This window comes from Oncorhynchus keta, chromosome 35 (genome assembly GCF_023373465.1).
Source record: "Oncorhynchus keta strain PuntledgeMale-10-30-2019 chromosome 35, Oket_V2, whole genome shotgun sequence".
NCBI lineage: Eukaryota > Metazoa > Chordata > Actinopteri > Salmoniformes > Salmonidae > Oncorhynchus > Oncorhynchus keta.
Genome location: NC_068455.1, coordinates 29672316 through 29733446, shown reverse-complemented (window position 1 = coordinate 29733446; position 61131 = coordinate 29672316). Strand labels below are relative to the sequence as shown.

The window sequence follows — 61131 nt, the reverse complement described above, 5'->3', positions numbered from 1 at the left end:
GGCTAAACACGTACAGTAAAATTAGAAATCTGTCAAAATATTGTCAAAGGTTACATTGATAGAAACATCATGCGATAATTACTTATATCGAGAATAGAAAACCGATCATATAATCTCATGGCCATTTAAAGGCGGTATTTGACAACAAAATGGTTCAACAGCATATGGTTGTCTTCATAAAGATAGATAGAGGACTTATCTTATATATGTGCTATTACAGCGTCTGGGACAAAATGGGCAGTGCCATTGATGCTACAACCTATAGGAATCCCAACACAGTTGACTACTTTGAGTACTGTAAAATGGCGGAAGCATGGTGAAAGCTCTCAATGGCGCTGCCCATGCTAGAATGGAATTTGGACCACTAGAGGCCTCTATCATTCTCTATGGTTGTCCTCTATCCTTATGACCGCATCCACGCCAACAGGCGGTGCTAGACAATCCAGAAACATCGCAGAATGAACGAACAAGCTCATTAACTATCGTCTTGACAGCGCAAGAGCTCTTCGTTTTTGAATGAGTTATCCATTGCCAGTGCCTGCGCACATGAGGATTCCGCTAAGGTGCTGAAAGGACAGCTCCTGGGAATCAACAGAGCCGACGACAGGTACAGTATGTCTCAGTAGGCCGGTAGCTCTTGCTTGAAAGGGAAAGGTGTTGTTGAGTACTCTGTAGCCTACATTACTGTTATCTCGATTGTTCAGATAACGGAACAAAACTAAGCTGCAAATTGTGTTTTCAATCTCTATAAATAACCATGGACCTTGTAGCCTATTCAAGGGTTCTATAAGCACATAGGGAAAATAACTCGCAAAGTCCTTGCACATTATTTTAATGTGCCTTGTTTCAGTACAGTAGGCTACTGTACTGAACCACCGATTCTGCCAAACACTGAAAAAATATCTTCCATGTATAGACGGTAACCTTGTGATTTCAGGTCAGATTCATTAAGGAATTCTAACCATTCACAGTGACAATGGCAAGCAATGTTGGACTTTTTTCTATATGGAGCATCAGTCACAATATCTCTCAGGTCAGACAGCAGGATGTCCCCTTCGTTATCTTTGATTTCATTGGTCAAAATATAACCACACAATAGGCTACAGGGAATTAATGCCACAATTGTGAACTGGGTTTCTGTTGTTTTTCTATAGAGAACAAGATCTTGTTGGTGGTATCATCTGTTTGTAGAGATTTGCAGATCTGGATTAGCTAATTTAGGAGTGCCAGATGTTAATTTCGGCAAGATGCCTATGTAATTCTGTTTAATCCAAATCCTACCTTTTAATCTTATTTGTGTCATTGACCCTCCATAATAATCGATGTCATAGGCTACATAGGCTATTTTTATGCATAGAGCTCCCTACAAAGGCAAAGTACAGTAACTATGTAAACAATGTATCTGCAAAATCTGACTTAAGTCTTTTTCTTTCTCGACAGAAAGCAATTTCTGGAACTTCATAATATAATTTGATTGGCTGACTGACTTGTTCTTGTGTCAAGAAACTAAATACCACATTAAATCAGATAATATACCTTGTCATTTCAACAGATCAAATATGTTTGTTTTTTTACAAAATGTGTACTTACTGCACTTTGCTTATAGTCCTATACGCAGAGGAGCTGTCCTTTTCAGCACCACTGTCGCCTTGTGCACACCTACCCAGTTACACAATACTGTAGTCATGTAATAAGTAGCCTAACGCTCGTCTCCATTTTATCACAGGAATGATAATCAGGATGTTTAAATTAAGACTCCTCAACGCTGTCGCCCCAGCATACTTTTTCTCGGCCACAGCGGTAACCTTCATTTTTCACTTCTGCTTTTTCATCCCAACGATTTTTCAAAGCCCGGGCATCTCACTGAGAGCATCAACTGTGATTCACACCGCCATTTTCCTATACCTGATGCTGAACGCTTTAGGTAACTATGTCATGACTATAAAGTACCCCGCTGAGAGCGCAAATGAGACCGTGATTCCTGCATGTTCTGCAGATTGCTCAGATAAAATAGACGCCCACTACCTCCTCAACGGTCGCCACTTCTGCAAACTCTGTAAGAAAGTCATACTCAGGAGGGACCACCACTGTTTTTTTACTGGAAATTGCATTGGCAACAAAAACATGCGATACTTCATCATGTTCTGCATATACACGTCATGCACTTGTTTGTACTCCTTGGTTCTTGGTGTGGCCTTTCTAACTGTGGAATACAACATCTCCTTTGAGAACCCATTGACTTTCCTCACCCTTCTGCCCCTCTCGACTGGTTACTTCTTCCTCGGTGAGTTTCACATATAGCACTTTAAAGTTTATGCAAGGATATTGAGTTTCTGAACTTACCAAGCGCTCTTCTTTCTCCTCTATTTCCCTCCCTATCAGGAGTTATTTCAGGTCTGCAGTTCTTCCTGGTGTTGATGCTATATGTGTGGCTGGGCATCGGCTTGGTGTGTGCAGGGTTCTGCTGTCAGCAGGTGCTGCTGGTAGCGCGGGGGCAGACCTACTGCCAGATGAAGCGAGGCCAGCTGGTGGAGAGCTGCAGCTCCTGGAAGGACAACCTGAGTGATGTGTTTGGCTCCCACTGGGCGGTGGGGCTTTTCCTGCCAGTACAGACAGTGGAGGCCTTTTCAGGAGAGGTCGCTGCCCACCACCATAAACATGACTGAGGTTCACCAGGGTAGAGAGAACCTGGACATCATTCACATGAACTACCCCCAGTGGTTCACATAAAGAAGATATCAATTGCATACTCCTCGAGTCCTCTCTCTTCGTCTCCGTCTCAAAACCCATTGGATGAGAAAGCCAGAGGTCCCACCCCTCTGACCTTCTCCTCCAATGGGTTATGAGAAGGAGACAAAGAGAGAGGACGCGAGGAGTATGAAATTGACATCTTCCCATTGACTCATCATCATGCTTCCTTGTTGGGCTTGTCAGGAGGATAGTTTAAAATGTACATCAAATGAGGGAAGCCCAGAACAAACATAATGTGTCCATGATAGATAGATATGCCCACACATACCTGTTCTGACCTCTTCATCTTAACTCGTATACAGAAAACTGTGCTCAGCATATATACACACACACATATATATATATATATATATATATATATATATATATATATAAATAACTTACTGATAATGGCTTTTAATGACATTGGTCTACTATTCACAGAATGTATACATGAATACATTCCTTGAAGGACAGGAACAAGAGCAATCTGAGAAGTGTATGGAATGCAGGTGTAAAAAGCAATCCAAGAAGATGTATAAGTATGTACACTGCATTTGGAAATTATTCAGAACCCTTGACTTTTTCCACATTTTGTTACTTTACAGCCTTATTCAAAAATTGATTAAATAGCTTTTTACCCCCCTCATTAATCTACACACAATACCTCATAATGACAAAGCAAAAACAGATATTTTTTGTGTGCAAATTATTAAAAATAAAAATTGGAAATATCACATTTACATAAGTATTCAGACCCTTTACTCAATATTTTGTTGAAGCACAGTTGTCAGCGATTACAGCTACAAGTTTGGCACACCCGTATTTGGGGAGTTTCTCCCATTCTTCTCTGCAGATCCTCTCAAGCTCTGTCAGATTGGATGGGGAGCGTCGCTGCACAGCTATTTTCAGGTCTTTCCAGAGATATTCGATAAGGTTCAAGTTTGGGCTCTGGCTGGGCCACTCAAGGACATTCAGAGTCCCAAAGCCTGTCTTGGCTGTGTGCTTAGGGTCGTTGTACTGATGGAAGGTGAACCTTCGCCCTAGTCTGAGGTCCTGAGCGCTGTTGAGCAGGTTTCATCAAGGATCTCTCTGTACTTTGCTCCGTTCATCTTTGCCTCAATCCTGACTGGTCTCCCAGTCATTGCCGCTGAAAAACATCCCCACAGCATGATGTTGCCACCACCATGCTCCACCGTAGGGATGGTATTGGCCAGGTGATGAGCGGTGCTTAGTTTCCTCCAGATATGAAGTTTGGCATTCAGGCCAAAGAGTTCAATCTTGTTTCTCATGGTCTAAGAGTCCTTTAGGTGTCTTTTGGCAATCTCCAAGCGGGCTGTCATGTGCCTTTTATTGAGGAGTGGCTGCTGTCTCGCCACTCTACCAAAAAGGCCTGATTGGTGGAGTGCTGCAGAGATGGTTGTCCTTCTGAAAGGTTCTCCCATCTCCACAGAGAAACTCTGGAGCTCTGTCAGAGTGACCATCAGGTTCTTGGTCACCTAACTGACCAAGGCTCTTATCCCCTGATTGCTCAGTTTGGCCTGGCGGCCAGCTCTAGAAAGAGTCTTGGTGGTTCCAAACTTCTTCGGCGTAAGACTTGATGGAGGCCACTGTGTTCTTGGGAACCTTCAATGCTGCAGGAATGTTTTGGTACCCTTCACCAGATCTGTGCCTCGACACAATCCTGTCTCGGAGCTCTAAGGACAATTCCTTGGACCTCATTGCTTGGTTTTTGCTCTGACATGCACTGTCAACTATGGGATCTTATATAGACAGGTGTGTGCCTTTCCAAATTATGTCCAATCTATTGAAATTACCACAGGTGGACTCCAATCAAGTTGTAGAAACATCTCAAGATGATCAATGGAAACAGGATGTACCTGAGCTCAATTTCGAGTCTCTTAGCAAAGAGTCTGAATACTTATGCAAATAAGATCTGCTTTTTTATTTTTAGTACATTTGCTAAATTTTCTAATAACCTGTTTTCGCTTTGTCATCATGGGATCTTGTCTGTAGATTGAGGAAAATAATTGTTTTAATCCATTTTAGAATAAGGCTGTAACATAACAAAATGTGGAAAAAGTGAAGGTGTCTGAATACTTTCCGAATGCACTGTGTGTAGTTATTTTGGACTACATGATATCAATTATAATTCATGTAGTGGTTACACTTAAATAACTAAGTGCATGCTTACCTTTCCTGTGCGGATTTTGTGGCAATATGTTGCTAGATAGCATTTAACACAAAATGCTGTGATAGAACATTTCAAATAAGGATTTAGAGTCTTTAGCTGGTATGCACAGGTATGATACTCCAAACATTTATTATTATTTAGACATTCAGGAAAACACAGTAGCATAAATGACTGTATTGGGGCAGATGTTGGGACCTACACATAATGGGGGGAAGATGTTGTTATTGTCATCAACAAAGTGATTTTCTTTTGTAGATTTCCCAGTTTTAACTTTCACCAAAGGGCTACTGTCGCTAACAATATGTAACTCCACTGGAGGGAAAACTCACTAAAATGGCTGTATAGCACAATTTGCCAGGCTTACAATGGTATCAGGAGTATGGAACATTCTATTGCATAACAACATTTGAACTAGAACACCAATTTAAATACTTTTTGTTGTTGATAAGTTTTCTCTGAAAATAGGGGAAATGTGTTATCAGTTTGTAGATACACATTCAGACAGTGCTTTACAAGGAGAAACAGAAATCTACAGCAGAGGAAAACAGGGTAAGAATTCAGGTTGCTGATCTTTATGTCCAAACTATTATGTCCATTGTTGTCGTATGGCCTGTACCTACAAATGACCCCAAAGATGATGAACCGTAGTTTGGATTTGTTCATGGTGGGATCCTACAATAAGACTGTACACTTGTTCCAAATTTGTTGAGCAAGAGATTGTGCCTTCAGAAAGTATTCATATGGGGGGGTATGCAGGCTGTTGTTACAGCCTGCATTTAAAATAGATTACATTTATTTGTTTTCTCACCCATCTACATACCCCATGATAACAAATGAAAAACGTGTTTTTAGAAAATTTAGCAAATTTATTGAAAATGAAATACAGAAATATCTCATTTCCATAAGTATTCACACCCCTGAGTCAATACATGTTATAAATCACCTTTGCCGCGATTACAGCTGCAAGTCTTTCTGGGTAAGTCTCTTCTGGGTAAGTCTAAGAGCTTTGTATCCCTAGATTGTACAATATTTGCCCATTATTATTTTCAAAATTCTGTCAAATTGTTGATCATTGCTAGAAAATCATTTAAGTCTTGCCATAGATTTTTGAAGCCAATTTAAGTAAAAATGAACTATTGATTTTAGGTTATTGTCCTGCTGAAAAGTTAATTCATCTCCCAGTGTCTAGTGGAAAGCGGACTAAACCAGGTTCCCTCTAGGATTTTACCTGTGCTTAGCACCATTCTGTTTCTTTTTTTATCCTGAAGAACTCCCCAGTCCTTACAAGCATACACATAACATGATGCAGCCACCACTATGCTTGAAGATATGGAGAGTGGTACTCAGTAATGTGTTGTATTGGATTTGCCCCAAACATAAGTTTATATTCAGGACAAAAAGTATTTTTTTTGCAGCCTTTTTTGCAGTATTACTTTAGTGCCTTGTTGTAAACACAATGGATGTTTATTTCACTCTTAGTGTAGTATTGTGGAGTAACTACAATGTTGTTGATCCAGCCTCTGTTTTCTCCACACACACAGCCATTGTATATTTGCCATTGTATATTTGTAATGACTGGATGTATTGATACACAATCCAAAGTGTAATAACTTCACTATGCTCAGAGATATTCAATGTCTACTTAAAAAAACAAAAACCATCTACCAATAGGTGCCCTTCTTTGCGAGGCATTTGAAAACCTTCCTGGTCTTTTTGGTTGAATCGGTTTAAAATGCACTGCTCGACTGAGGGACTTTACAAATATTTGTACAGAGATGAGGTATGTTAAACACTATTATTGCACACAGAGTGATTCCATGCAACTTACAGTATAGTGACTTAAGCAAATGTTCACTTCTGAACTTATTTAGGCTTGCTATAACAAAGGGATTGAATACTTGTCTTGAGTCATTTCAGCTTTTCATTTTTGATTAAAATGGTAAAATAAATATATAATTCCACTTTGACATTATGTGGTATTGTGTGTAGGCCTGTGACAAAACAATCTAAATTGTAGAAATGTCAAATGTAACACAACAAAATATGGAAAAAGTCAAGGGGTGTGAATACTTTCTGAAGGCACTGTATAACATTTTACAGCCCATCTTTAACTGTAATGAATATTCTGGTATTTATTCTGGTATTAGATTCCATCTGGAGCAAATAAATTATCTTATGGAAAAACAAACTGCTTTGTAGAACTATTTAGTCTATTCCTGTTATATTACCAATAAAACAGTTCAATATGGCAGTGGTCTTTTCTGGCTCAGATGGAGTCCACTCAAAAACACCAACAACAGAGTAAAATCATTTCAAAACCACTGTTTATTAAGCAACCATGTCAATGCAAACAATATTTCTTTAAAAAAGTACAAAAAAGTGCACTTCAGTAAATGATGGTTAAAATGGTCTTTGTGTTATTCTCCAAAGCTAGAATTTTCCTGTACTTTACTTTGTACTGATGATCGCAGTATTTTGCCATACCAATTTTGATAACATATCAATACCTCCAAATCACTAAGAACACACAACACAAAGCTAGTTACTGTATTACTAGAGAGCCATTAGTTTGAGAAGGCTAGCTTACCTAAACCTTTGAGAGCCATTGTAACATTTATAAATGAATTATCAGTACCTACAACAGTTGTAAGTCTATTACCAAATGCTACATTCTAGTAAATAGATGTACAGTCAAGAAAATACTGAGCACCTACTGTAACTAATATTCTAATCACACTGGACAAAACCAGAAGAGCATTAGGCCTACATTTCAGTATTTTGTCAGTCCCGGGACATACACATGTATGACTGACATTTGGCAGTACTTTCTCTTGTTAAAGTTGAAGAACAAAGAGCATTTTATAGGCACAATCAAATAATTGGCCAAAACACAAAGAAAAACTCAAATGAAATGATGTAACTTGCGTTTAGGAAACACATTTAAAATACAAAATCTTTGAATAAGTATTCATTCCTAATAGCATTTAAATATATAAATATGATCACTTCCAAGCTATTTTTACCACTCCCCCTACATGAACGTTCCAGTAAAGTCCTTTAAAACAAGAACGGCTTCAGCTGAAGACACTTTAGCACAAAGAGTGGGATTCTAGTAAATTGCAAATGAGCTGACTAGTAATAACTTCAAATATAAAACATTTTCAACAGTTCTTTCTGTGTTATGTACAATACAGCATGTGAAGGACTAGTTCGAGTTAGAGAGAGATAACAATCAACACAATGCTACTTTTCATCAGCCATCGGACTCCTCAGATCTGAATAAAAAACATTGTTTTTAGCCTGCAACCACTGGGGTTTTTCCTCAACTCAAATATTGAATTAAATATTATGATGTAATATGTAGTACAACCTATACTGAACAAAAATAACGCAACAACGTAAATTATATGAATTGTTAATAGTTACAGTTCATATAAGGAAATCAGTCAACTTAAATTAATTATTTAGGCCTTAATCTATGGATTTCACATGACTGGGAAAACAGATATACATCTGTTGGTCAGATACCTTAAAAAAATGGTAGGGGCGTGGATCAGAAAACCAGTCAGTATCTGGTGTGACCACCATTTGCCTCATGCATGTCGACACACCTTCGCATAGAGTTGATCAGGCTCTTGACTGTGGCCTGTGGAATGTTGTCCCACTCCTCTTCAATGGCTGTGCAAAGTTTCTGGATATTGGCAGGAACTGGAACACATTGTCAAACACGTTGACCCAGAGCATACCAAACATGCTCAATGGGTGACATGTCTGGTGAGAATGCAGGCCATGGAAGAACTGGGACATTTTCAGCTTCCAGGAATTGTTGACAGATGCTTGTGAAATGGGGCCGTGCATTATCATGCTGAAACATGAGGTGATGGCGGAGGATAAATGGCACGACATTGGACCTCGGGAACTCGTCACGTATCTTTGTGCATTCAAATTGCCATCGATAAAATGCAATTGTGTTTGTTGTCCATAGCTTATGCCTGCCCATACCATAACCCAACCGCCACCATGGTGCACTCTGATCACAACGTTGACGTCAGCAAAGCGCTTGCCCACACAACACCATACACGTCGTCTGCATTGTGAGGCCGATTTGATGTACTGCCAAATTCTATAAAACAATGTTGGAGGTGGCTTATGGTAGAGAAATTAACATTAAATTCTATGGCAAAAGCTCAGGTAGACATTCTTGCAGTCTGCATGCCAATTGCACACTCCCTCAAATGTCTTGAGACATCTGTGGCAACTGCACATTATAGAGTGGCCTTATTGTCCCCAGCACATGTTGCACCTGTGTAATGATCATGCTGTTTAATCAGATTCTTGATATGCCACACCTGTCAGGTGGATGGATTATCTTGGCAAAGGAGAAATGTTCATTAACAGGGCTGGACATCTTTTTTTTGAGAGAAAGAAGCTTTTTTGCGTATGGAACCTTTCTGAGATCTTTTATTTCAGCTCATGAAACATGGGACCAACACTTTACATGTTGCGTTTATATTTTTGTTCAGTGTATAATGCAAGACAGTATTTCAATAACATACATAAGAATGGGTGCCGTCACTTCAGTAGCTATAATTTTCTGCATTTAACAGGCATTCATTTTTTGGTCTTTCATTAATAAAAGACGCATTGTAACTATGGTGTTTAACTGTACTCTATTCAGTTATTGATGTTGTCCTAATTCAAAGGCAGGTTTAAAAGAAATAGCAACATCAAGGACAAGGCCATATTTCACTAGATACATACTAGGTACATACCTAAAAAAAGACATCATAATAATACAAAAGCTTTATGTACAGCCCTCTAAAGAATCACAATCAGTAATATACAGTTGAGCGCTGCGCTAGTCTAGTACTGACAAATACTGAAGAGGACATATTGCTAGGCTAGCTAAAATATTCTCTGACTAAATACGATCAACTATGAAATATTTTTAGAGCTGTTCCTAATCTCCCCTTATTGGTTAAAGTTTTTAAAGCAATTTTTAAATGTACACAAAACTCTAATGACTGGTGTACTTAAATCATCTTTACAATTTGGTCCCAAAAATGATTATCGTTGTCATAAAGTGATGTTTCCCCCATAATAAAGCAGTTACTGTTCTGGCCAGGTACGGATTAATTCATTGTATTATTTTATCCGTATCTATTCCCTGCATGTATTGATAGATGTATTAATCTAGAAGCCATAGCCCTATTGCAAGCAGTACTTGCTATTTAAACAGAACATGGATTATAGGCAAGGGTTCAAGGGTTAAGCACATTTCTCCATTTGTACTGGTTTACAGCAGGTGTGCTTATGATCCATGCACCTCCTTCTGCTAGTGTCTTATGCCAGGATAACTTGTGGATCCATGGCCTGACACTGCCCCTCCTCAGCTCTGGCAGGGTCTGTGTCTAGCTGCAGGGTCAGCTGGAGCCTAGTCCAGACCAGGGGGTCACCACTGCCCAGGGCCTCCACAAACAGATCTGTCTGCTCCTGCAGCTGCTTCAAATGGCCCTGGGTGCGCCGGTTCTGCCTGATCAGCTCCTTGATGCGTAGCGTTATGCCCAGCAGGCCAGAGTTGCTGAGGATGTTGTAGGTGTTGCTGAAGCGTTTACCTTTGTTGTTGTCTGTGGACAGGCCGTCTTGACAGCGGTCGTTGTCGCCTTGGCAACTGCTCGCCTCCGACACAGGTGCACATTTATTGGAGACTACAGCAGTGGCCTCAGTGCCCAGGGAGTGAGGCATGCCTAGGAACTCAGGTATTGGCAGCTTCTGAGAGCTGGCCAGCTGTGTTTGTTTGTCAACAACCTCTAAGGTGGCCACTGTTTGGAGGGGTGTCAGAGGCCTTGGCTGGGGGCTATGGGAGCTGTAGAGTTTGTCGCCATGGTGACGATACCACCGGTTACGCCTCCCGTGATACCCAGGCGTTGAACTTCCCCTCTCAGCCGAAGAGGCCCCCTGCCTCCTGGAAGAGCTCTCCCCAGGGTGAGGGGCGATTTTGGGATAAGATTTCAGTATGGGCAGGTAGTTATTCTTTGAGTCCCGGTGCTTGTCTGAGGAACGCTTTGGAGAGATGTTGTTACTGATGTTGTTGCTGCCGTTGGGGACCATGGGATGGAGGAGGACCACCTGGGACTGGGGGAGAATCTCCAGGGAGGAAGGGAAGCCCCAGGGCTTTACTACTGGAGACATTGGGCTTGGCTGGGGGCATCATAATACCATCTCACTCATTAGATCATACAAAAAGATAGTAATTGACAAAGAAGAATGCAGTACTGTAATTGTTCCCTGTGTTAAAGGAATGTAGGGCTCTACAGTGATACCATTTAAGGGCATTTGCTCCTAAATATTTTGCTGTGCTGGATTTTTTTTTATCTGGGAGCAACCTAGATAAATAAAAATATCAAAGGTAATAATTGTTGTAATGATTTCTTCGCTGTCCCTCAGCCTCAGTAGTATGCAAACATGTCGTGGCACAGACAGAAAAGACAAGGGAGCACTTCTTCAGGAGATATAGGCCAAATGTAGGATATTATCTCAATCTTAAAAATCACATTTTCTGGTGCTCCTAACACTATGTTGTAATTTATGGCAAGTCTTATAATTAAAGCACCAATCTGCACTTATTACATCCATTTTTGGACATATATTAATGCTATAAACCCATTGATTCTTGAAGAGCATAACTTATTAATGCCCCATTAGCTAAGTTCAACCGTCTTACCCCATTAGAAGCCAAAATATAAAACATGTTTTCCAATGTTTGTAAACAAAGTAAAAGTATCTGGTGTGGTTAAATGGTTAAAACTATAATTGCGATATAATGCATGGTCAGTCCTTGCATCCATAGCTCTTTCTATGATTTTGAGGGTGGTTACATTCCTCCAGCCCCATCCCTCAACCTTTTACCAAAACACTGGTGGGGAAAATGCTTTGTTATAGTTTCAAATGCGGATTGCCGCTTTAGTAACTAAAATATTTTTCATTGTGCTTCATTTTTTTCCACTTAGGAGGACATGTGCTCCTTGTAAAAAAAAGTCACTGTAGAGCCCTGGAATATTGAAGCTAATAAACCCAACCACAGTACAACTGAACTACAAGCTGAACAGAGCATAATAGCACATAGGTCACAAACAAGGCACAGTTTAGTCTACAGTACCAGATTCAGGACTATGTTGTTCATGATGATCATGGGGGAGAGGCCAGGGTAGGATCCTCCGGCTACAGCCACCTGGGGACCTGGGGCCCTCACCATGTCCTCCGAGTCAGTTTGGTCCATCACATTCTGGTACCCAGAGCTGGCATCTGGAAAGGAGAAAAAAACAAAACAAAACAAAAAGTTAATAGAAACACCACCGCCTTTGTTTTCTTTCTGTGCCAAGATCTTGAAGAGCAATTTTGGAAATATTTGCAAGGGTAACAGAGAGATAACAGCTTGAGGTAATAACTCCACAGCCACAGTAAAGATTCCATGGGAATCATGCCCTGACCTAGTCATAGCTGAGTGAACCCACAGCAACAAAAAAAAAAAAAATAGGTCACCACTCCTGGTGCTCAAAACAACAATTTCGCTGAGGAAATGGTGGTGGCCTAGATTTCTGGATTAGAGTTGATAGAGAGGCAGGGTGTACATTCGTGTGTTTGTAACACCTGAGAAACCGGAGTCCCTCTCAGACTCTGGCTTAGATGCTCTCAAGTGGTACATCATAGTGGATGTGGGCCTCCTGTGGCTCTGTGGTTTGCTCATCTTTGCTCTTCCTTGGACCTCTCAAACCAAACCATCTACAATGGGGTTGAATCGTCCTAATCATAGAAATAAAAAAAGTTATAGTTAGAGCCGATAATCACAGTGTAGTAAGGCTACACATCACATGAAACATTTAATCACAGTTTCAACCTATCCGCATATGGAGTAAAATTCACTAGGCAAGCAATCTAGCTAAAGTTAGCAGACAGTAACAAACAACAAACAGTTAGCCACAATAATCACGCTTGCGTACTGTCAAGAGAGCAAGCCAATAACAGCTTACTAGCGATCCACCTCATTTTCAAACGTTGCTATGGGCAAAGCCAAACAACGGAAGTGATGCATTAGACTTCCTTCCGCTCTACTGCAGCACGCCAGTGATTTAAAGGAGTACATTTATAGAGTATAAAAGTAAAGTACACAAGTGTCATTTGATATTAATTTAATTCAAATTCACTAACTATAATGATACACTATTGGCTATTAACTCTAAAAACAAAGGTGGGCATCCACACTAGAGGAAAGTTTGTTTTACAGTCCTACACCTGTCAATCAACTGATCAAGCCATGCCACTGCTTGCTGCCTATTAATAAAGTGGCAAAACAGACCATTCATGAGGTCTCTAACGCATATACTGGTTCAGACCATTCAGTGCTTTCAGGGTGTGATCATTGTCATAGTGACAACTGCAAGTAATACTTCCATGTACATGTAGGCCTAACGAAAAATAATATTAGGCCTAACTCGTATATAAATTGATCAATTCAACAACAAATGCAGTTTAGCCTGCACGTCTTATACAACATGTCATTGTCTCATTGCTCAAGTGGTTTGTAAGTGATTTCAATGTTTCCATTATTCTTGTTTTGTACTTATCCTTTTTTCTCCCCAATTTTGTACGAACTGGGGAGAGGCAAAGGTTGAGAGCCATCCGCCCTCTGAAACACGACCCGACAAGCCGTACTGCTTCTTGACACACTGCTCGCTTAACCCCGAAGCCAGCCGTACCAATGTGTCAGAGGAAACACAGTACAGCTGGCGACCTGAAGTCAGCGTGCATGCGTCCGGCCGCCACAAGGAGTTGCTAGAGCGCGATGGGACAAGGACATCCCAGCCAACCAAACCCTCCCCTAACCCGGACCAATTGTGCGCCGTCTCATGGGTCTCCTAGTCGCGGCGGGTTGCGACACAGCCCGGGATCGAACCTGGTGCAATGCCTTAGACCACTGCGCCACTCGGGAGGCCCGATTTCCATGTTTCTAATGGTTGTCAATTCCTTTCGGCCTTCTTTTTCACTGAGCTCATCTCTCTGTATGTCCTGTGCAACTATTTGCAATGCATCAGTACAACAATGTTATCATAACAGGCTAAAAGTGATCACACCAATGCACTTTCTCTCCTAAAACTTAACCCCAACATGCATTTTCTATGCTGTAGGCCTGTTTTACATTGAAAAATTAGCAAGAACAAGCCTGCTTCTTTCCCTGAATAGGCTATTAGGCCTAGAATAAAAAAAAAACCCTCATAGACGTCATCCTGACCAACTGGCCCTCCAAATACACCTCCGCTGTCTTCAACCAGGATCTCAGCGACCACTGCCTCATTGCCTGTATCCGCTACGGTGCCGCAGTCAAACGACCACCCCTCATCACTGTCAAACGTTCCCTAAAACACTTCTGTGAGCAGGCCTTTCTAATCGACCTGGCCCGGGTATCCTGGAAGGACATTGACCTCATCCCGTCAGTTGAGGATGCCTGGTCATTCTTTAAGAGTAACTTCCTCACCATTTTAGATAAGCATGCTCCGTTCAAAAAATGCAGAACTAAGAACAGATACAGCCCTTGGTTCACTCCAGACCTGACTGCCCTCGACCAGCACAAAAACATCCTGTGGCGGACTGCAATAGCATCGAACAGTCCCGCGATATGCAACTGTTCAGGGAAGTCAGGAACCAATACACACAGTCAGTCAGGAAAGCTAAGGCCAGCTTCTTCAGGCAGAAGTTTGCATCCTGTAGCTCCAACTCCAAAAGTTCTGGGACACTGTGAAGTCCATGGAGAACAAGAGCACCTCCTCCCAGCTGCCCACTGCACTGAAGCTAGGGAACACGGTCACCACCGACAAATCCATGATTATCGAAAACTTCAACAAGCATTTCTCAACGGCTGGCCATGCCTTCCGCCTGGCCACTCCTACCTCGGCCAACAGCTCCGGCCCCCCCGCAGCTCCTCGCCCAAGCCTCTCCAGGTTCTCCTTTACCCAAATCCAGATAACAGATGTTCTGAAAGAGCTGCAAAACCTGGACCCGTATAAATCAGCTGGGCTTGACAATCTGGACCCTCTATTTCTGAAACTATCCGCCGCCATTGTCGCAAACCCTATTACCAGCCTGTTCAACCTCTCTTTCATATCGTCTGAGATCCCCAAGGATTGGAAAGCTGCTGCAGTCATCCCCCTCTTCAAGGGGGAGACACCCTGGACCCAAACTGTTACAGACCTATATCCATTCTGCCCTGCCTATCTAAGGTCTTCGAAAGCCAAGTCAACAAACAGGTCACTGACCATCTCGAATCCCACCGTACCTTCTCCGCTATGCAATCTGGTTTCCGAGCCGGTCACGGGTGCACCTCAGCCACACTCAAGGTACTAAACGACATCATAACCGCCATCGATAAAAGACAGTACTGTGCAGCCGTCTTCATCGACCTTGCCAAGGCTTTCGACTCTGTCAATCACCAGATTCTTATCGGCAGACTCAGTAGCCTCGGTTTTTCGGATGACTGCCTTGCCTGGTTCACCAATTACTTTGCAGACAGAGTTCAGTGTGTCAAATCGGAGGGCATGCTGTCCGGTCCTCTGGCAGTCTCTATGGGGGTGCCACAGGGTTCAATTCTCGGGCCGACTCTTTTCTCTGTATATATCAATGATGTTGGTCTTGCTGCGGGCGATTCCCTGATCCACCTCTACGCAGACGACACCATTCTATATACTTTCGGCCCGTCATTGGACACTGTGCTATCTAACCTCCAAACGAGCTTCAATGCCATACAACACTCCTTCCGTGGCCTCCAACTGCTCTTAAACGCTAGTAAAACCAAATGCATGCTTTTCAACCGATTGCTGCCTGCACCCGCATGCCCGACTAGCATCACCACACTGGATGGTTCCGACCTTGAATATGTTGACACCTATAAGTACCTAGGTGTCTGGCTAGACTGCAAACTCTCCTTCCAGACCCATATCAAACATCTCCAAACGAAAATCAAATCAAGAGTCGGCTTTCTATTCCGCAACAAAGCCTCCTTCACTCACGCTGCCAAGCTTACCCTAGTAAAACTGACTATCCTACCGATCCTCGACTTCGGCGATGTCATCTACAAAATCGCTTCCAACACTCTTCTCAGCAAACTGGATGCAGTTTATCACAGTGCCATCCGTTTTGTCACTAAAGCACCTTATACTACCCACCACTGCGACTTGTATGCTCTAGTCGGCTGGCCCTCGCTACATATTCGTCGCCAGACCCACTGGCTCCAGGTCATCTACTAGGCCATGCTAGGTAAAGCTCCGCCTTATCTCAGTTCACTGGTCATGATGGCAACACCCATCCGTAGCACGCGCTCCAGCAGGTGTATCTCACTGATCATCCCTAAAGCCAACACCTCATTCGGCCGCCTTTCGTTCCAGTACTCTGCTGCCTGTGACTGGAACGAATTGCAAAAATCGCTGAAGTTGGATACTTTTATCTCCCTCACCAACTTCAAACATCAGCTATCTGAGCAGCTAACCGATCGCTGCAGCTGTACATAATCTATTGGTAAATAGCCCACCCATTTTCACCTACCTCATCCCCACAGTTTTTATTTATTTACTTTTCTGCTCTTTTGCACACCAATATCTCCACCTCCACCTCCAGTGTTAATCTGCAATATTGTAATTATTCCCCTACCTCCTCATGCCTTTTGCACACATTGTATATAGACTCCCCTTTTTTTTCTACTGTGTTATTGACTTGTTAATTGTTTACTCCATGTGTAACTCTGTGTTGTCTGTTCACACTGCTATGCTTTATCTTGGCCAGGTCGCAGTTGCAAATGAGAACTTGTTCTCAACTAGCCTACCTGGTTAAATAAAGGTGAAATAAAAAAATGTAAAAAAAATTATAGTACAGTTAAATAGTTAACACACACTCAAGGACGCAGCAGTCTAAGGCACTGCATCCCAGTGCAAGTTGCGTCACCAATGTCCCTGGTTCGAATCCTGGCTGTATCACATCCGGACGTGATTGGGAGTCCCATAGGGCGACGCACAATTGGCCCAGCACCGTCCGGACCATCATTGTAAATAAAACCTTGTTCTTAACTGACTTCCTCGTTAAATAAAGGACACACACACACCAAAAAGTTATTTTGTTGGCATTTACATATGTCCCCATTACCAGTAAAACATAATCAAACCTATTTCTTTCATTTACCTGCTGTGCTTTTTCGTTGTTCATTTGACATGTCAAATAACACTATTTCACATGTCAAATAACACAAGATAATCTGTTTCAGGAGCTATATAGTTAGCTAGCCAAGGTGTCGTCATCTAAAATAACCCTAATTTATAAGAGAGTTCTTATTTGATTAATGGTGCTTGGACCCATCTATGTGAAGCTAGCCACAAAGATTAGCCACAATAGTGGACTTTGCGGTTATCTTTCAAAATAAAAGTACGGCATAATTCTACTATTTGTATTCATTTGCATCACTGTCAATGACATACTTTTATTTTGAAGGCAAACTGCAAATTCCACTATTGTGCGTAATCCTTATTATGGCTAGCTTCACAACTCATAACCCCATTCAGTTGAGCCTCCCTAGCCAGATGAAGCTATCTTTGGGCAACAGGGTTAATTAGCTGGTTAGCTATTTACTTTCATGAACTGAAGTTCAATTTTAATAGGCGAACAACAAGTGGCAACCTAGCTAATACTTACTTACAAGGATTCCTAATCATTGCTAAGAATAGTGAAAATGACTGCAGTTCCTACTGGTTATTATTTTCAGGCTGGTTGTATTGGTGCTAGCTAGGTCCCAAGCTAAAGCTAGCTGCCCTAGTAGTTGCGATTGAACAAATTATGCTTTATTATGAACACAGTATTGTAAACACATTGTTCGTGGTCTGTGTTTGTTTTTTTGTACAGCTTTGACAGTGACACTATCTTTTTTGACACGCAAAGACCCAAATGGCGTTCCATAGTATGTCGTGAAGATAATAGCAGTGACGCTATTACTGTGCAACTCTGGTAGGGCAACATCTGAACAATAGCACACTTGGTAGTGTGTACCAGTGACGAAAGCAAACATCCCCAACGATAGAGAACGGTTGATTGTCAAGGGCAATGAATTCCATTATCTTGGCTTTAATGGATTTTGCCTTTGAGTTGTCTCGCTGAAATGTTCTTACTCTTTCAAATTGTAAGTTGCTCTGGATAAGAGCGTCTGCTAAATGACTTAAATGTAAATGACTCCTCGAAATGTTGACTGCTCGATCCACACAACAGACATTGTGTGGGCTAGGTTAGGAATGTGGCGTCATTATGTCATGTACCTACTTTATATAAGATATACATAGTAGCTTTGACATTGATTTCTAACATCGGCCTAGTTTGACAACTAGAAATCGGCTGATTGGCATTTTTAGCTAATATCGGCCGATTCTGATATGTTCACCAATATATCCCGTACAATATGTTATTATTCCCCAATGCCCCTATTCTGATATCTTCCCTTTGCTTGTTGTAAACATATATAAACATGTAAACAAATACATAGACAAACAATAAACATATTAAATTATAGAACAGTTCTCGACAATAGAGGGAGAAAAAAATAGTGAGAAAGACATGAGTGAGAGAAGAGAGCGAGATCATATCCACATGTGTTCCATATGTGTTCATATCCACCTCATAGTGTTCAGATATTTTTACAGTTCCCGTACTTTCTTTTCGTAACCTGAGGTCCCCTTAGAATTTACTACAGCCATGGTGTTATGGAGCTGTCTCGGAATAGCTGTCCGTCTATAAAAATAGTTTGTCCCTCTGCTTCCTCTGTACGGCTAACAGACACAAGCTAATTCGGGGATTTCTAGTGGCACGCACATGAAGAGCGCGAGCGCAGGGGGAAGTTGTATCCATAGTTTCCCCGTTTGGCTTCCGTTTTTTTAAAAGCGTTCGAAAATGAGGTGGATATCAATCTCTAAAGTTAGCTACACAGCTAACTGCATTAGCCAGCTGTGTTTGCTAGCTTGTCGTTTACGCTGCGCCCTTTCGCCCGCCATGTCTGGACTGGTTGAACCGAGATTGTTGTTGTCCGGCTCTGCTCAGTCAAAACACGGTGCTGTGTAGGCTACATCGGACTTTGAAAGTGGCGGAGCACTGCCAACAATGCAATCACGAGATCACAAAATCAAATATATCGTTTTGTACCTACTTTAAGTGTTGAGTCCTCTTGAAAATTCGACAACGTAGACGTGTTCACATTCACAACTATTAAACTAAAATAGTTCGCATTGCTTTCGCTTCGATGAAAGACCAAAACTTTTACATTTAAAACGGATTCAACACTCTAGCCTTTGCCGTATAACTGGGCAGCAGGCGTTGCTAAGGAAACTGTGGAGACGTCACTCCCTCTATTTTTTTCAAGCGTTCCTATTGGTGTACAACATTGGCATTGCGACCAGAGCGATGTATTTAGCAAACGTGACCCACGTGATATGGCTTGATCAGAACCAACATTAACATCATATGTGCGATGTGTAATATAATATGGAACTGTCTGTGCCATTATTATCCTGTATACTGTTAGGTATAATCCAAAACAGATTGAGCTGTTATCAACATATATCTTTCTCACTCACACGCACGTACACACAGCACCCTCTCAACAAATGGTTTCTCACAAAAAGTATGATATTTGAGCCACATAGGACAATGATATATTTCTTTATTAACTGTTGCACACTCTTCACAGATATAATATATCTATATCTATTTACAATATATAATACTCACTCAGATGGGCATATTCTATATCATATTTGATTACAACATCACAGATTCTATTTTTTTTAAAGATAAAATAGGCATACACTTCTCCAGAACAAATTTGTTCTTAGTCATATTAAAGGACACTGTCTAATAAATACACAACAAGCACAAATGATAAAACAATTCTCTACTCTTAAGTGTGAAATGTAATTCATGGTTCTGTACATCAACCCACTGCTTTATTCAACAGATAATACACAAAAATGCCAATATGAAAGTCATGTTAAAAACAGACCCACCACAGGTGGAGGGCAATGTGATAGTGTGCTCGATTAGTGTGTAGATTGTAAAATGACTTGAGGTGAGTGGATGACAGAGGGGAATAGAGAACATTGAAACTCTAAGAGCAGCAACTCATTTGAATATTTGGTTCAGCTGTGAAATAATCAGAAACACAAAGTAGTCTGGAAAAAACACAATAACACCGTAAGTCATGAAAGAAATGACAGCAGAAGTTATAGGCCTATAAATGAAATAGAGAAACAAGGAACACACCTAGTCTGAGGGTCTTGATCACCAAGTTAAAATGTTAACAGAATTTATATGGTCCAATTAGCCATTTCACAGCAACCAGTCAGTTCAAGTTCCATGATTGTTCATAGCTTAAGTTGGTTTAACTCAGCTCTTTCTAATGCAGCTCCTTAAATTGATACTGGGGTATAGGTCTACTTGCAGTGTAGGTCTACTTGTAAGGACTACTTGTAGGTCAACTTGCTTTGGAGTTATTGACTATTATGTTACATGGACAGTGACTTGTTGTCTGATTTTTTTAAAACATTAAGATGAAAAATACAATGTGTATGTTACAGTATATTGCATAGCCTACATGTATATTGATTTTGTGGTTATTTTATGATATTTTCTATTTAATTAAATAAAAGTACACCAACACCTTGTCCTATGAAAAAAATTATGATGGACATAACTGTACCTATTATATCAATAATATAATTCTATACCTCATCCTAAACAAATCTCTTTTTTAAAAATGACTCTGAAAATGCCATTGGTAACCACTGGAGGGTGATATTCTACTAGTATAGTCCTGTTGCTGCTGCAGGGGCTCCTGAGCACTTAGTACGCCCAGACTCCACATAAGGCTGAAAAACTCACTGACTGTACTAGTCCATAGTCCATGTATGACAGTGCAATGTTTTATATCACAACACAAAAAGTTAAATATAACTTATTGCGTTTGGGAAAGGAGTTGCTAGTCTACTAATGAACCTACTTGCCATGAGAGGACCCCAAGTATTTGGTTAGTCGGTTAGTCCTAAAGATTTAATGAAACAACATAGAAAGTTCATGAATGGAACATTTATTCATAAATAGGCCTATTCATGTTAAATGGGATAAGCAGCTAAAACAACCACAGCAATAAAATAAACAACACTAAACAATAATAATCATGTAATTATGCAAAACATCCATCATGATTTTAACTTTAAAACCTTTAAATGTTTGGTCTTCAATTGCACTGCTTCACAAAAATGTCTCTCAGGTCAGTTGTCACCAAGGTATTTTTTTCACCAAGCAACATGTGCTTCCTGTGGAACCTAAGTTAGAAACACTCCCCTACAGCAAGAGGGCCTGTCACCATAACAACCCAGCTGCTTAAGTCTCTAGGTGCATGGAGACACACAGTATTGATGTGTTTGTTTTGAAGACTCTTGATACTGTTAGCTGGGCAGGGAATAAATAGAGATGCCGGTTGCAACAGGTGTAGGGCTGCTACTGCAGTTATCTGCGAGGTGGCTGACACCTTGGACACAAACGAGATAGATGATACATTAATATGTGGGGCATTTTTACTTCACATAGAAAGATGTAATGTATGGTCGATGGACAAATGTTTTGCTCAATTTTCCAGACGTCATTACTCACCTGTCACAATCTTTCACTCTCTGTCTCTCCTTTCTTTTCTTTCCTCTCCCTCTCTGTCTCCTTCTGCAGAAATTATCAGCGATATGAGCTCAACTATCAAGTATTATAGAGAAAGCAACATTTCTGTCCCACTCTCTAACTTTACAATGTGCATTATGGCAATTGACAGGCTCACCTTTCACTTTTCACCACAGCCTTCCTGATTCTAGGAATTAAATATGAACACCACTGATTAATTATATAAACATCAGTCATATCATTTGACATAATATCATATTACAATGAAGCTGGTTTACAGTGACCAAACACATACTACCAAAACAGGAAGTCATTTTTTCTCTTACCTACATTCACATGTCTGGTGCTCCACAAAAGTCATCTCAACGTATTCTTGACCCTGCTCCGCTGGCTTGATTTTCAACAGCTGACAATGAACACGTTGTTGAACAAGTTGCAGGGGGAAAAGTAGAAAAAAGCATTTTTCCTTGCCTTGGCATACAAATATCAAATACACTGACGACCTCACAACATGGCATCCATCCTCAGAAGGGATGTGTCCTATTACCTGCATGGTGACATTAGAGGTCCGAGTAGGATGACACTCCAGGTTCTCATCGCCACAGCAACCAGCGCAGCGCACCAGGGGCACACAGGAGGGGCTGTAGATGTGCTCCACCTCCCCAGGGTACTCTTGGACCACCTCCACCAGCTTCTCTATAGTCCGGCAGAAACTACGGCCCCACACATCCTGGAACATTAGTACTGGAGGAGAGGAGAGGAGAGGAGAGGAGAGGAGAGGAGAGGAGAGGAGAGGAGAGGAGAGGAGAGGGAGTGAGACAGCTGTCCATCACAGGACATATAGCCTCATAAAGCCATTGTACAGTTCCCTGGATGCCCCAATCACATCCACCCATGCCTCCTGGCAGCTCCCCAGCCTGATGGATCTGGACTGGAGGAGAGATGGCTGGTGTGATGGCTGGTGCTGAACCTGCACGTAGAGGGGATTACCCGTTTCAACACTTCAGCTGATAGAGACGCACACTTGCACAATTACAGTGTGCCTCATTAGCCTAGTCTCATATCATCTGTCACACTGTGCAATTCAACAAGCAGAGTTTTACACCAACCGGCTGAGGTTTGTGTGTGTGTGTGTGTTGTCTTTCAGCTTAATTCTGAGATGGCACAAAATCCTTTCTTAATATTTCCCAGTCTGCCTTACTGTTTTTTCTCCATAATGTACTGTACTCACTGTCTATGTTATCACAACCACTAGGGCAAAAAATAGAGCCATCTGCAGATTGTTTCAAAAAGATTTAGGACACTCATCAAGTGTAGATGCTGAAACATAAAAAGAAACACTGTGAAATGCTTGGTGTCTATCCTGGTTTTCATTTTTAAGAAAAAATGTTGTGTAATACGAGCTTTCCTGTGGGAGCATATGTGTGAAAGTGTCCCCATAACATTGTCAGTAAAGAAAAACAAGGACCAACTCTGCCCGAACAAACAGAGAGGAAAGAGAAAACAAACACTGGAAATTGTTTTCCATGAACAGAACCTGCCCGGGAGCAGAGCTGAGCTGAGCTGCCCCCCCAGGCACCTCTGGGATCTGGCTGACCCTGGGGTCACCGCATGGAGCCCGGCACCAGAACAGCTGTTTATAAAAGCAGACAGGTCAGGGGGAGCCAGGCCAGACCAGGGAGGGGTGAAGGATATGTTGTCTCACAGGTTATAGGTGCACATTACATTAAGTCACACATTCCTTTTCTTTTTCACTGTTGTTGCAGTGATTTACAATATAGTGGGGAGAGAGGATGTGAGAGGAAGTGTGTCAAAGGGGTTTAAGGGTGTCCCCAGTACCTCCTTCAGCAGCCCTGTAATCCCTAGCTGCTTGTCCTCACTTACCCCTTCAATCCTGAAACCTCAACCCTCAGAGCGTATTAACAAACCTGACATCCTCCACCCCAATCAAGGACCATTCATTAATGCCTTTCAACCATATCTATAATTAAGCTGCTAATAGATTAATCAATTCTGATTTCAAGTGTTCAGAGAAAACAAGCCACAGAGAGTGTTGTAGTACTTTGTGTATTTCAACATGGAAATATCTCACTGTACTAAATGGCTAGGCAACATGTGAGGAAGAGGAGGGAAAGCACTCCATGGTTTACGGCAGGAGGATGTAGACTGTAAAAACAGTGAGTGTCAGCCTCTCTTTCACCAATCTGTCTGTCTGTCAGCAAGACAAGCTGCATAGATGGACAGCTAGCTTCCCTCCTCTGGGTACATTGACTTCAATACAAAACCTAGGAGGTTCATGGTTCTCACACCCTTTCATAGACTTAAACAGTAATTATGACAACTTCCGGAGGACGTCCTCTAACCTATCAGAGCTCTTCCAGCATGAACTGACATGTTGTTCACCCAATCAAAAGGATCAGAGAATGAATCTAGTACTGAAAGCTTAAGCTACAGCTAGCTAGCACTGCAGTGCATAAAATGTGGTGAGAAGTTGACTCAAAGAGAGAAAGACAATAGTTGAACAGTTTTGAACAAATTAATTTATTCCAAAATTAAGGAGAAGCAAGACAGAGAGAGAGAGAGAGAGATTTCATCATTTTTTTCACTTTCATAGCTAGCAAATGCAGCTAGCTAGTTTAGCCTACTCAAACACCCCGCTCAAACAGAGGGATGCTATGTTAGCTAGCTGGCTATGACTATCCAAAACAACACTAGAACTCTAATACTAATTTATTGCCCCCGGGGCCCACCGATGTTTGTGTAAAACTGCTTACTGACTGTACACTGTAGCGTTACGGTATAATTGTAGCAGGTTTACTAACACATGAGTTATATTAGCTATGCTGACTATGATGTTACTTTAGCTAATATGGTGACAATGATGTAGGCTGTGTGTAGCGATTATGATATGGTTTGGAAAGTTTTTTTTCACCTGGTCAAATACAGCTGATGTGTTGTGCATTGAAGTCCATAAGCGAAGGGAAAAGGTGAGAGGAGGAGAGCACATATATGTGAGAAGGAATCAAACGTGGTTGTTATGAAAGTGAACTGTGTTTATGTGTGATCAGGGGTGTATTCATTCCACCGATTCTGTTAAAAAAAAAATCTTAAACGGAAGCAAACGGAACAAATCAGGGATAAACATACCTGAATTTGTCCAATAGAAACTCTTGTTTGCAACTGTTGAACTAATGATTACACCCTAAATCAGCTGGATGCAAGACAGTATTGAATTTGTCACTGTCTGTCCATGTGTCACTGTCTGTCACCTCAACATTTTCTCTCGACCTGTGTGCACCTACATTGTAAACTTTCATTCATAGGCTAGGTAGTAGAAACTTCATGATGGGTATAGGGAAAATTTGTAGCTTAACCCTATTGTTGTTACATTAAACTGGGAGAATGGAGTGGGAATGACAGTCATCCAATATGCTGTAATAGAAATAAGGCCATGCTCATGAAAAAAAAGTTATCTTTTGCCATACAGTACAACAGTGAGCAGGACATCAGTGGTATTGGTATCCCAGAAATACAATTTCTGTGAAACAGAAATGGATATTCAGCATCACCTGTAGGCTAGCTACTCCTGTCTACGGAACCCTCACACATAAATCAGGAAATGTATGTTGCTTTGAAATATATATGATCAACATTATCTCATTTGTGCAGTAAAAATGCAGAAAAGATTCTTACCTCCAGTTGTGTTGTTTGCGCTGGGTGAGGGAGTACTCTGCAAAATAAAATAGACAAGAACATAACGTTTTAAAAAAGCACCTGGACAGGATCATTTATTTCAGACAAATAAAATGCTTTCCAGCCATCTCAGACAGTATATAGAGACTTGGAAGATCTACTGCACTGCCAGAAGCTACAGATAGTATATGCGTGTCTTGGACAGTTATAGTTCTTGGAAAAGTGTGTGTCATAAAGTAACACGCCAAATGTATTGGCCTGACTTTACAGCTATGTCCTCTGGTGGTTAAGGTTGGAATTGCAAGGAGACGGAGACATCTTGCAGAAGGAGCAGTTTTTTGTGTGATTCTTTCAATGGAAAACTCTCTTTGACAAACACCAGATCCAGAGTCTCTTATATACCACATTCCTCTCGGTGCCCAACTGTTTAGGTTCAAAACCTGTTTCCTGTGGTGTAAGATTCAGCTCTCTATTTATTTTCCCGTTGGCGGCTTCCCCCTCTGTCTTGATTTTTCCCATCGTCCAATGATAAACAGTATGCGTTTCTCATTGGGCTGGAATAACACAAAACCTCTGGGTGACTCCATCGCATGATCTCAGGAAGAGAAACCTCTATTTGTTCAAATGTCCTCCAACAGGACCATTGGACAGACAGGCGACGAACAACTTGCTTCCTCATTCTGTCATCGACACCAGTGTTGAGTTTCACAGGCTGATTGTCTGTGATGAGTACCTGATGACAAGTATTTTGATACACTGTCTGGATATCCATCCAACTACTGTGTGTGTGTAACAATGCTAGTCCAACAGTTACCATAGCCTACAATGGAAAATAACGGCACACGAGCAAAGTGACAAAGGACAGTCAGATGAAGTAAATCGGATGTCTGTTTAATACTCTGTTAAAACCATCTATTAGAGGCCTCCTGAGGTTCTTGAGGTGTCTCTACAGACCAGGGTTCGATCCCAGGTTGTGTCACAACCAGCTGTGACCGGGAGTCCCATAGGGTGGTACATAATTGGCCCAGCGTCATCCAGGTTAGGGGAGGGTTTGGCCGGGGGGGAGGGGGGCTTTACTTGGCTCATTGTGGCCGAGTGACTCCTTGTGGCGGGCCTGCAGGCTGACTTCAGTCATCAGGTAAAAGGTGTTTCCTCTGACACATTGGGGCGGCTGGCTTCCAGGTTAAGTGGTAAGGTGTTAAGAAGGTTAGGCAGGTCATGTTTCAGAGGACACATAACTCAACCTTTGCCTCTCCCGAGGCTGTTGGGAAGTTGCAGCGACGAGACAAAATCGCAATTAGATATCATGAAAAATATATATATATACAAAAGAAAACATATATTAGAAACACCTCAACCATACTTGCAAACATTCGTTTGAGGATCAGCCAATTCAAATTGTCAATGTAGTTCCATGTGATCAAAGGCTACATGTTTGCTGTTCCCATTACGTGCCCTGTTACATTCGGCCCTATGCTAACCTCACAAGGTGGCCGTGAATATTTCCTGTAACAAATTCAGATTTCTTTTGACATCTTTTCTATGGCATGCAGGGCATTTCCCACAATGGACTAAAGACAGGCATCGGTCTTGGAATTATTGGATCTGGGAGCTTGCTATGGTACTGTGAGTAACATTGGGTTTTCCCATTCATTTGCTGAATAATTCCTTGTGCCTCCATTGAGCTCAAACGCGTGCCGACGTTAGCTTGCACGCTTGCTATGTCGAACAGGTTCAGTGACTAAGTTTTAATAATGCATTCTGCACCCGGGGGTTTCTATTTTTATTTCTATATTGTGACTAATGTTCCCATCTAAGCTGCGTGTGATGCGTGGACACACAGTTCCCCTGGGACTGCCACTGCAGAAGAAATATCAGAGCTCGCAGAGAAGCACAAGATTGAACTTCACTCAACTTTCTAGAGTTTTCACCTTAAGTTTCCCCCTTTAGTTAACACTATCAATTTGTTGTTGTTGTTTTTGTCTTAAACAGGCAGTGTTGTATTTTGAGACAGGCGTGAATAAGCTAAGTAGCCAATAGGCAGAGGGTAGCATAATCTGTCTGATTATTTGTAATAATTTATTTTGTAAAGTGGTTTCTTGCATCAAACAACACAACAACATCTCCTTGTCTTAAGTAAGCAGTGCGGTCGTGTTTCGGAGGACGCATGGCTCTCGACATTTGCCTCTCCCAAGTCCGTAGGAGAGTTGCAGCGATGGGACTAGACTGTAACTACCAATTGGGGTAAAAAGTACCAAAAAATGTTTTATGGTAGGCCTACATTATGATCAAATAGCCACAGTAACCTACATGACCACTGTTAAAACTAACTTAAAGTGAGTACCCTCAGTGTTGACAGTAAACGCTAGCCAGAAGTTACACAGAATTTTCACAACGATAAAGTTTACGCTCAGCAGACCTGAAATTTGCTCAGTGACTAAAATAGTTGGAGGGAACATTGATTGTGACTGATCATTTATATTAAATAGCTAATACATTAAAGTTAAATTGCATTCCCTGTGTTGTTGTGTTTATATTGGTTCATTCTGATTTCATGGGAAGACATTCTGAGAAAAAGTTGTCTAAGTCTTTATATAAAGTGCATTCAGAAAGTATTCACACCCCTTGACTTTTTCCGCATTGTTTTGTGTTACAGCCTGAATTTAAAATAGATTACATAGAGATTTTTTGGACGCTGGCCTACACACAATAATGTCAAAGTGAAATTATGTTTTTGACATTTTTACAAATGAATAAAAAATGTCTTGAGTCAATAAGTATTCAACCCTTTGGTATGGAAAGCCTAAATAAGTGCAGGAGTAACAAGTCACATAATAAGTTGCACGGACTCACTCTGTATGCAATAATCGTGTTTAACATGATTTTTGAATGACTACCTCATCGCTCTACCCCACACATACAATTATCTATAAGGTCCCTCAGTCGAGCAGTAAATTTCAAACACAGATTCAACCACAAAGACCTGGGAGGTTTTCCAATGCCTTGCTAAGAAGGGCTTAGCTGAGATGAGTAAAATAAAAGCAGACATTGAATATTCCTTTGAGCATGGTGAAGTTATGAATTACACTTTGGATGGTATATCAAAACACCCAGCAGTGGTGTGTATTCATGGATGCCAAGGGAAGCCAGGCTTCCCCCAAAAATGTCAAATAAAAAAACATAGATAATAATTCATCTTTTTGCATTGCCCACCCCTTTTTACAGTGCTGCTACTCGCTGTTTATTATCTATGCATAGTCACTTTATCCCTACTGTACGTACATGCACTTATTACCTCAATTACCTCGACTAACCTGTACCCCCGCACATTGACTCGGTATTGTTTGTCATCGGCAAAGACTAGGGAGTTTTTGGGGGATAAAAAGAAAAGGAATAGAGCTAAGCACAGGCAAAGTCCTAGAGGAACACCTGGTTGAGTCTGCTTTCCAACAGACACTGGGAGACAAATTCACCTTTCAGCAGGTCAATAACTTAAAACACAAGGCCAAATATACCAAGACAACATTGAATGTTCCTGAGTGGCCAGTTTTGACTTAAATCGGCTTGAAAAGCTATGGCAAGACTTAAATGGCTGTCTAGCAATGATCAACAACCAACTTGACAGAGCTTGACAGGAATATTAAGATAATAATGTGCAAATATTGTACAATCCAGGTGTGAAAAGCTCTTACGAGACTTACCCAGAAAGACTCACAGCTGTAATCGCTGACAAAGGTGATTCTAACATGTATTGACTCAGGAGTGTGAATACTCACAGTACCATTCAAAAGTTTGGAAACACCTACTCATTCCAGAGTTTTTCTTTATTTTATTATTTTCTACATTGTAGAATAATAGTGAAGACATCAAAACTATGAAATAACACCATTTTGGAATCATGTACTGCAGTTTCCCAAAAAGTTTTAAACAAATCAAAATATATTTGAGATTATTTAAAGTAGCCACCCTTTGCCTTGATGACAGCTTTGCTCACTCTTGGGATTCTCTCAACCAGCTTCATGAGGTAGTCACCTGCAATGTATTTCAATTAGCTGGTGTGCCCTGTTAAAAGTTCATTTGTGGAATTTCTTTCCTTCTTCATGTGTTTGAGCCAATCAGTTGTGTTGTGACAAGGTAGGGGTAGTATACAGAAGATAGTCCTATTTGGTAAAAGACCAAGTCCATATTAAAGCAAGAACAGCTCAAATAAGCAAAGGGAAATGACAGTCCATCATTACTTTAAGACATGAAGGTCAATCAATGTGAAATATTTCAAAGTTTCTTCAAGTGCAGTCGAAAAAAACAGAGCACTATGATGAAACTGTCTCTCATGAGGACCGCCACAGGAAAGGAAGACAGAGAGTTACCTCTGCTGCAGAGAATACATTCATCAGACTTACCAGCCTCAAATTGCAGCCAAAATAAATGCTTCACAGAGTTCAAGTAACAGACACATCTCAACATCAACTGTTCAGAGGAGACTGTGTAAATCAGGCCTTCATGGTTGAATTGCTGCAATAAATCACTACTAAATGACACCAATAAGAAGAAGAGACTTGCTTTGGGCCAAGGAACAAGAGCAATGGACATTAGACCGGTAGAAATCTGTCCTTTGGTCTGATGAGTCCAATTTTGAGATGTTTGGTTCCAATCGCTTTGTCTCTGTGAGACGCGGAGTAGTAGCATGGGGGAGGAGGTGTGATGGTGTGGGGGTGCTGTGCTGGTGACACTGTGATTTATTTAGAATTCAAGGCACACTTAACCAGCATGGTTACCACAGCATTCTGCAGCGATACACCATCCGATTTGGTTTGCACATAGTGGGACTATCATTTGTTTTTCAACAGGAAAATTACCCAAAACACATGTCCAGGATGTGTAAGGGCTATTTGACCAATAAGGAGAGTGAAGGAGTGCTGCATCAGATGACCTGGCCTGCAGAATAACCCAGCCTCAACCCAATTGAGATGGTTTGGGATGAGTTGGACCGCAGAGTGAAGGAAAAGCAGCCAACAAGTGCTCAGCATATGTGGGAACTCCTTCAAGAAAGTTAGAAAAGCATTCCTCATGAAGCTGGTTGAGAGAATTCCAAGATTGTGCAAAGCTGCCATCAAGGGAAGGGTGGCTACTTTGAAGAATCTCAAATATGTTTAACACGTTTTTGATTACTACATGTGTTATTTCATAGTTTGTTGTTCTACAATATAGAAAGTAGTACAAATAAAGAAAAACCCTTGAATGAGTAAGTGTGTCCAAACATTTGACTGCTACTGTATGTAAATTTCTGTATTTTATATACATTTGGAAACATTTTTTACAGACTTACCTTTATTTAACTAGGCAAGTCAGTTAAGAACAAATTCCTATTTGCAATGACAGCCTAGTGGGTTAAGGAACTGCCTGTTCAGGGGCAGAACGACAGCTTGTCAGCTCAGGGGTTTGAACTTGCAACCTTCCGGTTACTAGTCCAATGCTCTAACCACTAGGCTATGCTGCCGCCTGTGTGTGAATCCATTTTGAATTCAGGCTGTAACACAACAATGTGGAATAATTGAAGGGTTATGAGTACTTTCTGAAGGCACTGTATATATTATTAATATCCGTAGCCTCTTGTCCCCCCCCCCCCCATCCCCCACCCCCCACTAACTGATCATCACAGAAATGGCTTCCTTCCTGTTGTGGACCAGAATAAATCAGATAGGGAGGATGATAGCTGTCAGTGGTTCGCTGCGGTCAGCTAAATTTGTCCAAACAATGTGAATGAAGAGGAATGTCCAGCTTTCATAACTATGATCCATCTGTTATCATGACAGCAGACGCCTGACACACACACTTCCTCCTAAGTGCCTTTCATTTTCCTGTGGCAGTCAGGCCTTGGCTGAAGAGGGTTCAGAATCTCTCTGTTCAACATCAGGAGACATTACAGAGATACAAGAGTTGTTACAAAGTCATAAGCAGGGAGCGCAGAAACCACCAAACATGCAAGTCCTCCCAATATCTCCTGACATTCTGCACACAAGCACCAGGATAACCTAGCTGTCACTGGTCCTTGGCGTCTCCACCCCTCCCATCATAGGCCTGTGGGTAGTCCCCCTGTGGGCCTGTGTGTAGGCCTGTGCGTGGCTGTTGTGTGCTAACTGTGAAACTGCTACGCAATTCTCCTCTATGAAGGGATACATTTAACATCAGTTAACTACAGTGGCCACCAATAACACATCCCTCTTCATGCACAGCATGGTGAAGGCAGAGTTCACCAGCGTTATTGTTCAAGTAATTTCCCACTCAGCGGGGCATTGATTAATGTCTTCATATGCGGAGGTAAAAACATAAATCCTTTACCAGTGTTAATTGGCATATGATTCGGGCCTCTTCTTTTCATGCGGTTTGGGAGGATCTCCACTCCACCACATCACAAGGTCTTTTTGGCCAAGGTCTGACATGCCTTTGTTGGGTGTGTGATGGGGCGGGGAGGATTTGGTGTGGATTTTCCGAGCCTGGCGTAAGTCTGGCGTCTGGACACGACAAGGCAGTCTCTTGGCACCGTCTGTGGCCATGAGCAGGGGAGCGGGGTTTGGCAGATTAGCAAGTCTGCATGAAGATCCTCACGTAGCAACTCCTTACTCTTTGGGTGTGTGAGTATGTGAGAAAGAGCGGGGCTTGGGAGATAATTCAGGTCTGAGGAAAAATTCCAAAATGACTCAGTATAAACTGAGAAACTGTTCTTAGTTTTGTCCCACTCTAGACTCATCACAGTTCGTCTCATTCCTTCAGCTTGTCTGAGACACATATACAGACACCCCTGTGACCATAGCCCATATTTGTATGTGCTGTATTAATAGGTATTGAACAGCTAACCTGTGTCCTATGTGGGTATCAGAAGAGAATTCAATATCAATTCCTTGGGGATTTCAGAAGCAGTAGGCCTAATACAGCACTAAGGGAGTTGGTGAATTGGCTGGATGAGGGAGCGGGTCTGTATGCCGGTCAATAGGCTGGTGTTGGGCCAGAGGGCTCCCAGAGAGAGGCAATTCTCACTGTCTGGAGGAGAAGCAGGGTTCAAGCTCCTCCACACCTTTCCCTGTATTCATTGGAGAGGTTTGCATGGTAATCTCTTCACATCCATTCCTCAAGGCCACTGTGCTGAGTGTTACTGTACTCAATACAAAACTGCTCCCTAAGACAGGGCACTAATGCTCTTCACTCATTACATCTGCTCATTTTCTTTGTCTGAAAACTCAGGTTTCACTCAGATATTGTCACCCATTAAAGAACAGGCTCGTATGCAACTTTATAGTACATGCAGATACTTTTAAATGACTCACAATCTCTTAGGGAAAAAACATATAAACTACTGGAACCAAGACTTAAAAATAATTGACATTGGCACAAGATGGAGGGAATGTTGGAACATAACTAACGAAACTGAAAATGTTGCTTATATTATTTTTGCGTATCTATAGAATGCATTACACGAGACAAAATTCACAAATTCCACAGCCCAACAGTAGAGTCATGTCTTAAGTGTAACACCAACTATTACTCAATAATCCATGCATTCTGGGAATGTCAGAAGTATTACTGTAGCTCAGTATAAGTATAAGTATTTCAGTATTTCTGTAGCTCAGTTGGTAGAGCATGGCACTTGTAAAGCCAGGGTAGTGGGTTCGTTTACTGGGACCACCCATCGTAGAATGTATGCACACATGACTGTAAGTCGCTTTGGATAAAGGCGTCCACTAAATGGCATATATTATTATTATTATTATTATATTATTACAATGTACTACAATGTAAATGTACTTTTAATCTGTCTGTCTGCATATGTATAAGACATGGCATATGAGGGTGCAGTGAGATAACCGTTGGGTTGGATGATACTGTTCTCGTCAATCATCTTGAAAAAAGGTATATTTAAAAACTGGAAGTCAACCAGTTCTCAATCGTTAACACAATGGAAAGGTCAAATGCTTTATTATCTAAATGTTGAAAGTGGGTGGGCGAAGGAGAGAAACAGAATGATGCCGTTTGAGGCCATGCGGCGGGGAGTGTGATACAGGCTCTAGAGATGGGGGTGTGAGCAGGTGAGTCTGGACATGGGTGATGTTGTGTCTGTATGTTGTCGTTTGTACGTATATATTTTGTATTAAAAAAGATTTGATCAGAAAATCTTACCCAAACAAATCTCCTGTGTCTGAATCCCTCTATCCTGTGTCTGATTCACTCTATCCTGTGTCTGATTCACCCGCTCTCCCTTCTCTTATTCACCCTCTCTCCCTTGTCTGATTCACCCTCTCCCTTCTCGTACTCACCCTCTCTCCCTTGTCTGATTCACCCTCTCTCCTGTACCTGATTCACCCTCTCTCCTGTACCTGATTCACCCTCTCTCCTGTACCCGATTCACCCTCTCTCCTGTACCCGATTCACCCTCTCTCCTGTACCTGATTGTCCCTCTCTCCTGTACCCGATTCACCCTCTCTCCTGTACCTGATTCACCCTCTCTCCTGTACCTGATTCACCCCCTCTCCTGTGTCTGATTCACCCCCTCTCCTGTATCTGATTCACCCTCTCCTCTGTATCTGATTCATCTTCTCTCCTGTACTTGATTCACGCTCTCTCTTGTACCTGATTCACTCTCTCTCCTGTACCTGATTCACGCTCTCTCCTGTACCTGATTCACGCTCTCTCTTGTACCTGATTCACCCTCTCTCCTGTACCCGATTCACCCTCTCTCCTGTATCGGATTGTCCCTCTCTCCTGTACCTGATTCACCCTCTCTCCTGTACCTGATTCACCCTCTCTCCTGTACCTGATTCACCCTCTCTCCTGTACCTGATTCACCCTCTCTCCTGTACCGGATTGTCCCTCTCTCCTGTATCTGATTGTCCCTCTCTCCTGTACCTGATTCACCCTCTCTCCTGTACCTGATTCACCCTCTCTCCTGTACCTGATTCACCCTCTCTCCTGTACCTGATTCACCCTCTCTCCTGTACCTGATTCACCCTCTCTCCTGTACCTGATTCACCCTCTCTCCTGTACCTGATTCACCCTCTCTCCTGTACCTGATTCACGCTCTCTCTTGTACCTGATTCACCCTCTCTCCTGTACCCGATTCACCCTCTCTCCTGTACCTGATTCACCCTCTCTCCTGTATCGGATTGTCCCTCTCTCCTGTATCTGATTGTCCCTCTCTCCTGTACCTGATTCACCCTCTCTCCTGTACCTGATTCACCCTCTCTCCTGTACCTGATTCACCCTCTCTCCTGTACCTGATTCACCCTATCTCCTGTATCTGATTGTCCCTCTCTCCTGTACCTGATTCACCCTCTCTCCTGTACCTGATTCACCCTCTCTCCTGTACCTGATTCACCATATCTCCTGTACCTGATTCACCCTCTCTCCTGTCCCTGATTCACCCTCTCTCCTGCATTATGAAACAACTTTAACTGCTGGATGAGAGTGTGTTCCCTTCCTGGGTCAGATAGGAGGCCCTAGCTGGGCTTCATGCTCCGAGGCCCTGTGCTTCTGCTTCATGATACTACAGTACTCCTCTCTCCTGACTCCCACACAGCTGAGCTGTGTCATTGTTAACCTTCTCGCTCTTGATGCCGTCTGTGGGAGGCAGGGCAGGAAGTTTAAGGAGCAAAAATAAAACAAAATGGAGACCAAACAATAATTGTCCTTCAGGACTTCTTGGATGTGAGTCTCAAATGTCAGCTGAGAGGCTGAGACGACCTGTTCGTTTATTGCAATTGCTATACTGCTAATTACCACCACACCAATCACAACACCCCAGTACATAATAGAGGACTACAGACAAACACTACTACTTATTTTCCTTCTTATCCTGAGAGGTCAAAGAGATGATGGGAGACTGTTACAATAACTATGACATTGAAAGATGAAAAGTCCCATAAAATGAGGATAATATTGTTCAGGAACAGCCATGTGTATAACCTCTTATGAGTCCTGCAAGAGGTTTTGCCAAATCAAACATTCCTGTTCATAACACACATCAAAGTCTTAAAGGGATGCTTTGGGATTTTGGCAATGAGGCCCTTTATCTACTTCCCCAGTCAGATGAACTGGTGGATAACATTTTTATGTCTTTGCATGCAGTTTAAAGGAAGTTGCTAACTAGCGCCGGCGCAATTGCTAACTAGCATTAGTGCAATGACTGGAAGTCTATGGGTATCTGCTAGCATACTAGTAGATACCCATAGACTTTCAGTCATTGCGCTAACTCTTGTTAGCATTGGCTCACGAAATTACCTCTAACTTCCTTCATACTTCACACAGAGACATAAATGTGGTATCCACGAGTTCATCTGACTTTGGGGAAGTAGATAAAGGGCCTCATTGCCAAAATCCTGAAGTATCCCTTTAAAACCATAGCTCCATGGTCCAAATAGACAGGGCCTTTTCTTCTCCTGAGTGGTTGTATTGATGGAAGTTACACTGCAATTGATTACATCATCTGTCTGTCTCCTCTCCTGTTGGACTGTCAACCTGCTACAGTACAGCGTGAGATGACCAGTTATTACCGGACAGAGGAGCCGGTTTTAGAAACTAGAAAGAGATCGTATAGTAATAGGCCCGTTTTGGGCGATAAGGACATCTTCAATCACTAGTTGATAGTGGAGTAAAACAAAAAGCCAGTTGATATCCAACAGACACACACCAGCCCCAAAACATCACTGTGATAGTGTGTCTCATTACAGTGTAGAAAATACACAGGACAGAAAGCATAATGTTCTTTGTCTTGTTTTTCACGTAAGCTTTTTCAGGGAAAGGGACTGGGAACGGGGAAAACTCAGGCACAAATTAAGGTGGCCTGAATCTGCGGCAATACCATTGTGGGTTGGCAGGCCCTGGATGAGTTGCAGGTCAGTGAGTGTATGGGTTAGGAGAGCTAAGGGAAAACCAGCCACCACCCCCACCCCCACCTCAGGATTCAATCCAGTGTAGCACAGCAGCTCCCCTCCTGGGGTGCCCTGGTCCAAAACACAGGGTCCACTGGAACTGTGTCATGTTGTAGGACTCCTGCTGAATGGTGAGTCTGGCTCTAAACTTGAGACCACACAGGTCAGTGGTCAGTCACTAGCAAAGACACACAACAAACTGACAATCAAATAATTTACATTTAATGGTCATGGATTCCAGATCCACAAATCCACCATAACATGAATAACAAGATTTTCAATGAGCTGGTGTAACGCTGTATCGATCACCACTGTCTGAAAGGGAGAGCACTGCTGTTTTGTATATATTAGGTGAACATAGCCCTAATGACAGCAGCCCCCCTGTGGGTCTGACAATGTCCATCTGGAGCTCCAGGGTGGTCATAGCTCCATGATCAGAGAGCATTCCCCAAATACCACCAATCCAACGCCCATTGAACACACGTCTCATCAGTATACACAGCATATTTAAGATACATTTTAGTATACAGGTGAAATATAAACATTGTAGGATCATTTAAAAACTGGATATAAAGCCAAAAATATACTCCTAAAAGAGCAGTACTTATTGGGCTTGGGTTAATGGAAGAGTACAAGTGTATTAATGGTAGTATAGTAGCTGTGTTACTGCGTGTTTCAGGAACATAAACATCCATTTGGGGAGAAACAGAAAACACCACAGTAGGCTCTGCTGATAGCTTGTGATGTATTAATTTGATGAAGGGTGGGATTACTGTCTGGAAGAACACAGTCCTGAAAACCAAAACCTGTCAAAGGAAGTCTACAGGTAGCACAGTACTTCACTGGGTGCAACTTGTATTGTCTTCTTAAAGAAGAAGACCAAGGTGCAGCGTAGTGAGCGTACATATCCCTTTTTATTATGGATGATGCCAACAAAAAACATATAAACACAACCATGACGCTTAAGGGCAAAATGCCACTAGCAAAGATAACTACCCACATGGAAAGGAGGGGAAAAGGGCTACCTAAGTAATGTTCCCAATCAGAGACAACGATAGACAGTTGTCCCTGACTGAGAACCATACCCGGCCAAAACATAGAAACACAAAATCATAGAAAACAAAACATAGAATGCCCACCCAAATCACACCTTGACCAAAACAAATAGAGACATAAAAAGGCTCTCTAAGGTCAGGGCGTGACAACACTGCCTTGTTCAGGGGCAGAACGGGGATTCAATCTTGCAACCTTTCGGTTACTAGTCCAATGCTCTAACCACTAGGCTACCTGCATGCACACTAGCTATGTAGGTAAGGGCCTATTTAAATTTGTTAAATGCTGTTTTAGATAGAGCTCACTTCCCCATATGTATATGTGAGCACACACACACTAATCGGGGCCTGGATTACACTAATGGCTGCTGAGGCTAGCTTCTGACTAAAACGACATATACTGCAGTAACAAAGGACACACACACACACACACTCCCACACACCCACACACCCACACACCAACACACCCACACAATCTAAAGAATAAGGGTGATCGGTGGTAATTGTGGTCCTTGCTACAGTAAATGCTGTACACCCTGTGTAAACTACAGTAAATTACAGCCAGATGGGAGATTAAAGCCTGGTGAGTGGACTGTTGCCCCGAGCGCCACCGCTCCCCAGTCCCCACCCCTGTAGGAGGAAGGAGAAATCCATATTTCCTGATTGTGATTGTACACCTCCTCTGGGCCAGGGAATACAACTAAATAGGAGTAAAGACCTAAAGACCTTTGTCAGTATAACAACATAACAACTACAACAAACATGACAGCCAGCAGCACCTTGCCATTGTCTGTCCAAACAGTCTGGCATGCTCATTCACCTCATCTGGATCACATAAGACCACCTCTGAAATAGAGCTACACTGAGCATGAGGAGGAAGTTAAAGGTGGAATTGATCTGTGTGTGTGTGTGTGTGTGTGTGTGTGTGTGTGTGTGTGTGTGTGTGTGTGTGTGTGTGTGTGTGTGTGTGTGTGTGTGTGTGTGTGTGTGTGTGTGTGTGTGTGTGTGTGTGTGTGTGTGTGTGTGTGTGTGTGTGTGCGTGCGTGTTTTTGTGTTTGTGATCATAGAGAGAGAGTGTGACCAGTTATCTGCTGTGTAACCTAGTGTCAGGTGTTTACTTTGAGGCCTGGCTGGGTTGCCTACCACAGGGCCAGTGTATAAATAGATACATCTCTTCAGTATAGGCCAGGCCGGGGGTAATTGGCTGTATGTGACACAGATGGTCAGACTCAAGTATTGTTTTGCTCTGAGTGTTGATGTAAAGGAAACACCTGTACAGAATCATCTCCTCACTCACACAAACACAGCACCGGGTGTTAGAGGCTTTCCTCTGTGCACCAGCTCAGGGACACTCAGGAAATGAATCAATTGTGAAATGTTATGATAAAGACCTTCACCCATATCAGAGGATAGCACTCTCTCAGAGAGTCAAAGGAGGTAAACAAGGAGGGAAATTCTCATCAAACACAAACCCTCTTCTGGGAACGGAGACAGAGGAACAGTGTTCTACCCGTTCAGTCATCATAGAGGTTTTCAATGCATAGATAATCCACTATAGAGGAGAACATTATGAGACAGCCACCACTGTGTGAAATTCTTACTTACTCATCTTCATAGGGAATCTGTTATAAGGTAAGCAACATCATTGAGACACTTCCCATGGTTTTGGTAGCAGGTGTTGGAAGGTTACTGTCAGGGCAATGGGCTGATTGGAGTGGAGTCATTGGCCCTTAGTGTGAATGCAGCTAGTGAAGACAGGATGTCAGTGCTGGTACACACACGGTGCTACAGTCGTCATTTTACACACACGACCATCAGTACCCTCACACCTTGGTGCCCAGGGCAGGAAGTGCTAAAAATACATAGAACAGGAAAGACAGAGCAGAAAATAAATGGAATGTGAGCGTTTGTCTCTGATGTAAGATGGGGTTGGTGACTGGATGATCGTCAGACGGTGAGACAGCCAGGCCACCATTGTTCTAGAAGGAAACCCAGGTGCTTCCTATATGGAGAGAACCCATCTACGACAGTGACTGTCTCTAACGAATGTAACACTGACAAAAAAATACACACTCAGATGAATGCATGTCAGCAAACACAAGAGATGCACAGACAGTCAGGCACGCACACACATACACACGCACACGCATGCATTCACACACATACACACGCACACGCATGCAGTCACACACACACACACACACACACACACACACACACACACACACACACACACACACACACACACACACACACACACACACACACACACACACACACACACACACACACACACACTCTTAGATAAAAGGGTTCTAAACGGGTTCTTTGGCTGTCCCCATAGCAGAACCCTTTTTGGTTCTCCTATGTTTAAAGGGTTCTACGTGGAACCCTAAAGGGTTCTTCAAAGGGGACAGCCAAAGAACCCTTTAAGGTTCTAGATAGCACCTTCTTCAGTGTGCTTTTGTTCCTGAGAGAGGAGCAGGATGGGTAATTGGCACAGGTCTGAAAACACTTCCCTTCATGGTCCAGTCTGCCTAAACTTTCCTCTCGGACAAGAGTCATAAAAAAACGTGTCCACAGTGGCAGCAATGACACTGACGAGAAATCATCATCAATTAAAGGAGGATATTTCAGAGAGGAGAAACAACTCCACCCTAAAAGAGCCAGAGCAGGAGAGGGACATTTATAAATGGTATCCCCAACCGCATAGCCTATGCTTGCTTTTCCATTCTGGTTGGCCGGCATGCTGAATGGTTTACTGTGGGCCCAGCAGGGTAGATACAGTTGAAGTCGGAAGTTTACATACACTTAGGTTGGAGTCATTAAGACTCATTTTTCAACCACTCCACAAATTTATTGTTAACAAACTATAGTTTTTTGCAAGTCGGTTAGGACATCTTGTGTCATGCACAAAGTTGTGCATGACACAAGTCATTTTTCCAACAATTGTTTACAGACAGACTATTTCACTTATATATCACTGCATTACATTTCCAGTGGATCAGATGTTTACATACACTAAGTTGACTGTGCCTTTAAACAGCTTGGAAAATTCCAGAAAATTATGTCATGGCTTTAGAAGCTTCTGATAGGCTAATTGACATAATTTGAGTCAAAGGAGGTGTACCTGTGGATGTATTTCAAGGCTTACCTTGAAACTCAGTACCTCTTTGCTTGACATCATGGAAAAATCAAAAGAAATCAGCCAAGACCTCAGAAAAGAATTGTGGACCGCCACAAGTCTGGTTCATCCTTGGGAGCAATTTCCAAACGCCTGAAGGTACTACGTTCATCTGTATAAACAATAGTAAACAAGTATAAACACCAGGAGACCACGCAGCCATCATACCGCTCAGGAAGGAAACGCATTTTGTCTCCTAGAGATGAACGTACTTTGGTACGAAAAGTGCAAATCAATCCCAGAACAACAGCAAAGGACCTTGTGAAGATGCTGGAGGAGACCGGTACAAAAGTATCTATATCCATAGTAAAACGAGTCCTATATCGACATTACCTGAATGGCCAGAAAGCAAGGAAGAAGCCACTGCTCCAAAACCACCATAAAAAGGCCAGACAATGGTTTGCAACTGCACATGGGGACAAAGATGTTTGGCCATAATGACCATCGTTATGTTTGGAGGAAAAAGGGGGAGGCTTGCAAACTGAAGAACACCATCCCAACCGTGAAGCAAGGTGTGGCAGCATCATGTTGTGGGGGTGCTTTGCTGCAGGAGGGACTGGTGCACTTCACAAAATAGATGGCTTCATGAGGAATGAAAATGATGTGGATATATTGAAGCAACATCTCAAGACATTAGTCAGGAAGTTAAAGCTTGGTTGCAAATGGATCTTCCAAATGGACAATGACCTCAAGCATACTTCCAAAGTTGTGGCAAAATGGCTTAAGGACAACAAAGTCAATGTATTGGAGTGGCCATCACAAAGCCCTGACCTCAATCATATAGAACATTTGTGGGCAGAACTGAAAAAGAGTGTGCGAGCAAGGACGCCTACAAACCTGACTCAGTTACACCAGCTCTGTCAGGAGGAATGGGCCAAAATTCACCCAACTTATTGTGGGAAGCTTGTGGAAGGCTACCCAAAACCCAAGTTAAACAATTTAAAGGCAATACTACCAAATACAAATTCAGTGTATGTAAACTTCTGACCCACTGGGAATGTGATGAAAGAAATACAAGCTGAAATAAATCATTCTCTCTACTATTATTCTGACATTTCACATTCTTAAAATAAAAGGGTGATCCTAACTGACCTAAGACAGGGAATTGTTACTAAGATTAAATGTCAAGAATTGTGAAAAACTGAATATAAATGTATTTGGCTAAGGTGTATGTAAACTTACGACTTCAACTGTACCAACATCCCAGTCCTCCTCCTCACATAAGCAGAATTACTCTGAGCACTCAGTGTCACCTAGGTAACCCTGTTGAGGATGACCTCACACAGCATACTGCGTCCAAAGCATAAGCACTTTGTTTAAGTTTCGGTACCTTGTTTAAGCTTGTTCAAATAGGCCATTACCCAAAGCCCATCCAGACCTGGTTTTCAAGTACCACATCACATTCAGTAAGATTGAATGTTTCTGGTCAGATGTGAACGTGCAAAAAGATAAATTCTGATCTTATTGCGATCCTCAAAAGTAACGCAGGGAGTGCCCATGGAATGCTGCACATGATGAATTCATGATGAAGTGTGTGGGATTGGGAAAAAGTAGAAAACCCTGCATTGGATAAATCCTTTGGCTACTGTGTGAGATGTCTGGAAATTATTTACTGTTGCATATCAAGACTCCTAAAAGGGAAAGTAAAACATCTTATCTTGGAATAACTGTAGGAAGATGGTTTACACTCATTTTACAATCATACAGTAAGCTGGGAACATACCCTGGACCAGCACTTAGGAAAAACATGCAGAATACCCTGGCAGCCCCAATAACAGCACTGAGTGTATATTCAGTTTAGCAAGGCAGCAGATAAAGAGAAGCATTCCATCCAGGCTCTAGCCCAGAAAAACACTGTTATAAAGTTGTAATAAGACAATGTGTATGTCTATTTGTCAATAACTGCTGGTGCACAATGTCTAATATTAAAGAAGTCTCGAGGTATTGCTTGCCAGAGGTAGAGTATCTCATGATAAGCTGTAGACCGGGCTATCTGCATTGTGTCCCACCACCCGCCAACCCCTCTTTTATGCTTCTGCTACTCTCTGTTCATCATATATTCACAGTCACTTTAACGAACCTACATGTACCTATTACCTCTATAAGCCTGACTAACAGGTGGCTGTATATAGCCTTGCTACTCTTTTTTCAAATGTCTTTCTACTGTTGTTTTATTTCTTTGCTTACCTAACTTTTTTTGGCACCATTGGTTAGAGCCTGTAAGAAAGCATTTCACTGTAAGGTTTATTATGTTGTATTCGGCGCACATGACAAATAAACTTTGATTTGATTTGATTAGACCACACTATCTACTAAGAGAGTACTCATCTATATTATTCGTAGCCGTCTATTTACCACTACAAACCAATGCTGGCACTAAGGCCGCACTCAGCAAGCTGTATAAGGTCATAAGCAAAAAAAGAAAATGCTCATCCAGAAGCGGCACTCCTAGTGGCCGGGGACTTTAATGCAGGCAAACTTAAATACGTTTCACCTCATTTCTACCAGCATGTCACCTGTGCGACCAGAGAGGGAAAAAATCTAGACCACTTTTACTCCACACACAGAGACGCATTCAAAGGTCTCCTTCACCCTCCATTTGGCAAATCTGACCATAATTCAAACCTCCTGATTCCTGCTTACAAGCTAAAACTAAAGCAGGAAGTACAAGTGACTCTCTCAATACAAAAGTGTTTAAATTATGGGGATGCTACGCTACAGGACTGTTTTGCTAGCACAGACTGGAATATGTCCAGGATTCATCCAATGGCATTGAGGAGTATACCACCTCAGTCACTGGCTTCATCAATAAGTGCATCAACGAGGTCGTCCCCACAGTGACTTCTGGTACATTACCCAACCAGAAGCCATGGATTACAGGAAACATCCGCACTGAGCTAAAGGCTAGAGCTGCCACTTGCAAGGAGCGGGACACTAATATATGAAATCCCGCTATGCCTTTAGATGAACCATCAAACAGTCAAAGTGTCAATACAGGACTAAGATTGAATCCTACACCTGCTCTGACGCTCGTCGGATGTGGCAGGGCTTGAAAACTATTATGGACTACAAAGGGAAACCCAGCTGCGAGCTGCACAGTGATACGAGCCTACCAGATGAGCAAATGGCCTTTTATGCTCACTTCGAGGCAAGCAACACTGAAGAATGCATGAGAGCACCAGCTGTTCTGGACAACTGTGTGATCACGCTCTCCATAGCCGATGTGAGCAAGACCTTTAAACAGGTCAACATTCCTAAAGCTGTGGTGCTAGATGGATTACCAGGACATGTACTCAAAGCATGCGCTGACCAACTGGCAAGTGTCTTCACTGAAATGTTCAACCTCTCCCTGTCCGAGTCTGTAATACCTTTCAAACAGACCACCATAGTCCCTGTGCCAAAGAAAGCGAAGGTAGCGTGCCTAAATGATTACCGCCCCGTAGCACTCACGTCAGAAGCCATGAAGTGGTTTGAAAGGCGGGTCGTGGCTCACATCAAACACACCATCATGACAGAAACCCTAGACACACTTCAATTCGCAAACTGCCCCAGCAGATCCACAGATGACTCAATCTCAATTGCACTCCACACTGCCTTTTCCTACCTGGACAAAAGGAACACCAAAGTGAGAGTGCTGTTCATTGACTACAGCTCAGTGTTCAACACCACAGTGCCCACAAAGCTCATCACTATGCTCAGGACCCTGGGACTAAACACCTCACTCTGCAACTATATCCTGAACTTCCTGACAGGCCACTCCCAGGTGGTAAGGGTAGGAAACAACACATCTGCCACTCTGATACTCAACATTGGGGCCCCTCATGGGTGCGAGGTTAGTCCCCTCCTGTACTCCCTGTTCACCCACAAGCACCGACAATGATGATACAGCATATAGGGAGGATGTCAGAGAACTGGCAATGTGGTGCCAAGACAACAACCTCTCTCTCAATGTGAGCAAGACAAAGGAACTGATCGTGGACTATAGGAAAGGGAGGGGCCGAACAAGCCCCCACTAACATCGATGGGACTGAAGTGGAGCTGGTCGAGAGTTTCAAGTTCCTTGGTGTCCACATCACCAACAAACTATCATGGTCCAAACACACCAATACAGTTGTGAAGAGGGCACGACAACACCTTTTACCCCTCAGGAGACTGAAAAGATTTGGCCTGGGTCCCCAGATCCTCAAAAATGTATACAGCTGCACCATTGAAAGCATCCTGACTGGTTGCATCACCACCTGGTATGGCAACTGCTCAGCATTTTACCGTAAGGTGCTACAGAGGGTAGTGTGTACGGCCCAGTACATCACTGGGGCCAAGCTTCCTGACATCCAGGACCTATATACTAGGCGGTGTCAGAGGAAAATGGTCAAAGACTCCAGTCACCCTAGTCATAGACTGTTCTCTCTGCTACCGCACAGCCAAGTGGTACCGGAGCGTCAAGTCTAGGACCAAAAGGCTTCTTAACAGCTTCTACCCCAAAGCCATAAGACTGCCGAACAACTAATCAAATGGCCATCCGGATTGTCTACATTGAACCCCCCTATTGTTCTTACATTGCTGCTACTCGCTGTTTTTTATCTATGCATAGTCACTTTACATTTGATCAACTCTATTTTTTTAAACTGCATTGCAGGCTAGGGGCTTGTAAGTAAATATTTGATCAACTCTATTTTTTAAAAACTGCATTGCTGGTTAGGGGCTTGTAAGTAAATATTTTTTATCAACTCTATTTTTTTAACTGCATTGCTGGTTAGGGGCTTGTAAGTAAATATCTGATCAACTCTATTTTTTTAAACTGCATTGCTTGTTAGGGGCTTGTAAGTAAATATCTGATCAACTCTATTTTTTTAAACTGCATTGCTGGTTAGGGGCTTGTAAGTAAATATCTGATCAACTCTATTTTTTTAAACTGCATTGCTGGTTAGGGGCTTGTAAGTAAATATTTGATCAACTCTATTTTTTTTTAACTGCATTGCTGATTAGGGGCTTGTAAGTAAATATTTCAAGTAAAGGTCTACACCTGTTGTTGTCGGGGCATGTGACAAATAAAATTGGTTTTGATTTGATTTGATGTTGTAGCATATGAACGTGACATTTGACAAGTGTGATATATATTTTAAAGGCCTCCTTTACTGTATGTTGTAGCTCAGGGTTGTGTAGTTTACATTCCCCATCCGTCTACAAACTGCGGACACCAGCTTAACCTGATACGCGTTAAGAGCGCTGGATTTTCTCACCCCTCATGTTTTGAGTAAGCAGGCCATGAGTTGATTATGTGGATTAGTATTAATGATGTGGCAGCCCCAGCCCCAGACCCTGCCTCTCCCCTCCTAGACTCCAACTCTCCTACTAACTCCAGTTCCTGTAGCAGCCAGCCAGCCAGCCTCTCCCTCTGAGCTCTGACCCAGGGCTCTGCTCTGCATGAAAAACCCAGAGGGGTGTGCGGCTCTTGTCCCCCCATCCTTAGAGCTCAGATGAGCCTCAGAGAAGTGGAACTCAAGTCTCCTCATTCACACAACGCCTACGGGCACAGGGCAACAACTGCAGTGCCATTACGACCAATAGGCAGAGTCAGTTTATGAACAGTGAGACAATGGTTGTGAATGGGCCCTGGGAGGAGACCTGTTCTCCATTAAACATGAGTGGCAGGGACTAGTGGCAGTGTAGACAGAGCCAACTATTACTCACCTTAGAGAAAGAGAGAGACTGAATGGATTCGCTCTGGTACTGCACTCACAGCAGACACATTTGCCAATGTCCAATGTCCGGTTGGTGGCACAAGTGTTATTGCAGGATGGCACAAGACTTTGAATGGGGCCTACCTATTTCCGGGCAAACGTATTGCCGGTACATTTTGTGACTAAGGTTGGCAATGACAAGGCACTGAGAACACAGACCAGCTTTGTCCTAATAGGGCCCTGGATTACACTAATGGCTTCTGAGGCTAGCTTCTGACTAAAACGGCATACAGTGACAGAGGACACACACACACACAAACACACACTGCTGTATTAAAGGCAGGAGAAAAGACAGTGGAGAAAATTACAGCTTTTAGCAGGTGAGGTGAAAAGTGCAGAGATATGAATTTCTCATTACTGCACTCTCTTGCCAGTTTGACCAGAGTGACACTGCCAAGTCTCTAAGCCTCTAGCAGAATTACAAGGCTCTGTTGCTCTCCTGCCTTCCTGGAGTAGGACGTTTGGAGACAATGGTTTTCTTTTCTAACTCTGAAATTCTCATATTCAATTATGCTTAGAAAGGAACTGAGTGGTCAGAGACAGATCGAGTTTTACCTGAACAGTTCATAAAGAAATCAATCATTATATATTTGATGCTCATTTGCGCATATCATTCATAAAGTTCTTAAATCGCCCAAAATGTATCATGGAAACCCTATGAAAACTTTGAACAGTCTGAGACAGAGAGATGCAGTTTGTCACGTTCCACCTCATAACACAACTGTGTCAGCATGGCACGCGTTCAAAAGGGGATCATAGTATCACCAAGACACAATGAGAAATCGACATAGCGCTCTGAATGGCTTTTGCTGAGTCAGTTAGAAAGACGTCTTTGTGGTCTAATCTGATATGTCAATACCAGTGTAATAAAAATATATGTTTACATGTATTTATAGTTATATTAGCTTGTTAACAATACGAATCACAATAATCATACGTTTCAGTGTAATCATGCAAATAATCATATTGATCATTTGTTATAACATTAGACGTACCCTCAAATATTTAGGCCAATTATATGCCCTATTGGTATATCGCAATAAACTGGATATGAATTGTAGCTTGAATAAAAATGAAAATAAATATTTAATTTGCGCTGTGTTCTGTGTAGAATATTGAAACATAGCATACCTGAGCAGGTGAAAACTGAAGTTGGAGCGTCACTGCAATCTGGATGACGAACGAGGCAAAGGGTTTCATTTCGTGTTTCTTGTCAGAAGGCCAGATGATGAAGTTTTACAATGTAAGCGATATCCTCCAATGTGCAGATAAGCGGAGCAGTGATTATTCTTCTCCAGTCCAGAGAAGAAATTGCAGCTGAGACACTTCTACCTCGTTCCTTCTTCAATAACGGCGAGGCAATGACCGCTCTCAAGAGTAACCTGATGAAGTTGACCGAGCTACAGAAAAAGCCTCCCAGAACGTAAATTGATATATATTTGTATAATCTTATATGCAATTTTTTATTATTATTATTTTTAAATAATATTGTTTCCTTTTTGAAATAGGTTACAAAAATGTCACAGTAATACTGCACATAAAATATCCCTCCTAAACCAAACAATACTTTTACCAGAACGTGTCCAACAAATCAGCAAGTAGAAAAAAAATCTATAGATATTTTTCCAAAAGTTGACATATATGTTCCTTCCAAAAAGTGCACGAGGAGCTGCTGTCACACTTCGGTAACCTGGTTAATTTGAATGGTGGTATTTCGGTCTTGCTCTGTGCATTTCTTCGACAAAGTGACATTCTTGTCACTAATTGCCTCACTACCTCTCAACATGTTACCCATTTAAATCCCCTCCCCTCCAGTTTCCCTCAATCTCTCTCTAGTCGTGATACACTCCTCCTCTCCTCGGGAAATACTTCATGGAACAAGTGGAGGTATATGCTGTGTTCTTATGGTGTAGAGTTTTTCATCCATATACCCAGCTTCTTGATAACTGTATGAATCCTTTGACATGTGTTGGGCAGTTAAGGTTCTTCTCAACAATGTATCATTGTTCAGGCCCAGAGACCAACATGGTCCCTAATTGTCAGGCTGTTAGGATTTAGACATTACAAATGTGCCAATTTACAGAATAATGAGTGTCACTGATGACATTGTCATTAGAAAGGATACTATGCTCTTTGGCAGTCACTGTCAAACTATATGATCCACTCTGATCCCCCCCACCCCAACCCACCCCATGTGTGCAGTGCCATCAAATCTGATGCAAATAGTCTGATTTTGGGGAGACTGATTAGTACCACAATGCAAAAAAAATATCAATGTTGTGTCACCAAAGCAGCTTCAGTAAGAGCATCTTATTGTTGGTGTTGTACAGTTTGTCCATTTCCAGCCTCTAGTGAAATCGTTCCTGAAGGCACTCAGGACGTACAAAGTCACTTGAGCAAAGCAAACATTTATATTCCCTTTTTAGCAGGAGCATTTAATACCCTTCTCCATGGGTAAAGTTCAGGATCCAGGATGCATGGAGATTTTCTCTTTAAGAGAGATGGACTTTTCTATTTAGTTAGGTCTGAGAGACAGAGAGATTCCTTGACTGTTGACGCGCAGAGTTAATCTTCTGTATGGGACTCCGGTGTTTGCAGTAGCACAGGAATGCAAGGATTCTTCACTTGGCTTCCACACATTCCTCCAGCAGCCCTGAATGATTCCACCGCCGTCCACTATTGTACAGACCACACGTAGGATGATGGTGTTTGTAAACATTTCAGACACTCTGAGGAGTCCCAGCGACCCCCCCTAGCACCACCTACACACCCAGCCCAGCTCTATGGACCATGGGTCAGCGCAAATGGACATGGATGATAAACAACTTCTCAAACAGTACCATAGAATTACAACACAGATATACTTACAATATATAATGATGTTTATATATGTATTTTAAGAACCTTTAAGGTAAACCACACATTTAGCTTCATATGGTTGTGCGTATATGAGTCAGGTAGATTATATCATGGAAACCATAGGTATGCATTTACATAATAGGGAAGATACCTTCTACCCTCATGACCACCTCTGGCCACTCCGGTTCAGACTCCTCCCACATTCTTTCTTCATAGCAATAATAATCTTTATCTGTAGTTTTGTAAATATCATCCCTTCATTACCTAAACAGCACCCTGGACAGAATATACTCCCAGAATCTGTCAGAACACGATTATGGAAAAATGTAACTCAAAGATCTTTTGTGCATCTTTAGTATTCACACATTCACAATCAGAAACATAAATTATATATTGGTGCCAAATGTGTCTGCATTTCTCTATGGGGGGTGTATCACATTTAAGTGATTCGCTTTCTTTTTACATTTTGTAAAAGTACAGACTCTGCGCTTCAAAATGGTGCATCGTACACTTTAGTTGGATGCTGCTTTGAAAGTTGCTAAATTTATAATTCCTTTTAGGAGAAAAGGGCATTTAAAAAATGTTACACACTTGCTCCACGTTAATCCCTGGGAAACATGTATTTACAAAAGGAATACTTTCACCAAACTGACAACATGGATTATCTGGACTGAACATTATCTCACCAAGTTCCGCCATTAGGAAAAACATTAACAGTGTCGGTGACTTGGAAGGAAGGGAACAAATATATTATGTCCTAAAATCATCCAATGCAATCACATTTACAATATCACAAATATCAGCACCATCAACCACGACTAGGGACTTTGTGTTTGTTTTCACAGGCGTTTTGCATAAAAGGAAAGAAAAATAAGTACAACCTGTGAAAATGAAGGGCTAAAAAACCCAAGTGGTCATCTCCTACAACAACAGTGGCCCTGGGCTGTGTTTGTTCAGAGGACAGACTCAAACACTCAGTACAGAGCTATGCCTCTGCTGGCTCACCATCTTGTCCAGTGATATATGCCTGTTTTTAAAGGTGCACTGTCTGATAGGAGCTAATTAGCTCCCTCAGTATGTTTGCAGTATAAATATATGCTGACAGGACAAGCAAACGTGGTGAGAGTGACTGTGCTCTAAAGGCAGATTCATCTTTATGCTGTCCTTCGTCCCCTGAAACAACCCTGGATCCTGCAGTGCTTTCGCTCAACACATAGTGCTGGAGGTTCAATGTTATTCTTGTGCTCTCTTGTCCAATGTCAAACATTCTGACGCCTGTCTGTGTGTTTAGACAAGAGAAAGTCTAATTCCTGCTCTGATCATACATTTGGTATGAGTAAAATGGACCTGGGGTTTATTTTCAAGAACTTCAAATAATGAATAGAAGTCAAGGACTGTCTGTAATGACAAAACATATTTTAAGCCAAGTTCACAGTTCAAGTAATAAACCTTAACATGTTAAATGTGGGTGATAAGCCTGTAAAACTGCCACAAACGGAGTAGTCAATGGAAAATGAGCTGCTTCCTCAACAGTATGTGGATAAGTGACAGATAATCTAGGAGACCATTAAGAGCAGAAAAGTTATTAATTATTCCCAATCTCAAAGATTAATTAAAGTAGATGTAATAAGTCCATGATTATTTTGTCAAGGAATTTGGGATAAGTGATATAAAAAAAATCCTAACTAAAACTCCATAGTAATAGGCCTTGTGAGGAGTGCTCCAGTAGAACGTAGTGCAGAAGATTGTCAGGTCAACGTGTAGTTAATGAGTCCCCTGCACACTCTGTAGTGGCTATTGATGTTCTGAAGACCAAATGGGTGGCTTGCAGGAACTGGGGTGCCGAAGTAAGAACATTTCCTCTTCGTTGTTGACCCCTCATTTTCCCAGATTGCAGAGAAAAAGGTAAACAGATGAACAACATTAATGACGTCCATTCATCATTGTTAGGGCAGCTCTGGTTTCCTCCATGGTGGGCCCTTTAGGGAGGAGGTGGCCAGGGAACCCCTCCTGCCATTTCAGAGGACTGATTAATAGTACAGAGATCTCCTCAGCTCCTGAGATATAGGATCAACCATGGGTAAGTCATTGCAGTAACTCCTATGGTACATTGTGGTCTTTTGTTGATGATATGGCCCGTCGACAACAAAAGGCTGTGGAATCCCTTATTATAGTACGGCGCACTGAAGTTCTTGTTGGGTAAATGTGGTCTTCAGTTCCAAAAACAGTATGATCTATAAAGAGAAGCAAAACTAAGGGAATAGTTACTCAAAAGGACTCCCTGATGATTCAGAGTTGTATCATATCGGTGAGGCCTGACCGGGCCAACACTCAACCACCTGGCCAGCAACTCAACAGGATATTACATCATCCTATCACCAGACCCTGTCTTCCTGCCATTAATTGGCCCAGACACTCTTGACATGTTTTGTCCCCCAAACACTGTTGAAAAACCATGATATAGTGGCAGGGTGGTAAATGCACCAGTCCTGAGTAAAACTCTGCTTATTGTTGCTTAAGGTGATTACCATTATTTCATTTGAACCACTTCAAATCCTGTTTACACTTCCACATCACATCTTCAAGGTTGTCAGGTGTCATCCTGTTTTCATGCATGGTCTATTCTGTCCGAGTATTGTTTCCTTCATAAGGATGTCCGGCACAACACTTGTTGTAGGAAGTTATGTTAGTCATAAGGTGTTAAACAGCGTTAACTAAATAGAAAAATCTAAACAGGGTTTTCCCTGATTTGAGCTTTAACTTGAGGATTGTGTAACGTGATGCAGCTGTGACTTGGACAACACAGCTCCAATCATCCACAGTGAACACAAGCCAAGAGGGAAGATGTTCAGTATTCTGGAAACATCCATAGAAATATTGGCTCTGTTCTTCAGTCTTCATCTGAGAAGCAATTCTAGGGACCTGCAGCTGTGCAATGTCTGTGCTGAACTACCAGTACTGGTGCGATACACTGGCAAGATTCACCAAATTCTCTATGTGCAGCATACCACCCTGCATCCCACTGCTGGCTTGCTTCTGAAGCTAAGCAGGGTTGGTCCTGGTCCATCACCTAGATGGGAGACTAGATGCTGCTGGAAGTGGTGTTGGATGGCCAGTAGGTGGCACTCTTTCCTCTGATCTAAAAATATATATATATCCCCAGGGTAGTGATTGGGGACATTGCCCTGTGTAGGGTGCAGTCTTTTGGATGGGATTTTAAATGGGTGTTCTGACTCTCTGTGGTCACTAAAGATCCCATGTAAGAGTAGTGGTGTTAACCCCGGTGTCCTGGCTAAATTCACAATCTGGCACTCAAACCATCACAGTCACCTAATCATCCCCAGTGTACAATTGGCTCATTCAGCCCCCCTCTCCCCTGTAACTATTCCCCAGGTTTTTGCTGTAAACGAGAATGTGTTCTCAGTCAACTTACCTGGTAAAATAAGGGTTAAAAAAATACAATCTATGAGCAGTTCAGTTCCTCTGATAGCCCTCTCCACTCCAGTGAACCCTCCTGTCTTTGTGAGGCTGTTCTCTCTAGCTGAGCCTGATGAGGACCTGCAGCAGAGCAGGGGAACTTTCAGAGGGAATCCCAAGTGTTTTTCTAAGATAGAGTTTCATGACTTGCACCAGCCAGCCACGGTGAAGGACGCAGCATGCGGTTGGTCAGCCAGAGGAGGAAAAACCGCTTTCAGAGTGAGTTATCATGGCTCGTGTTGATGCGACTGGTAAAAGCCGTTAGATTTATAAATGAGGAGCCAGTGGTGGATAGTTGCCGAAGCAATCCTAGTCTCCCACAGTCAAAGAGCAGGTTATAATTCATCACGGCCATGATGATATGCTAAACTCCATTAAGAGGTAACACATGTCCAGAACAGACAGGAGTCCATGTGGAGAAGGGGAACATGTTTAACTTCCAGCTGGGCTGGGGCCGCTGCCGAGTAAATTAGATGTTCTAAACATCATTCTTCTGCTATAACAACCTGATCAAAACATGTAATAAAACACCAGGTGCTAAGTATATAAACATTGTATACACAGTTTTTTTTGTACAACAGCAGGTGTACTGAGGAATATAGAATAAAGCTGTAGATTGCTTTATAAACATGATTCTTCATCAGCTCTATAACTTGAACGGAGGTCATTTTTGGAGGGCAGTATGAATGTGTTGACATACGATAAGTATATGAGGAAGTAAACGTTTTGATACTGTTGATTATACTGAGATTGATTGTCATAGAGATTAGATTTATTTCTGAATGTGAGAGACACTTACAAAAACATGGAATTAGTCAAAGAGCAGTTAGATTCAGTAGACGGCAGTCCCACTAGAGCACTGCTGTTTATTTTTCCTGGGGAGAAAGTTTTTTTTTTTACGCTCAAATGAGTTTATCCTCTGGGGTTAAATGGAAGAGTTTCCTCAGAAACACACACATCTACCCATTAAATAAACCTGAATAAATTAAAGGGGTAATCTACAGTTGCTACATCCATTTCTGGACTTATTGATTCTTGAAAAATATAACCTATAAATGACTCATGAGCTATAGTTCAACTGTTGTATCCCGGCAGAACCCAAAATGCAAGCTTGTTTTACTCCAATGTTTGTAAAAAAAAAAAGGAAAATAACTCTATAGCCTCAAGACATTGTAAAAAAAATATACACTACCATTCAAAACTTTGGGGATACTTAGAAATGCCCTTGTTTTTGAAAGAAAAGCACATTTCTTGTCTATTAAAATAACATAAAATTAATCAGAAATACAGTGTAGACATATATATATATATATATATAGAGGTCTGTAATTGTTTATCATAGGTAGACTTCAACTGTGAGAGATGGAATCTAAAACAAAAATCCAGAAAATCACATTGTATGATTTTTAAGTAATTAATTTGCATTTTATTGCAATGCAAACGTATTTGATAACCAACCAACCAGTAAGAATTCCGGCTCTCACAGACCTGTTAGATTTTCTTCAAGAAGCCCTCCTGTTCTCCACTCATTGCCTGTATTGACTGCACCTGTTTGAACTCATTACCTGTATAAAAGACACCTGTCCACACACTCAATCAAACAAACTCCAACCTCTCCACAATGGCCAAGACCAGAGAGCTGTGTAAGGACATCAGGGATAAAATTGTAGACCTGCACAAGGCTGCGATACAGGACAATAGGCAAGCAGCTTGGTGAGAAGGCAACAACTGTTGGCGCAATTATTAGAAAATGGAAGAAGTCAAAGATGACGGTCAATCACCTGTATGAAGGAGTGGGCCAAAATCCCTGCTGCAGTGTGTGCAAACCTGGTCAAGAACTACAGGAAACGTATGATCTCTGTAATTGCAAACAATGGTTTCTGTACCAAATATTAAGTTCTGCTTTTCTGATGTATCAAATTCTTATGTCATGCAATAAAATGCAAATTAATTACTTAAAAATTATACAATGTGATTTTCTGGATTTTTGATTTAGATTCCATCTCTCACAGTTCAAGTGTACCTATGATAAAAAATTACAGACCTCTACATGCTTTGTAAGTAGGAAAACCAGCAAAATCGGCAGTGTATCAAATACTTGTTCTCCCCACTGTATATATATCATGCATGGTCAGTCCTTGCATCTGAAATTAGAACGCGTCACAATCTGACTAATGATGCTGATGTCTGTTCGTGGTTACATGTTCAACTGACCCTGTTCTAACTCCCTATTTTCATAAAACAGATCGCTGCACCAATAGCAGCGATCAAAATCACAGTAAGTGGTAAAGGTCAGATGACTTGGGGCTTGATCAGTGAACATTTCAAGCGCTTACAGTATCATCATGAATACCAATGGAGGCCTCGTACCCTGTCTCTAACGAAGGGGTGTCCCTAATTCACACATTAACACTGTGTTTATTGATGACAAACTCTGTGGGGAGAAGTGCTGAAATGAGAGATGAACTATCCAACAGGAGCCTGAGGGGAGAGAGAGAGAAGAAAGTAGGACATGGCCTGAGCAAGTGTGAGGTGAAATCCATCCCTGAACCAGTGTTTACACAAACTGAAGCCAAGAAAAATTGTGCCTTAACAGTTATTTATGTGTAGAGAAATACATTCCCTCAAATAGCTATAGCTTGTAGAACACAGCACATCGGTTAAGGGAAGGGGAGCAGGGAGAGGGTGGACGGGGGTCAAAGCTGGGGAAGGTTAATAACTTAGAATGATAAACTATACAACCAGGCTGATGGGAATTTGGTAGTAGTGCCATCTATTATCAGGACTCAATTCACGTCCGCTTGCTGCTCCACGGCTACTGTGCACTTGCTAGACAGTGGTTTTCATTACTCCTGACCATGTCTGTTTGTTGTTGTATGCCTGGTTGTAAGCGTCTGGTCGTGGAGCATGGCTGCCAGGCAGATAGTAGAGAAAAGCAGTCCCAGATGGCTGTGTGCCTGGAAGGGACAGCTAAATGAGACCACCAGGGTGGATAAACAACAGGACAGCGACACAGGGCCGTTGAACCGATGGGATGCACATGGCAGTATATGAACCATGCTAAAGCAAATGCTAAGGGTAAAGATGGCAAATATTTGTGACTGCATGTCACACCCTGATCTGTTTCACCTGTCCCTGTGATTGTCGCCACCCCTCCAGGTGTTGCTTATTTCCCCCAGTGTATTTATCCCTGTGTTTCCTGTCTCTCTGTGCCAGTTCATCTGGTATGTTTAGTCAACTCAACCAGTGTGGTTTTCCCCGTACTCCTTTTCTATTGTCTTTTGCTAGTCTTCCTGGTTTTGACCCCTGCCTGACTCTGGACTACTTTCCTGCCTGCCTGATCATCCTGCCTGCCTTGGCCTTGAATCTGCCTGCCCTTTGGTACTTATTGGACTCTGAACTGGTTTTGACCTTTTGCCTGTACACGACCATTCTCTTACCTACCCCTTTTTGGATTAATAAACATTGTAAGACTCCATCCATCTGCCTGAGGAAGGCTGGGCTTGTGAGAAAGGAGGGGCCTGTCCTGAGGTTCTCAGTGCCTCTCTACTGGCCCAGCCTGGACTCCTCTCTGACCCTCTGTCTCTGTCTTACTCAGCTAAACAGGAAAGACACATATTCATTATTAGAAATGAATCACATGTGAGTAAAATCACCCATGAAATTCAATATAAATCCAACATGAAATACAATCTAATTATTCAGAAATCAAAACGATGCATGTTTCAAGGTGTGTTTGCCAAGAACGATCAAAAACCTGTCTGTTCTACATTGGTGCGTCAATGAAGTAATTTGATTAAAGTGATTTGCAGGCTGTTGGGAACAGAAGCTGATCAATGTCACCAGGTCCAGGATATCACCCAAAACCCTTCAGTTCCCTTATTACGTTTTCAGAGATTTTAGTAATCCCCAGAGCTGAGGGATCTGATGCTGAGCCGGTCTCTTTTCCAGCAGCCAACTGTGAGGTTGCTGTATCGTCAGCCTGCTGTTATGTAGGCCTACAACTGGGCGGCCATCTTATCTGTAAAACCAGAACATCCCAGTAATCTCATGTGTTATCACATATCATGAACTCCTTCGGACAGTGCAAGTCTGGGAGAGACACAGAGAATCACAAGCACTAGCAGTGTTGAGTGTTGAAATTGTATCACTGTTCTGTGCAACCTGAGCTGTCACTATGCTAAGAGAGAGCTTGTGGTTGATTGAAGCTAAGAAGGAGCTGTGTTTGACACTCCCTGCAGAGAGAGAGAGAGCGACAGTGCAACACTTGGGGCATGAGTGTGTGTTTTGGGGGCAGTCAGAGTTTTTTTGGTGGGGAGTGGGGGGGGGGGTTGTTCTGGGGACCACAAGGGGAGTGGGCGGCATTGAATGGATGCAGGCTACAGCCCCACATCCCGCTGCCTCTGACTCTTCCGCGAGGAGTGTGTGAGAGAGTGAAAATAAGCAGTGCTAATCAGGGGAAAATAAACAAAGCAGCACCCCTGAGCGTCGTGGTAACAGGAGAGGGCTGTGGCCAAGTCAGGCAGAGTCAATGTGTCACACATGTTGAACACTACATGTGGCCACCTACCATACCACACAATCAGCCCATTTATTAATCAATTCACTGACCTGGATTGTATCCAGGGATGCGTAGAGGAGAATGCAAATAACTGCACAATTCACAGTGCAAAGACATGATAGAAGACCAATTCAATAATTAATGGTGTGAAATCTCTAAATCAAGCCACAAAACTGGTTTAGGAGTTGGAGTTAGGGTGTGAATAGCATAATAAGGCTTAAGTATGTCTGGCAATGTTAAATTCAGGCAGCAGACAAAGCAATAAAGAGTATGCATCATGTTGCCACGGTGCCTGCTGTCACCAATATCCAACTCACAATAAGAGCTCACAATCAGCCAAGACCTCTACACATTATTCCTTTGTGTCATTGTCTCACCCATACAGTATCTATCCCAGGGAGTGTGTCACTACAGTTCTGGCTAGGGTTCCGTTCATCCTGGCGGAGGGGGTCACAGTGGAACTGGGCCAACAAGGCCAGAGGGAGCTCGCTTACGATGTCGGAGCCTCCGAGGAGCCAGGCTGCTATATCTGAGGGACTCCAGCCAAATCTCCAGGATCAGGGGAATTTTCCCATCGAGATGAGAAACAGATGTGTGTGTGTGTGTGTGTGTCTCTCTCTCCTCACAGCCGGACCTACTCTATCCTCCTCTTCCATCCCCCCTCTGTCCCCCTTCGTCCCTCCAGGCCCCAGGAGGGACATGGGAGGAACATGAGCACCATGGGAAGGATGGTTGTCCCCAGACCCCGGCACATGACGGAGGAGCCTTTCTGTGGGAGGCATGGACCTTAAGGTAGCTGTGAGCGCATGGAGCCGAGCCAAAAGCTTCCTACTTTCTCATGGAAAACACAAACAAGGCTGTTATATTAAACGTCATGTTTTGCAGATTCCCACTTAAGATGAATAAATTCTGTCTGGTTCTAGGTAGACAGGGTTTCCAAAAATGCATCCCTGACTTCATTATTCAGTTTCTAGTATTGATCTAGCACGTGAACTCTTACCTCTGGGGTAGTGAGGATGTATGGAGATCAGAGGGCCAGTGGCTTGGCCGCTGCTGTACCAATCCCCTCACCCCCCTGACTGCCCATCCCCAGGGCCTGTACCACCCCCTACCACCCACTTCTAAAGTCTGTGGCCCATTCCTGCACCTGCAGCCCCCCATGGGTCGCGCCCCCTGCTCCCCTAGAGTTCATCCCCTAGGCTACAGCCTCTGTGTGACTCAGCAGTGACGTGCATGGCCTGGCTCACAGCGTAAACAGACAGAGAGAGGGACTGCTGTGGAGCCGTCATATGTACAGCGGTCACAGGGTGTTGGACCAGGGTTTGTAAACAGAGCTGGAGGAGGAACAGCATCTCCCTGTGGAGTACAGACTCTCAGACAGACAGAGAGACCGAAGTGATGGAGGGAAAACAGGGATGAGATGCTCTATAAATCCTATAATCATAGCTGCTTAATCTCCAAATTGCCATGTTGAATCAGGATAAGGGTTTACCCTCGTGAAAATACTGCTTACAGATAACATGGGATTGTTTAAACAATAAGTATGGTTCATGTTGTGTACTGTACATGTCCTGAGAATATATCAAAAAGGAGTATCCATTTTTCAATGATTGATTCGTACCTATCATTACCACAACTCAATGTTATAGGGAACTGTTAGTTCTCATACAAGGCACAATAGAAGAGGTCAGAGGGTATTCTAGGGCATCTCAGTTAGTTTATATGGCCAGAGGTCTAACTATCAGGAAACACATGTAACATCTGGCCCACATCTGCAACACAACCAAACTTTGGAACAACGAGAATGTACTGCAATCTGGAACAGGTGCTTTATGGTTGACTCCCAATGACATACATGGACATAACTGAACTGTTTAAAACACCAGGAGAATCATATTCATTTCAATTCCAGACAATCAGGACAGGACTGAAAGTAGAGCTCTTTTTAACGCAAATGTCAAATAATTTCATATTGACAAACATTCTTGAGCAGATTATTTGACAAATGAAAATTCATAAATGCATCTGTTATACAAAAGGGCATAACTTAATCCACTGTTGATGTGAAATAACCACAATATTGATAGTGGGAATTAAACCAAATACACTCAATACTCCAAGTAATGTTGGCCAACTTTCTCCACTCCACTGGCTCCTCTTCTCAGAGCACCAGCCCAAACGGAATGGGGTGGAGGGGGATAAACTCCAAGTCATGGTTGAGGGTTACTGAGGATTCCCATCTAAAGCTTTGCTGTGTGTTAATAAGGCTGTGCTGACACTGAGTCGCTCTGTGTTTAGGCAGAGTTGAATGGTCAGGATTAAGGAGAGGCTGGTGGTGTTACGGTGCCCCCCCCCCCCTCCGATCTGCACTCATACTGGTGCCGATAAGATGAGGGTTTGAAAGCAAGAGCCCTGTTAGGCCAGCCTGCAGGAAGTGCTCAAATGGCTTTCATGTCAACGTAAAGTGCCAAGTCTAAATGGCACAATCAGTTACATAGCAGAGCTGTGATTAAATAGGGGCCTGACAGACACTTTACCACGTCCACTTACTCAAAGACCCTGGCCCGTATGGATTATGGTCCTTTTAGCAGCAAAGAGGCCTAGATTACACTGGATCATATCAAACACTTACCAACAAGTTGCAGTGAGATTTTTCAGTGAGATGTGAAAGTCACGTAGCTGTGCTTAGGAACAGGTTTGTGGAGCTGATAGGGAACAGGTGAACTTGTGAGTACAAACGTCATCACACTGAAGCAAGGTAATTAGCAATCAAACCAACCAAGGAAGAACAAGACGCAAAGCAAGGATAACCATTTAATTTACTGGAATATAAAAAAAAAACGATATATCACGATTAGTTGACCCTGCTCCTTGCTGGCAAATAATGAATTTAAGTCATCTGAAACCTACACCTAAGGACTAATGACCACCTCCCAAAATCAGAGTTAGCTGTGCCTACATCAAAACACGCACTGACCATGTCAGATACTAATAGACAGTGTACATCTTTACCAAAGCTTCTCATGGTAACAATCTCCATCTCCCAACAAGTGATTGCTGGGTAAAGTAGTTCAGTGTAGTTCAGTGTAGTGTAGTAGCCTCCACACCAGGAGCATGCAGCAGCTGGAGATTGTCAGAGCCAGGCTGCAGTGTCCTTGAGGACCATGTTAACGGGGCCTTAATCACCTTTACAGATGGGTCATAGAGGGACTTCCTCTGGGCTAGCTCCACTCTCCAGCTTGTGGCCTCAGCACAAATGGTGGCACAGCACAGCTCTGAGAGAATCTACTACTGTACAGTATAGATGTAGTTTCAATGTATTAGTACTGTAAAAAAAGCTTTAAATGTATGCGGGGTAGCAGGATAATGTTTACTATTCGTGCCATTCTTACCGGGGATCTTATCTTGCACATGTGTGTGATAGATAATGTCAATCACCGTTTGATCAGGCCCTTAGAGTTGACGATGGTGTTGTTGTTCTCTTACAGATAAAGACATTGCCCAAGATGATGATATCCAGATAAATGTCCAGCTGTGTTGAGTTACTGACAGAAAAATGAAAAAAGGAGAAATGTAGTGTTTTCTTCATTTTTTTGGACCATATAGAGACATCAGTTAGGATCAGAGAGGCACTTCTTTCATATAGCTCCTTGTACCTGATACTGTATCCATATCTCCAGCCAACAAAAGAGGGACATTTTACACAGGACTCATCCATCATTGTGACATATTTTGGAACAAGAAAATTGCCACTTTGATCTAATGTTTGGCTGGCCAACACTCTGGGGTCTTTCTGGTCCCAGCCTCACTCCTCTACACCTGGAACCCTGGTCTACTGGTGCCTCACTCTTCTACACCTGGAACCCTAGTCTACTGGTGCCTCACTCCTCTACACCTGGAATCCTGGTCTACTGGTGCCTCACTCCTCTACACCTGGAACCCTGGTCTACTGGTGCCTCACTCCTCTACACCTGGAAC

At 42.4% G+C, this 61131-nt stretch overlaps 3 protein-coding genes across 6 annotated transcripts; 1 reads left to right on the top strand and 2 right to left on the bottom strand.

The window, feature by feature from the left end:
- The first annotated feature begins 459 nt into the window (after positions 1 to 459).
- Positions 460 to 7088, top strand: zdhhc22 (zinc finger DHHC-type palmitoyltransferase 22). 2 transcript variants are annotated; one of them, XM_035753696.2, is made up of 3 exons: positions 460 to 607; positions 1727 to 2284; positions 2383 to 7088. In XM_035753696.2, exons 2-3 carry the CDS (start codon positions 1729 to 1731, stop codon positions 2664 to 2666), a joined length of 840 nt encoding a protein of 279 aa, XP_035609589.1. In that variant the 5' UTR covers positions 460 to 607; positions 1727 to 1728; the 3' UTR covers positions 2667 to 7088. The 2 variants fall into 2 exon arrangements, with proteins under 2 accessions (XP_035609589.1, XP_035609590.1); XM_035753697.2 differs by lacking the exon at positions 460 to 607 and having other exon boundaries at positions 1601 to 2284.
- A 143-nt stretch (positions 7089 to 7231) lies between these two features.
- cipca (CLOCK-interacting pacemaker a) lies at positions 7232 to 19363 on the bottom strand. Of its 3 annotated transcripts, XM_035752268.2 has the most exons (4): positions 19149 to 19363; positions 12575 to 12727; positions 12084 to 12229; positions 7232 to 11125 (listed from the first exon to the last, which is right to left on the bottom strand). In XM_035752268.2, the coding sequence occupies exons 2-4, from the start codon at positions 12669 to 12671 to the stop codon at positions 10268 to 10270; spliced, it is 1101 nt and encodes a 366-aa protein (XP_035608161.1). In that variant the 5' UTR covers positions 12672 to 12727; positions 19149 to 19363; the 3' UTR covers positions 7232 to 10267. The 3 variants fall into 3 exon arrangements, with proteins under 3 accessions (XP_035608161.1, XP_035608162.1, XP_035608163.1); XM_035752269.2 differs by lacking the exon at positions 12575 to 12727; XM_035752270.2 differs by lacking the exon at positions 19149 to 19363 and having other exon boundaries at positions 12415 to 12718.
- A 281-nt stretch (positions 19364 to 19644) lies between these two features.
- On the bottom strand, positions 19645 to 48034 carry LOC118368282 (placenta growth factor-like). The gene is made up of 8 exons (XM_035752266.1): positions 47830 to 48034; positions 47388 to 47656; positions 25361 to 25397; positions 22215 to 22411; positions 21994 to 22073; positions 21825 to 21854; positions 21650 to 21712; positions 19645 to 21527 (listed from the first exon to the last, which is right to left on the bottom strand). The coding sequence occupies exons 2-8, from the start codon at positions 47454 to 47456 to the stop codon at positions 21506 to 21508; spliced, it is 498 nt and encodes a 165-aa protein (XP_035608159.1). The 5' UTR covers positions 47457 to 47656; positions 47830 to 48034; the 3' UTR covers positions 19645 to 21505.
- Positions 48035 to 61131: the final 13097 nt, after the last annotated feature.

What these genes read in the sequence shown, in the direction of transcription:
- zdhhc22 (XM_035753696.2), top strand. Translation starts at nt 1,729, where the DNA reads ATGATAATCAGGATGTTTAAATTAAGACTCCTCAACGCTGTCGCCCCA. An exon ending in GACTGGTTACTTCTTCCTCG is followed by an intron (nt 2,285 to 2,382) that starts GTGAGTTTCACA and finishes CCTCCCTATCAG; the next exon opens with GAGTTATTTCAGGTCTGCAG.
- cipca (XM_035752268.2), bottom strand. Translation starts at nt 12,671, where the DNA reads ATGAGCAAACCACAGAGCCACAGGAGGCCCACATCCACTATGATGTAC. An exon ending in GAGGGACTCCGGTTTCTCAG is followed by an intron (nt 12,230 to 12,574) that starts GTGTTACAAACA and finishes TCTCCTTTCCAG; the next exon opens with ATGCCAGCTCTGGGTACCAG. An exon ending in ACAACATAGTCCTGAATCTG is followed by an intron (nt 11,126 to 12,083) that starts GTACTGTAGACT and finishes TGATGCCCCCAG; the next exon opens with CCAAGCCCAATGTCTCCAGT.
- LOC118368282 (XM_035752266.1), bottom strand. Translation starts at nt 47,456, where the DNA reads ATGAAACCCTTTGCCTCGTTCGTCATCCAGATTGCAGTGACGCTCCAA. An exon ending in TTCAGTTTTCACCTGCTCAG is followed by an intron (nt 25,398 to 47,387) that starts GTATGCTATGTT and finishes TTTATTTTGCAG; the next exon opens with AGTACTCCCTCACCCAGCGC. An exon ending in AGAGTGAAAGATTGTGACAG is followed by an intron (nt 21,528 to 21,649) that starts GTGAGTAATGAC and finishes TTTGTGTCCAAG; the next exon opens with GTGTCAGCCACCTCGCAGAT.